Genomic DNA, 67,381 nt, shown 5'->3' on the forward strand with positions numbered 1-67,381 from the left:
ACAAGCTAAAGCTGAAATGCAGATCCTGTTTAGTGCTGTCTTGGAACAAGGTCATGCAGTGGCTGGTGTGCTGCATTTTACAGAGTTTGGAGAACTGAAGACCATGTCATAGATTCATATTCAAAATCCCAGTGGGCTTTTGCCTTAAATTCTGGAGAGCATGATCCTAAGGTTACACATTTGTTAGAGATGGTGAATGTTTTGGAGATGCCCTTGCAAATTGGGGCTGATGATGCTTCAGCATGTATATCCATTGGAACTCAGCAATATTTTAGACATGACGTGAAACCCATTACAGATATAACTTATAATCCTACAGGTCAAAAAATTATGAAAATACCTATCAGTAATTTAAAAAAAGATAGTCATAAAACAAAAGGGAAATATATCTTCTCAAAATAGATTAAATAATGATTTATCAATTTTGAAATGTTTAAAGGAAATAAGTAGCACACCTGCTAAGACACAGTGGAATTTAGAAAGGAATGCTGAATTAGAGCAGCAAATAAAGGTCCTAATTCCAAAAGAGAGAACCGGGAATGTGTTATGCTGGGGAAGAGTTTAACATATATTCACAGAGGAAGACCACCTGAAGATCGTGGCCACACACAAGAAGAGAAAAAATCAAGAAGACCAAACAAAACAGGTAACATTAAGTGCTGATCCCTTCACATGGGAACAAGTCTGAAACTGACTGGGACATAAAAAAAAAATGTCTCCAGTCAGAACTTCAACAATACATGGCCAATAAATCCTTGGCTACAATAACCTCAACATTTATTATGCAATTTTTTAAATTGGCATGGATAAAATTAGTTTACAGTTTAGTTTCATCCTGCACATGTCATACATTTGTAATTTAGAACTGTATAATGCTTGTGAGAAATATTATGTTTGCAGAACAAAGGGACCTGACACCAGAGACCATGGATCAAACCTGACAGGAATTCATCTTTCCAGCATGCTCAGACATTGACAAAGCAGCGTCTTGCATGTTTCAGCATTCTGTTTGTTCCTGCCTCAACTGCTTCAATTGCTGTTTCTCATCAAAGCCTGCTCCCAAGAGAGCTTTGAGGAAAGCTACTGATTTCAATTGGTCCAGCATTTTAAACTGTTCCAAAGAGGACTTTTATTAAGCCTGAAATTTCCCAACATTCAAAGACTGGACCCACAAATGTTAATGCTTGCTTAATTAACTATTTTCCCTAATTTCCTTTGGGCTCCCTAACAGGATTTCTGTGTGTCCAAAAAGTCAGCTAAGAAAAAATTTATGAGAACAACGTCCATTTTCCTTAAGGGAGGTTGGATAGGTTTTGGTTGTTTTCTATGGCTATGGATGTTTATTGTCATTGGGAGATGGTTATAAATTATTAATGGTCTTATTCAGAGAGAAAATAAGGTTAGACTCAGGAATTTCTCTCTTTTCCTTTTTCTTTTCTCCATCTTTCATTCTTAGATAAGGAGAAAAAGGGTTGAAAAGAAAGAAAGGGAAACACAGGGAATCTTATAATAAGACAAAAGGTAGGTTATTGAATCTACTCAATTTAAGGCTTTATTTGTTATTCTCAAATAAGGTTATTTTAAACTCTCGTATAGGATTTTGTATAAAAATGCAAAAAATAAGTCTATTTTTAATACATTGGTAAATTTTAGTATATTGATACAAATTCAAGGTTAATTCCAATATTTTTAAGCTGCTATTATACATTGTTTAGGGCATTAGGTAATGCAAGTTAATTGTTAATTAATCAACTCATAGTCATGTCAGACACTAGTCTAATTTATCACAGGCATATAATCCTAGGCTTAGCAGATAGATATGATTATATAAAGCTAAGTAAGTCTTCAGAAAACTCAGAGACCTACAGAATATGGCATTTTAAAATGTCTTTATTATTTTAAAGATTCTTTGACAATGAGACAGGTCATCTCCTGGCAGCACCCGCCTACCTCAAAGATGATGATGAGCATCGGAGAATCTCCAAATGGTTCTTTTGTTTACCTTCAAATGTGGTAAACGAGCCAACTTGGCCAAAAGAAAATGCCCTTGTTTCATGACAGACAGAATTCTGCCAAAAATGGGCAAGCTTAAATGCAGGACAAGTTGACTGCAGAACTCAGCCAAGACAGGGTAAGCAAGTCCTAAATAGTTCCTGCTTCACAGTTATGTCTGTCACATATACTGAGATACTGAGCCAGAGGCTGAGGATGATTCGCCAACGTTACAGAGAGTTTTGGGTGATTGTTCAGGCAGCAAACTGTCTCTGTCAGTCTTTTATTTTTCGGAAGCTGCCAACATGCTCTTTCTATTTACTTCAGTAACTAATTTTATTCCTTCTCAAGTCTCTGGTGGGGTTGAAGACCTAATAGTTATAGTTCCATAATTAAGCTTATGTTGTTTAGAATTTAAGAAAATGTTTTCATATAGGTAACACCAATAAGGATAAAAGTTAATTTAGGTATAGAACTCTAAACTTGACAAGATAGGATCGATAATCAACTACTTTCTCCTAAGTTGCCAAATACACATGGACTGGACATTGCACACGTAAATCTTACCTAATAGTTTTCATAACTTTTATAATTATTGTTGTGTTGAAAGAATAGGAGCCTTTTATTGGACTTAAAGGGGGAAATGTTGGTATAATGTTCTTGTGGAATGTATACAGTTAACCCTTGTTCATTCAAATGCTGATTTCTCTGCCCTACTCTCTGGTTTCAATCCAGACAGCTGCATTGTGATGTTTATTTTAAGCATCACCTGTCTCAAGTTTGTGTAAACATGCCACCATTTGTTCTCTGTATTGTCAATAAAACCACCAGCCAATGCTGTGTGATGGAGAGAATAGGGTGGGATATCCTGGTCGGGAGGGGAAAAGAAAGTGGAGTGGGAGGAGTCAGAGGGGAGAAATGGCAGGATAGGACTTGCAAGCAGGAGGAAGATGAACCAGACCTAAGACATGATTGAAAGCAAGTATAATGTGGGAAATCTGAATGGGAGGAAACTATGTGGGCTTGGAGGTTGAGGATGGAGTAACTATTGCCCAGCATTGTGCTCTGAGTTAATTAAATAAATCCTGTCTCTGTGTGGTGATTTGGGTATACAAATGGTTTAGGAATAACTGTTGTTTAACTAAAAGATAAATCAATAATAAATGTTAATAACCAATAACAGGAACCCATCCCGATGTCCTCTTTCCTGTTCTCTTCCTGTCTGTCTCCTGTGAGTCTCTGTCCACTCCAAGGCTGGGAACCTCAGCCACGCTCACCCCATTCTGCCCTGCGCCAGTATAGGCCGTTTAATCAACCAATCAGACGTGTCTTAGGCAGGTTTACAAAACAAGAATGGGTGTAACCAGATCTTGAGGGCCAGTAACTCATCAGACCAACCTTCAACAGGGAGGTTTAACTGAGAGGTAAGGCACCTGCACTGTCCCACGAGCTGGGTTCCAGACAGAAGGAAAAGTAGGAACATCAGCAGAGCAGCAGCAGCTGTCACTCTCTGCTTCCTGACTCGTGACCCCTCCCCTCCTGTTATTATACTTTCCCTACTGTAACGGACTGTATTTCTTCAAACTGTGAGCCAATATAAGACCCTCCTTTCCTAAACTGCTTCTGTCAGAGCAATGAAAAAAAAAGTAACCAAAACAAGGGGACACGTGGCCTCATTTTACAGCGAAGAACACCCTGGCCCAGGGAGAGAAGGGGCATGGAAAGGCTGGGACACGCAGCCCCGGACGCCAGACCAGGCCTGGCTACTCCAAATGTTCCTCCTGACTCCTGCCTGATAGGGACAGGTGGGCTTCCCACCCCCCCATTTCTGTGGCTAGTGGGGAGCTGAGGTCAAGAGGACACGGGTGATGTGTGAAAGTCCAGAGGGAGAGGGGAGCAGACAGGACCTTGGGCACAAGCCACTTCTCTGGTAAGAGTGAGCAGAGGTGAGGCAACATCAGAACTGAACAGACTGGGATGCTCTTCCTCAGCCCCTGGGAGCCGTTCCGAGAGAGGGAAGGTGAGCTCACTTCGGTAGCCCACTCCCCACCCACCACCGCCCGGAGGACCCACAGCCAGCCGAACCCCCAGCGGATTTGCAAGCCGGCCTTCTGCTGCAGCGGAGCTCTGAGGTTCCGCGGGCCACCTCTCCGGCTCGGCTGACAGCCCTCGGCTAGCGCCTGCTATGTTGATCTGGTGGAAGGACACCGAAACAAGGGCTCAGGCTGGGAAGCGGAGACACTTAGAACCTTCCGGGTCAGGGGCTCCCTCCTAGCCCGCTCCGCCACCCCCAGCTTCTTTCTGCTTGCTTGTGACAGACGTGGAGTCGGAAGCAGGCGACTCAGAGGAGTCAGTCACTTTTTCGCCCAAAGGATTCTGGTATTTGGAGCAGCAACCGCATCCCCAGACTTTCCCAAATCGTTAGACCTTCTGTGCGGAGCGCCCACTTAGGCCACAGGCCAGTGCGCCCAGGGGTGGGGCGAGGCTCGGATGGTAGGATGGATCCCTCAGGGCTCCTTCCACTTGCAGGGCAAGACCCAGCTAGAGGAGAGAAAGGGCAGGGTGTCTCTGCTTGCGGGAGGAGCCCCTCGTGCCCTGGCCCCGGGGACGCGCTGGACCCTGGCCGGGAAGGAAGGCGGGCGGGCCGGCCTGTGGCGCTGAGTCGCGGGTGGCAGGAGGAAGCTAGTTTGTCAAACCCAGTAGGACGTCAAATCCTGCCTCGAACCTATCCTGGGCACCCGGCCCGGCGCACACCTCGGCAGATCCACGAAGGCGGCTGAACGCGGGACCCGCCCACCGGAGGGTAGCTAGATCCAGATGTGGCTGGCACACGTGCGTGCCCGCGGGTGCCTGTGCGTGCAAGGCGCGAGAGCCTTGGCGTCCCCCGCACTCTCCCTTTCTCCCTGGGATTCTATAATTTTCCTTCCTTTGTTCTCAAAATAGTAGGTGAGCGCTGCCGGCGCTGCTCGCGGGAGGGGTGGGGGCCGCTGCGCGCTCGCTCGCTCGCGCGCGGAGTTAGCTGCAGGGTTACAAACGCTCTCTCCTGCTCCCCCGGCCTGAATTAATGTGTTACTATTTTGGGCGAGCCAGTGTTTCCAGGGGAAACCTAATGACGCAATGACGTCAATGCAGGTCAGCAGCAGACTCCCCGGGAGGGCGGGCGGGCTCCGGCTCTGGGCTCCGCGCAGTCTGCGGGCGGGAGGGTGCCGGCGAGGTGGTGAGGGCGGCGGGGGCGGGGGCGCAGCAGCCCCGGCCAGGCCCGGAGACCGCGGGGTACCCCCTCCCTGCGCTCCAACACCCGCAACTTCCTGCCGCCCGGGACGGAGTTTCTCTGTTACCCGCGGACACCCAGGAGGCGGTGTGGAGGGAAACAGGGTACCCCCCGCTCCTAGCCTACATCCATCCAAGGGGAGCCCGAGGAGGCAGCAGGTCCGGACTCGCTGAGGAGGCTCCGCGCGGGGCCTCCCACGCACAGGTACGCGCTGGTCCTCTGGGTGTCTTCAGCTTGGGAGGGAGACACACTTGCTTCCTCTCTCCTCTACCGTCCTGGCACCTTAAATGGGCGTTCGGGGAAAGAAGGAGGGGTGTCTTGGAAGCCGCCTCTCCGTGGGCCTGAGAGACGGTTGCTCCCCTTCAGCACCTTCCCTGGCCTGGGGCTAGGACTGGGGCTTCCTCACTGTTGTGACTGTCCGAGGTCACCGTCCGAGGCCCAGACACAAAGCAGGAGGGCGTCCAGGCCACACGGGCCAGGGCGATGTTAGTCTGGAGAGGTACCTTGGCAGCCTGGTGGAATCCAGGGCTGCTGTTTAGGGGATGTGAGCAGCGTTGCTTGGTGTTTGATATGTGCATGTAGTGTGTGGACCTACCCCCGGGGGCCCGTGCGCCACCCGTGTACGTGGGAACGCCTCGGGTGCCCTTCCTTGCTGTGCCTTCGTGGCGTCGCTCCTGAGTGCAGGAGCCCTTTCCCTGCTGGTCCCCGACTGTTGGCCCAGACTGCACCTTGCTCCCAGGGACACCCTGGCCCGCTTTCCCCAGGCTGACCACAGCTTCACATTGCTTCACACTTCTCCAAGCTCAGCCTGTTTTTCTTGCCCCAACTCGCTCGTGCGCTTTCTTTGAGGATAAGTAGAAGAGGGGGGTCCAGAGGGAATCCCTTTCTATCCCCACCCCCACCCCCTGACGCGTGGCGGAAGGAACCACGACATCCTCGGGGGTTCCCCCTTTTAGGCCGGGGCTCTCCGGTTTCAGCACCTCGGCGTGGACAGCTCCAGGCCCGCACCTGCGCAGCCTCTGCTAACTCCAGAGTCAGGCCTGGGAGTGAACAACCCCTGACCCCAGCCTACCCCTCCCGCCCTGAGACTTCTCAGCTTCTATCTAGCTCCAGAACCCAATTCTAGATCCTTCTCCCAACCTCTCAACATACAGGCCACACAAGCGTCCTCTGTGTCAGGCAGCTGGGAACTCCTTTCTAACTTAAATTTGTTACGCGAATAAAGCAAGATTTCCACTCCCTATAAGGCAAGCCAGCCTTCTGAAAGCAGAAGGGTGGGAATGGGGAGCCCGTAAAACACGCCCTCCCCACTCTCACACCCCTATCTTTTGACTCTTTTCCTGATCCAGGCCCCTTGGGTCTGAGGGCACCTTCCCAGTGGTCACAGGGTTCATGTGATGTCATGGTTCAGGAGCTCTGTATGGAATAACATTCGAGGAGGTTCTTGTAAAGAGTGTGCCCTGGGCTTCCCAGGAAGTCTCCAGAGAGAAATTTTGCGTGTGTGACAGTGTTCTATGCGACTCACACTTCCTAGGTTGCGACCACTCAGCAAACCACGGAGAGCAGCACACACATCCAGCACAAGTGGAGCAAGTGCCCAAGCTCACTCCATCCCTGGGTTCAGGACCAGTAAGTGCTGGATATTGTCCTCCCTGTTCAGGACTCTCCATGTCCTCCCAGCTCCTCCAGGAAGGGTGAAATGGGCCTGTGGGATACCCCAGCTGGCCCAGGGACTGGCAGGGAGAAGTTACCTCTTTCCATTCAGGCCCTGTTTCGGACGCCTGAGCTTCAGACAGCGCTTTTCATTAGGCATCCTCTCCGGGCAGCAAAGATCAGCCCGACGCTGTCAGATCTGACCCAGGGAAGGTCCAGGGGTTGCCTTTGTGCTGCCAAGGCCAGCAGTGCCAAATGAGGTCTGGGCTTGGGGAGGTGACCACCCCCCTGCAGGAGCTCCAGGGCCTGGAGGGGGGACGCACACTGCCGGCAGGAAACGGCCTTTCCTCTGAAGCCACCATTGTTCTGTTTGCTGCCGAGCTTCCAGGGAGAGGCAGGGAAGGTGTGGAAGCCACCCCAGTGTGGTGGCTCTTTCTTTTCACAGCTCAGCTCCTATGACCCCTTCATCATTTCATCAGGTTCTGGGGTACAAGGAAATGGCTATTCTCCAAGATGAGTTCCATTTCATGGCCGAGGAGCCATGTGTGACCAGGTTAAAGAGCGGCAGCATGGACGTGCATGCAAACAGTAAGGTCTTAAGGTCGCTAAAGGTTGGTGAACTCCCTGGTGCCTTTCAGCCAAAACTGACTCTTCTGGGAGTACTGAAGCAACGTCGTCTACCTAGCCCCATTTATGGCCATTTTTCAAGTTCCTTAGCTCCTTGGTTTCCCTCCGTGTCCAGCTGGGTAGCATCTGTCTGTGGCCATGGTCAAGCCTGACTTCTCTGGTTAGTCAGATCAGGGACCTCGGGGAGAAGCCAGGGAGGGTGGCTGGCCTCGCTGTGCTGGAAGCTAGCACATGGTGTGCTACTGGGTAACAGAGGGAATCCTGTGGCTCTTCTCGTCTGACTGCAGGCATCACGAACCAGGGCAGCGTCTGGTCGTCATGGCCAGCTGCTGGGTGGGAAGCAGAACTGATGGAACCCTAATCCCAGCAGGGGCCTCCAATGCTCCCCTCAGCCCCATGTTCCTCACGGTGAACCTTGGGTTCTCCATCTGTGTGGGGGGCATTAGAGATGACCCCACAGTTTGGGAGCTGGCTTGTTCTGAGGGTGCCTGACCAACACTGTATTAGCACTTGAGATCTAGCTGGAAGAGCTGGGTCTTTGTTTGCAAAAAATGCCCTGGATCTTGGGAGGCCAGAGCACCCTGGAGCTTCAGGAGGGCTGATCCAGGTCAGGCGGTAACTTTTCTGCTGACTGATGAGGGTCTGTTTGCCAGGGTCTCAGCCTCTCCTGGTAGAGAGAAGCCCGGGCTCCATTAGTCAGAAACCATGGTCTCACCTCTCCCTGTGTCAGAAAGAGCATCAGGGAGGCAAAGATAAGGAATAGCTAGCTCCAGGTTGGCCAAGGCCACCCAAACCCAACCACTGGCCTTATCTGGCCTTCCCCAGCTCCCTAAATAATGGACAGAGTGAAGGCCTCCACAGCAGGATGGCAATGATCTTAAACTTTGTTCTTGAAGCTTGGAGTCTTCTCACCGATGGATTGCATACAAGCCTGACCGCCACGCCACACTCTTTCAGCTAGAGTCCTGAGCCCAAAGACCCTGAGCCAAGGTCCGGGTGGCTAGGGGAAAGATCTCCCTTGTCACTTTCCTGTGTGGGGCCTCCCATGAGGCACAAGTCTCGTGTGTGGCCAGCCTTTGGATTCTGCAGCTTTGGGGGATCTGCAGTTCCTCGGCATCCCTGAGCACTCTGGGGGTGAAGTGGACTGGAGAGCTTCATTTCAGCCTAGAGAAGCAGTGCTCATACACAGTGCTTCTGCTTCCCCCAGAGCAGCGGTCCTTAACCTGTGGGTCACCTCCCCTTTGGGAGTAGAATGACCCCTTCACAGGGATAGCCCAAGGCCATCGTAAAACACAGAGATTTACATTAAGATTCACAACAATAGCAAAATCACAGTTATGAGGTAGCATCAAAAATAATCTTACAGTGGGGGGTCACCACAATATGAGGAACTGTATTAAAGGGCTGCAGCATTAGAAAGGTTGAGAACCACTGCCCCAGAGGCCACAAGTTCAGGGCTGACCCCAACACTGAAAGAATAGTTGTAAGACTCACTTGGTTCCATCTCTTTTGCCTACATAACCTTGTACTAGTCATTCCATTCCCAGCATGAAAGGGGATGAAGCATCCATGAGTGCCCTTCATGGGCCACCAAATGATGAGATATGATGAAGACAAGTCTGCCATGACGTCATGGGCATATATGTTAAGCCTCACAATCAGATCCATTTGGTGGCAGCGTGCAAGTCACACATCCACAGCCTGGCATTGGAAGATGGTACATTCCGTGCAGGGCCACACAGGGATGCACTCAGGCCTCCATCAGCACTGAGTAAAATGTGGGAGAGGCAGGCTGTACAGCAGCAATGAGCGTCCATAGGAGGATTCCGTGGCCATGTTCGGATCACCTCATGCGTTGATGGGGAAGGAAGCCTTTTGAGCTGGGAATCAGGTGTCAAGCCACTGGTCTGGCTGTGAGCAGAGCTGGCCAGGTGAGGAATGATTCCCACAGGGCAAGGAATATCTGGAGGAAGCAAGGAAACTCATGGCTGTTAGTATTCCCTGGCGTTTAGATGTCAAGGCGGCACCTGGAACTTTCAGCCTTTGAATACAATGTAGGCTGTGTTCATTCTCACCCATCCTTATGGTATTCCTGTAAGAGGGTTGGTTACATTTCTGAGGAGGAAACTGAGGCATAAGACCTGATCATCCAGATGGAACTGTGACCTAGGTCTCCTGACTCTGTAACGTCTGCATCGGCTTCTCAAAGCGAGCACGGGGAGAAACGCAATCTCCAGATGTCCCAGAATCCTCTGCAGCTTTTCTTTGGTTGTAGTTGGGATGCCATGGTAGAGAATTTAAAGCGCTTTTGCACCTCCGATTCTAGATCGTGGTGCTGGTGAATTGATTTCAATTTTAAGGCACCGAAATTTTGTGAAGGTGAGGTTGGGTCCAGGAGCATGGTGTGGAGTCAAGTTAGTGAGAGAACTGGGTCCCGGCCAACCCCAGTCTCGCCCCTGCTCTGTGGCTTTGGGCAGACATATTCTCCGGGCTCAGACTTCTCAGCAGTACCAGACGGTGGACAAAGGAGCATGGAGGCTCTTCTAGTTTGACAGTGTTAGGAATCTTTGATGACTCAGTTCTATGGGATAAAAATTTCCATGTATGGAGAAAGAGGATTCCAGTACAAGTGTGGTCCTGTTGGCTCCAAAAGGTCACACTGATCCGGCCTTTTGTGGTGAAGAAATGGTGACAAAGCAGGTGTGTGGGTGAAGACCTACCCAGCTCTTCTGCCTCGGGGAAGTGACTGGACATGGCTGGCCAAGGTTAATTTCCAGACATTCCTCTGGGGATGGAAAAGTATGTGTTATTTTTCCACCTTGCTTCAGAATCCTGAAGATCTGACCTCTAAGTCAGCCAGTCAGCAGGCTCCCTCGAGGCCCTTCTCTATGAGCCTGAGCACTTGCTGTGCCTTTTAGCTTGGTCCTTTTTTTCCCTATAGGATTTAGCAAATAAATACCACTAAAGCTTTAATTTCGGGTAAATACAACTTAAAAGAAAGAAAGGAAAGCCTCAAAAGTCCGTGTGAACGGGCCCTACACTCTGTCCATCCTAGAATCGTCCTCCTCTGTCTTTGGTCCCTCTACCTTGAGGTTTAGGGTTTCTAGTGCCTACAGTGTGCTGGTTAAACAAACATAATGACGACAGCTGCAGAGGAAGCCAGGCTGAAGCTCACGTATCCGGGAGCACTAAGCCAGGTTTAAATCCAAGGCCTCCGCGTTTGCTTTATGATCTCCCTTCTCATCAGCGGGGCTGTCTGGAGACAAGGCACAGGGCTGCGGAAGATCCATCCGCAGGCTCACTGCCAGGGTCAGGTGGCTGCTCTGCGCCATGTGTTCCCAGCAGTGGACAAGCCCTGGCTCTGCGGGGGGCCGAGCAGCCCACTGTGCGCCCTCCAGGCTTCAGGCCAGCCTGCCTTAAAGAGCTTGCATTTGATTCCACCTCTCAGTCTGAAGCAAATCTACGTCCTCCTGGCTCCCCCCTTGGTGACCTAGCTGTGAATAAACCATCTGCTTCCTGGCTGGCCTTCTGGCTGTGAGCTGATGAGTTCTCCTGTAGGCAGCCAGCCTGCTGGTTGAACTCAAGGGGTCAGAGCTTGTCAGTGAGGTGAAGGCGGGTCCTGTGTGGACTCTTCTGCAAGCCAGTGGGGTCTTGGTGGCTTCCAGGAAACGCAGCTCAAATTAAGGTAGAGTGGGAAGGGTGTGTAGTTTGACTTTCACGTAGAAGCGGGTTGAAATGAGCTCTTCTGCGGTTCTACAGCACTCAACAGGAAAGTGGGGGCTCGAGTCTGACTTCACACCCATGCTTGTGACCCCATCTCTGTGGTCCTTCCGAGGAAGCACAGCCCAAAGAAAGTGGCTTCCACCCTAAAGGGGGATATTGGAATACTCGCCGGGGGAACTTAAAAGATGCTGGGGCCCCCCCAGAGACCCCGATTTAATTAATGTGGGCATGGTCCAGGTATCAGCAGTTCTTCAGAGGTCCCCAGGCAATCCTGATGGGCACCCACCACTTAGGAGTCTCCATGACTGAGAGCTAGCCCAGGCCAGAGTCTTCCAGACCACACTGAACATTTGCTTTTGACCTCCTCCCCCAGATGCTTTAGTTAATTAATTAATTACTTTTCGTTTATTGAGGCAGGTCTCTCAGTACCTCAGGCTGGCTTCAGATTTGCTACGTAGCTGAAAATGACCTTGAACTCCTGATCACCTTGCCTGTGAGAGCTGAGGTTAACTCAGTACCGCCATGTGCTACTATAAGCAACTGGATTCTGTGCTCCTGGGGACTGAACACGGGGCTTCATGCAAGCGCCTTACCGAGTGAGCTCCCTTCCCCAGTTTGACACAGTCAGTAAAAAGATTAGGACGTTAGAAAGCTCGTCAGCTGACCCTACTCAGCAAAGTCTGAAAGCGTTGGCCTGGGATGGTACCGTGCTCCCTCTAAGGGAGCCGGCAGCACCAAACAGCCCCAGCGGCCTGTTGGAAAGGCAGACTCTCAGGCCCCACCCTGGTCTGCTGAGTTCGCAGGGACAGTTTAGCAAGACTTCCAGGTCATTTGCTTACACCTTAAAAACTGGCTTAATGAGCTCTTTGCTTGGTGACGCAGGCCTTTAATTCCAGATCTCCAGAGGCAGAAGCAGGAGGACCACTGTGAGTCTGAGGCTAGTGTGGCCTACAATAGTGAGATTCAGGCTAGCCAGAGCCACACAGTGAGACCGGGCCTCAAAACAGACAGATAGATAGGTAGATACATAGATACATAGATGAATGAAAAAGACCTATGATAGAATAGAAACCATGGAGGGCTTTTTTCTTTTTCTCTTATTTTATTTTTTTACCAGTCAACCTTTCTCTGACTCATCAGTTTGGCCAGTCTGCTGATAACCTTTGAGCACTTGCTCCCTGCTGGCGCCGTGCTGGGCATCCCCTTGTTGAGAGAGGAGAGGGTGAAGTGGACACAGGCTGTGAATGCTGACACAAAGGTGAAGACAGGACTTGCAGACGCTCCCGGGGTCTCCTGTGTGAGCGTACAAGGAATGTGCCCTTCTCTGTCCTGGGAGCAAAGGGATCCCGCAGGGTCTGATGCTGTTGGGTGACAGGGGTTGACGCCAGGTGGGAGAGACGGGCTGTCCAGGGTGTGCTGGAGCCTTCCTGGGAATCACGGCGTTAGCTGGGGACCTAGAACAGCCCGAGGAAGCTTCTGGTGAGAGAAAGGGGTAATGTTACGGGTCCTTTGTTCTCCAAGGTGGAAAAATCCAGAAGAGAACATGAAGGTCCATCTGGGAAGTGGACCGTGGGGGGATAGGGAAGACTGGGCAGCTTGGTGGGCAGTTCCATTGGAGCAGGCGGCGCTTCGGGTGTAAGTGGCAGGAGGTGAATGAGACCTGCAGTAGTTCAAACACAGGCGGCACCGTTGGGTGACTGAAGGCCACGTGGAGCCGACACGGGCTGGGCAGCCGGTTGTGTGGAACCATAACCCAGGAAGGAAGAGCATGGGGATCTGAGAGCCCACAGTGCTCCGGGGCTGTTGAAACCATGGGGGAGAAGAGCCAGAATTTAGAGAGGGAGAAAGGAGAACCCACAGCACACTGAACTTCACTGTGGAATCTCATGCTGTGGAGCGCTTACGTAGCAGACAAGACTGGAAACAGGAGTTAATGCCTAGACCATTGGTGACCCCGACGGACACAACAGTAGAGAAAACGTGCTAAGTGAGAGGATGGCAGTGTGGGTGTGGCTTCAGGAGGGATGGGAAGAGGACGCAATGAAACAGTTGTTGCAACAAGAGGTAAGACGCAGAGGGCTTTTCTGTTTGGGCTAGAGGAAATGAGCCAGTTTCTGAGCAGAGAGGATGAGCCCAAAAAATGGCGAGAGGATGAGACGGGAGAGAGGGGCACTGTTAGTGGTTCTGAGAACCTAGAGAGTCCATCTTGGAGAGGAGGAGTGTTACGGTGGGACTCATCCTTGTCCTCTGTGCCTCTGGGAGAGGCTTTGCTCACCTGTCAGGAGAAGAGTGGGATAAGGCTGCTGGGAGCGGGATGGAGCTGGGATTTGGGCTGCTTCTGCTGTGGCCTTACAGGCCTGCAGGATGTTACACTGTTTCCAGCCACAGAGGTTCCAGAAGGTCATTTTCCTTCAGGTGTGGGGAATTGCCACCTAGAGAGCAAGGAGAAGGGGCATTAAGGGGCTGGAGAGATCCATGGATGCCATTGTCTTTGTGTGATGAAGGTCAGTCTTGGGGCCAGGCGCAGCCTATCCGTGAGCCTTTCTCATAAAGGTGAATGATGGGGCTGCTGGTGGTTCCTTGGCTGTGTGTATGGACTTGTCTTAAGAAGCCCTCAGGTTCCCCCAGCTGCAGCTGCTGCTCCATTTCAGACTTGCAGCTGGCCTTAGGGCTGGAGATCTGTGCTCTTACTCCGTCAGCCCTGGAAGAATCTCAGGATCTCAGGATCCTTAGTTTTCACTTAGTCCAGTGTGACCCCTGGAGGCATTCTGAAATAAGTGGTGATTATCATAACGATTAGAGGCATGCAATTGACATTTAGGAGGAGAAGGCCAGGCATGCCTGCCTGTGTGCAGTGCACAGACAGCCTTGATGGGTCCCTTGTCTGCCAGAGCTTTCACACATTTTCCCAAGCAGTAAAACACTATTCACAAAAACCTGTGAGTGGAGTTTACACATTTACAGCCTTGAGTCCTTTAGGACCCTCTATGTAAGTTGAGAAGAGATTATCCTTTTTACAGAACTGTATGTTCTGTCATTATAAGTTATAAACTAAGTCATTTTAATTCTGTGTATCAATTAGGGAGTTAAATTGACTTTTTTTTTTCAAATTCTTGTTTCTTGAAGGTAGGTTTTTTTCTGTTATTTAATTTCAGGATAGCAAAAATCTCTTACCAGGTTTGCTATAAAAGAGGATGTTTAATTTTGGTAGAGTTGCCAGAGGGAGGACCTAGCCCAGTCTTCCAACCAGTGAGTTGAATTCCCTCTATAGCAACTCTCCTCGATCCCTGCTTAAGCAGCTCCAGGGTGGGGCTCATTGCCTTCCCAGGTACTGTGCGCCATCACCAGGGAGGAGGACCCACAGGAAGAACAGACCGGCCTCTCAGACCCTCCCACCCTCAGTCCTGGGTGTCGAGGCTACCCAGGAAGTGACAACTCTCTTACAGGAGATTTTCCTGGTAGCGCCACACTGTCCCACCTGCCCACCCAACATTTCTGTCCAGACAGAGCATTTCTCTCTGCGACGTGATTTGGGTGCCCCTTGCTGTGCAGACCAGTGCAGATACTGAGCTAAGCAGGAAGAACTCAGAGACACTGGGTGATTTCATTCACAACGGGCAGTGTATAGGCTCTTGGCCAACTTTTGCCACCCACTGCACCAAGCTCAGGCAGTACAGACGCATACTTCACTCCCAGGAGCTTAGCTGGAAATGGAGTCTCATAATGACAGGTTTTCACACACCCCTGCCCCCCGGCCCTCCTCAGGCGGCTCTGGAATTATAGGCAGGGGCTTTATGGAAAGGAGAAACTCCTTACCATGAAATGGTGGAGAACGGCCGGGCACAGAGGGACGCTTCCATTAAATTCTACAAGCCCAGAAGCAGGGGTGGTGAAACACGACGTGTAGACAAGTGGGCTAGTGTTAGCTCTAGTACGCAGGGGAGTGGGGGAGGGACGAGGAGGGGTTCTCTTCTTTTCAGAGAAACCCCTGAGAGGAGGTCTGCAAAGGGTCTGGGGTGCTGGAAGCAAGAGGGGGAGCTGCAGCCCTGCGGGGGTACCTGACCGTCCACCGTGTTACAGCCCACAGGCTTATTTAAGCAAACTGTTGCTGTCCACACTTCTGTCCCCCAGCTGGGGAGCTTGAGCTTTCTTCTTGGGTCAACTGCCAGTCCCTAAATATGACACACGGCTCTCAACCAAATATAGCTATTGAGAAAAACCTCATACACATGTGTCCAGCTCCCAAATAACCAATGTCTAATTTTTAAATATTTAAGTCCCCCCCGTGTGTGTGTGTGTGTGTGTGTGTGTGTGTGCGCGCGCGCACACACACACACACACACACACACGCATGTGCACGCAGATGTCGTCAGTGATCAGAAGAGGGCATTGAGTCCCTGGAACTGGAATCACAGGGATCCGAAAGCTGCCATGGGGACGCTGGGAACCTAACCCCGGTCTTCGGCAAGAGCACCAGGTCCCCTTAACCACTGAGCCATCGCTCCCTTCCAATGTCTTTTTTTTAAGTCTATGAATAGATGCTGCCCCATACGTTCTACCCCCGAGGGTAGCCTTCAACAAGGCTGAAGCCGAGAGAGAGAGAGAGAGAGAGAGAGAGAGAGAGAGAGAGAGAAAAGGAAGACCCCGAGGTAACAGAAATACTGCGAAGAATAGAAGCGAGCAAAGCTCACGTTCATACCCACAGGGGCAGCTGTGAAAGGGAGAACTCCAAGGAGGAAAATGCTGTTGGAAATGAAAACATTCTTAAGTGGCTGCCAAAAGAAAATATGCAGTAAAATTGAAGAAGTGGGACGTAGCTCTCTCAGAAAGCAGAGTTGTAAAAATCCAATAGAACTGTGGGCTACAGCTAAGGAGAACCCCAGAAAGCAGGCTAACAGACATATGGAAAAGATAACAGAGATGAAGAGAGAATCAATTGGGAAGGTTCAGGCTGGACTAATGGGCATCCCAGAAAGAGACAACAGGGGAAACTGAGAGGAAATGATGAAATAAATAATTGAGGAAAATTCTCAACCCTGAAGCTTGAAGAGCCTGCTGAGTCAATCCAGCAGAGAGCGAGCATCTGTCTGCAGCAGTCAGGCCAACCTCAAATTCCAGTCACAAGAAAACAAGCAAAAATGCTCGGAGAAAATACACAAAATTCCAATATGCATTAAAACACTATGAGAAGTTTTCATGGCTCCAGAACACAGACAGAACAGGCCTTTACAATTTACAGAAAACCTCATCTGAGTTCAATAGCCAGAAGAATGACCATCAGGCCTCGTGGCAGAACAAAGGCATTTTTCACCTGACCTATTTAAGAAAGTTACTAATACCCTTCACGGCAGGCCTGCAGCCCAGTCCATCCTTCAGCCACTCTGGATGCTGATGCCGGGGGGGGGGGGGGGGGGTGGGGGACGGGGGCGGGGGAGGGCGGGAGCAAGTTAAAGACCTGTCAGGGATACAGGGTGAGTTCTAGGCCAGCCCAGAAAATTTAGCAAGAGCCTTTCTCAGAGACAAAAAGTAAAAAAAGGACCAAGGCTTTAGCTCAGTTGTAGAGGCCTTGCCTGCCATGCGGAGGAAAAGATTAAGCCAAGAATGGCAGACGGAAGTCCAGGACCAGTGGCTGCACGCCGGAGAGCATCTGTCTCAGCCCGAGAGCGATGGCACCCAATCCATTAAGACAGAGGGGTCACGACAGGAACTGTTGTGAAGGGATATGCTGTGAAATACAGGAGGGACCAGAGCAGATTCTTAAAGGAGATCATGGAAAAAGCATCAGAAAGTCAACGAGAAAGGCCTAGATTCTGCGAACACCAACATTAGTCCTTGAGAGAAACATGGGCCATTAGAGGGCCCTTCGGGTCCCGGATGAGGCAAGCTTTAGGCCAGCAACGGCTGTTGCTGTTAGCGGAGCTGTCGTATTCTGAGTCTGAAGGACGCCTGGATCTTTAACCCAGCAGACAGTCTTAGGCTAGACATTAGAGGCTGGCGAGATGGCTCAATGGTTAAGAGCACCGATGGCTTTCCCAGGAGGCCAGGTTCGCCTCCCAGCACCTACACGGCAGCTTACAGCCGCCTGAAGCGTCAGCCTGTAGCTTACAGGCTGCATGACTACAGCCCAAGCAAAACGCTGCGGGCCCAGGCGGTGTGGTGACAGAAGGGCGGTGGGCCAGAGTCTCTAAATGGTCTCTGAGAGGTTAAAAAAGTATGTATTTTTAATGTCATAAATGTATCTGTTCGTGTGTGTGTCCGTCTAGCCGTGTCTCGGGGAAATTATGACTACTTAGATCAGGACCATAGCAATTGTCAACTCTCTGAGGACCTCAACTTAGAACTCCACCATGGCAGTAATGGGGTACCACCAATGAGTGGTTTTGATTTTTTTTTTTAGACAGGGGCTCACTATTAGACCAGGATGGCCTTGAACTCACAGAGTCCTCTTGCTTCACTTCCTAAGTGCTAAGATTAGAGCTGTGCACCACGGTGTCCAGCTCAACAACGAGTTTTGAGAAGAAAGGTGGGTAGGGTTGAATTTCCGTGTTTGGAAAAATACCTTGGCTGCAGTAGGTCAGGAAGCTGTGGCTAACAGGCCCTGGCGGGCAAAAGGAAACGGCTTCCGGTGTCCGCATCCGTCACGCCTGGAGCACGGCCTTGGTGGGAGGTGGGAAGAGGCAAATGGAAACAGACTTGACAGTCCACGCCTGACCGACACTGGTGGCTCGGTGGCTGAGTGGATCGGCTTGCAGGAAACCAGCCGGCAGCAGGGAGCGCTGTGCAGGCTGCCTGCTCTGGGGAGGTGCCGGGCTGCAGACCGGAGCCAGAGGACCTTCCAGTGGGCAAAGACTCTGGACCAGGGGCGCTAAGCAAGTCTGGATTTTAGCACTGAAAAGGCGAGCCAGGCCACGCACAGCGGCGCACCTCTAAACCCCACGTGGCGAGGCCAGCCTGTGCAGCGCTGGGTGACCTTTCTCAAGATGAAATGAGATGATGAAGCAGGGCAGCCCGAGACCGCTGCGTGTGGACGTGAGCGTCCTCTCACGACTCACCAGTAACTCTTCTACTGGGAAACATGCGTTCTGCGCTTCGATTATTTTTCCATTTCTATTATTTATTTCAAGCCAAACTCATCAGCCAGCTTAATGATAAAAACCATGGAAGGATTCCCACTAGAGTAAGGAGCAGTTAGATGAAGTAGTAATTAAAGCAGTTAAATAAGAAGAAGAAGAAGTGAAGCGCCAAATCACAGAACAGGAAGCAAAATTGTATCTTTAGTGTTAAATGACCTGATTGCATAAGTTGAAAATCCAAGAAAATGACAGGGAAAAAAAACAAAAAAAACAAAAAAAAACTGCAGCTAGTAAGAATTCTATGAGATTGGTGATTTAAAGTTCATATAGAAATTAATAGCATTCCTCAAACAACAAGAAGTTTATAACACTACAATGAAGGGAAATAATCGATTGCAATAACAATAAGGGCATAAGTATCATATGAAAAATTTACAGCGTTACTGAGGGTCACAGAGAAGGACCACAAAATAGAAATGAAAAGTGTCATTCTTTACTTGAAGTTACTTATCCAAAGTATTGCAATGATGTTCATTCTTCTTAAATTATGCCTGATATTTAGTTAACAGGGTATTAGAATAAAGAAATACTGCAAAGAAGTACATTCGGTTGGAGCAGCAGAGCGAAAACGGCGCTCAGAGGACAGCCAGCTTAATGCAGGAAGTTAGCCTCTCCTGAAACAGCCCCTCGCCAGAGAGGTGAGGCGGGCTGGCCAGCATCGAATGCCTGGGGCCATATTTTGGAGAAAAATTGACTCCTCCTTCAATCTTTACATTAAAAGGAGGAAATATGTAAAAGTGAAAAGTGAAATCACAAAAGTATGAGAAGAATCATGGAACACTTTATATATAGTTAATATGTGTGTGTATAAGTGTGTAAAAATATATAGTAGGCTTCCACTATAATATATACTATCAAAAGAGTATATATAATATATATATTATATATATACTCTACTATCAAAACTATATATAAACATCCCTGCATACATATAGTTTTGAAGCAGGGTCTTACTCTACAGAGCAATCCAGGGCTGGATTTGAACTGGTAGAAATCCTGCCTCAGCATCCCAAGTGCTGGCATCCGCGTGTGCCACCTGGTGCCCTCTGTCTGTCCTTCAGCCATGAGGCGGTCTTACGTATAGGAATAGGTATGGAACAGCTTTGCTCTGTGGGGTATTTAGGCTCCAGAACTTAGCTGTTGTGAACAGGCTGCAATGACCTTTGGGGAGCACCTCTGTCATACACTGCCCCGGAGTCCCCTGGGTGAGAACCCAGGGGGGCTGGGTCATGAGGAAGGTGCAGGCTGACTTCCCAGGGGCTGGTCTAGCTTACGCTCCCAAATCGTCACCAGTATGTGTGGTTATTTATTTTCTAGGTGACTGCCTTTCTTACTAGGGTGAGATGGAGTTTCACTATGGTTTTGTTTTTGCACTTCTCTGATGGCTGACCACTTTCTCCTGTGCCGATTGGCCATTTGTGCTTCATCATTTGAGAGCTGCCTGTTCATTTCACCGGCTGGTTTGTTGACTGGGTTGTTTGATTTCTTCTTTAGAAACATGTTAAGCATACATTGTCATTAAGTACACTCATAATGTTTTATAATTATCAGAACACCTTTTATCCTGTCAAGTTAAAACTCTATGCTCATTAAACATAATTATCTGGATAAAGATATTTTGTCAAATAAATGGTTTCCTTATATTTTTCTGTTATTTTTTTATGGGTTGTCCTTTAACTATTGACAGCTGGTTTTGGTACACATTTTTTGAGACAAGGTTTCATGTAGCCTAGAAAGGCCTTGAGCACGGTGCACACCTGAGTTTGGCCTTGAACTGCTGGTCCTCTTCTGTTTCTACCTCTTGAGTGCTGGGATTACAGGTATGCGGCACCATTCCTGGGCTGTTTGGATTCTTGTTGTTTAGGGTGCTTTTTCTTCCTCTTAATATAGTCTAGATATTGAACAGAATAGAAAATCTACATATAAACCCATACAGCTACAGCACCTGTTTTTTGGTTAAGATGCCAAAATACACATTGTATTTTTTTTAAAGACAGCCTCTTCAACAAATATGCTGGGGAAAATGGATACCCCCATACAGAAGAATGAAGCTAGAACCCCGTCTTTCTTCCTGTGAAAAAATTCATTCCAAATGGAGCACAGCCTCAGTAGAAGACCCGGGAACCTGGGTCTGGAGAGGCAGCTCAGCAGTGAAGAGCACCTGTTGCTCTTGTAGAAGACCCGAGTTCAGTTTCTACCATCTGCACAACAGTTCTCACCTGTCTGCAACTCCAGTTCCGGAGACCCTGACGCCCTTTCCTGGCACTGTGCGCATCCATGCAGGCAAAACACCCGTTCACACAAAGCAAAAATAAGTAAGTCTCTTTTCAAAAGTCCTGAAATTCCTACAGGAAAAACCAAGGAAAATGTTTCAAGACAGAGGCTCAGGGGCTGGAGAGACGGCTCAGGAGCTATGAGCACCAGTTCCTCTTCCATAGGCCCTGAGTTCAATTCCCAGCAACCACATGGGGCTCACAACCATCTATAGTGAGATCTGGTGCCCTCTTCTGGCATGCAGGCACACATGCAGGCAGAACTCTGCATACAAAGTGAATAAATAAATCTTCAAAAAGAAATGATACAGGTACAGGCAAGGGTGTCCTCAGCTGCCACTGTTGTCACTCAGGAAACAAGGCCACGTGAATCCTTTCTAATGTGTAGATGTAACAGCATTCTTCTAAGCCCTCACTGGACTAATTGTGGGCCCTCTCTCGGTGTTTCAGCATTATAAATAATATTGTGTTAAACTCGTAGACATTTAAGGGAAGTGATTTATCCATGAGATAAATTCAGCAGAAACGAACTGAGTCCAATTGTCAGCCTATCTCAAAGGCTCCCGGTGTCAGTCTGGCTAGAGAATTTGGAATAGTTTTCTCATGCAAGACAGGCTCAGTTTCCCACCTTCACTATTATTTATTTATGTTCATGTATGTGCTCATGTGCCCCTAAGCATGCAGGTAGAAGTCAGAAGACGGCTTCTACTGTGTGGCCCACGGATGGAGCGCAGGTTACCGGGGGTGACAGCAAGAACCTCTCCCTGATGAGCCGTCTCACTGGCCCTCATTTGACATTTTAGTCAGCAGACAAAGTAGTGAGTTCCAATGTGGCAATTCCACGCCTGCAGCTCTTTAGGCTTTTTAATTTGCCCCACCCCCACTGGCCACCCTCATCCCTTCTCCTCCCTTACTCATCCTCTTTCTTCTCCCTAGTAGTCCCTCTTTCTGCTTTCATGTCACAAGTATTTGCTGGCATGGCTCCCTCTTCCTCTCCCCGTTAAACATCTTCCTCCTCTGATAGTCCTCTTCCTATTTCCATGGTGTTTGTGTGTGTGTGTGTGTGCGCGCACACGCGTGAGATGGAGAGACAGAGAGAGAGAAAGAGAAAGAGAGAACAGGCAATATTTGTCTGTCTGAACCTGGCTCATTTCAGTCTTTGCCATTCTCACGACTGAAAATTAATTCTCATTTTAGAAATAGCATTTATTTTATTGCCACTACGGCTGAAGATCTGTGGGGAATTGTTGGGCTCGAGAGGCAGCTCAGTGTGGGTCACAGTGGGCCTAGAGTGTGCCCTGATCCCTGGCCCCAGCCCCGCGCCATGTCTTGAGGATATTTGTCTTGGTGTGTCGTGCTGGGAATATTTTCCTAGTTGGGATTTGTAGTCTGTGTAATATTTAAAGTTTCAGGCAGAATAGTGTAATGAAGTCCCGCATTTCCATCACTCAGGGGCAACCGTGATTGGAGGTCAGTTTTGTTTAACCTCTGCCCCCAGCCTCCCTCTAAGATCTTGAAGCAACTCCCAGACGTCATAGCACCTTTTCTTGCAAACATCTTTTCCCCTGAAAACATTTCTGCGGCGTGGTGTCGTTGACACAGGGAAAGAATCTGTTCTGCAGTGAATCAAATCAGAGGCGCGCCGTCTTCCTGTTCCCCAGCAGCACTTCCTCAACAGCGCCTTCTGTCCCCCGCCGTCTTCAAATGCCAAGTGGATTTTCCAGCCTGCGCCTTTGATCCGGTTTCTTTGACACTGAGACCTTACTGCGGCAATTACTACGGGCTTGAGATATATACGTTTTCCTATTTGATGTGACAAGCGTGCCAGGCTCCCGGTCAGCCTTTTCTCCTCAGAGTTTTCTGCATTCCCTGTCTGATCCTTGTCCAGATAATGACAGCGTCCTATTAAATGAGACTCTGCTGCACCCTCACTGGAGAGGCTGCCTGCCCTGGAGTGTGTGGGGAACACCAACACTCTTACAATATGGACTCCTCCGGACTTTGAGCAAGGCCTGGCTCCGGACTGACCCCGTTATTGCGAGCAACGTGAGCGTTTCCTGTTGAGAAGCAGCGCGCTCGTTGCCATTCTTCCCTGGCGATGTGGTCGTTTATCCACTGTGGCGTGCGTGGTCCGACCATCCGGCGCTCAGCCACCGAGCTCGTCCGGAGTCTGTCCCCTCCTGAAAATTTATATTTTGCTTACTACCCAGAGTGAAATTTTGTGTTTTCCCATTATGATTTCTAGCTGGTTGTTGCTAATAAATTTTTTTTCAATATCTCCTTTGAAGCTACGTACTTTTTCCAACTCAACAATTGGCATAATTTTCATTTGATCTTCAAGTTTCAATGGAGACAATCGGATTTTTAACTCTCCCTGTTGAATAAGGCTATTGCCTTTTCTTTCTGTTTACTGATCACATTGACCGCAGCTTCCAAATAAAGCTGTGATTGCTTCAATCAAGGACACTCTGAGCGTCACAGGGCAGTGTTTTCCATCGATTCGACTTTTAAGCAGTTTCGAGTATTCTGAGAACATTTTCCATGTACACCAGGAATCTTCAAAATATGTTGATGCTTCAGCTCAGTTCGATCTTTAAGAACTTGTTTTTATGTGTGTCTGGGCACACGTAGGCACTGTGTGCCACAGCGTAGATGATATCGGCGACAAAGCGCTTGGCCCCTGACTAGATTTGCTCTTGATCTGGCGTTCCTTATGCTTGTTTCTAGAGATGGGCTTTCTCGAGTGTCTTGGGGTTCTCTCAGATGTCCATACCGTTTTGATCTGTCCCTGAGGTGGACGGTTTCAGCCTATTTCCTGAGAGCCATGGCCTCCACAGCTGGGCACAAGCTTCCTGTGGTCACGCACGGCGCCATTCTCCCTACCCTCTGCCGCCTCCAGTCGGTGATGTTTTACTGCACATGAAACAACAGATCACTGTTGCCTAAAGCTCGGCGGAGAAGCAGAGGAAGAGCAGAGGGGGATCTCGGGAGGCTCAAGGAGAGGTCAAGAACTTGGGAAAGTGAAAGAAAGGGGCTTCAGAGGGTCAGGAAGACCAGCATATGACGGCAGGGGGGAGGGAAGGGATAGCCCATGAGTCTTGGTGTAAGGGAGAAAGCTAGTGTGGACCAGCGCCATGGGGACAGGAAGAAGCCGGGGGAGGTTACGGTTGGAGACCTCAGTGGCCACCAGTGGCAAAGCTATCTTCCAGTCTGGAGCAAACCAGCTGGATCTGGTTGAGAGAAGGGGGCCACTTGAGCTAAGTGAGGTAGTGAGACCCTTATAAGGTTAAAGAGCACAATTATATTATTATTATTATTATTATTATTATTATTATTATTATCATATCAGGCTGGCCTTGAACCTGTTACATGGCTGGGGATGTCTGTGAACTTCTGCTCTTCCTGCCTCCATTTCCTGAGTAGTGGATTTAAAGGCATGCACCAGCGTGCATGTCTATGCAATGCTGGGGCCCGTGTGTGCCAGACAAGCCCTCTAACAACTGAGCTACATCTCCAGTCCAGATGCCTTGCTCTTTCTTTGGCTGTCTGATTGACTGGTGTCCTGTTGGTTGTTGTTTCTGTATGCTCAGTGTGCTGACGGAAGCGCAACCACCGAGCCACGCCCTCTGCCCTTGATTGGTTGTTGGTTGTGTTTGGTTTTGGATTTGAGGTTTGGGGAACATGGTCTCTCATGGGCAGCCCTGGAGCTTACTATGCAGACAAGGTTGTCCTAGGACATGGGCTGATCCTCCTGCTTTGGTCTCAGGGATGCTGGAATTTCACCCTCCACTTGGAGCCCAAGACCCTGCTTTTGGTTTGCATCATTTTGCAAACTTGTGTTATATATTTTTTCCAATTGAGCTCTGAGAGTAGAAAAGGACGGATGGGCTGAGGTGGGCCAGGGCTTTGATGGGTGAGTGTGAGTGACAGACATTGAGGTTTTAGCAGCTGGCAAGGAGTAGCAGGCACATAATGACAAGCAGGACTCTCCCGAAGAGGCTATCATATTCTTTGTTTTATATTTCTGCCTTGAGGCGGAAGTTTCCATTTTTGCCTTGTCACAAAATAAATAGAGTGCACCCTGGCTTCAGCTAGACCACTTATGTAACGGGTTTCACGCTCTGACACTTCTTGACAGTTACAAAAAGTTGATGGAGTTGGGAGGGTCCCCTGGAATGCCAGGCAGCATGCCAGAGGAGGGACAGAGCTGCACCCGCGTGCCTGAGGCCCTGCTTGCTCCTGGGAAGCTTGGGGACACTGAGGGGACCGCAAGAGAGCAGCTCAGCGCCTTCGTTTTAATCACTGCCCCCACCCCCACCCCGTGTGTTACCTCTGTTTGGCTCCCTGTAAGCCTCGTTCTCTGCCTTCTTTCCCTTGATTAGAAACTTCTAGATAAAACGTTCTCAAGCTCTGCTGTGGCCTGACCTCCTTGGGCAGCTTTCATGGGGTCCAGTGTAAGGGTCTTCTCCCAGAACTCCTCGGGGAAGCATCCCTCTGCCTTCTTGCTCGGCTTCTCTCCCCAACCCAAGACCTCAGTTTCATAGTCTCCTTCGGTCCTTCCCTCTTCCTTCTCCCTCTCCCTCTCTTCCCATTCCCCTGCCCTTCCTTCTGCCCCCCCTTTCCCTTCCCATCTGCTGTCCTCTCCTTCCTTCCCGCTCTACCTGTTTGCTTACCAGGCAGCCTTCCTCTCTGGCCCCTCCCACTCCAGGGCTGCCTTGAACTCAATCCCTCAGACCTGCAACCTTCACTCAAGTGCCCTGAGAGGCGACCACCCTCTCAGCACCGCAGCCAGACTCACCCCAGCCCTCCAGTCATCGCCAATGCCAACTTAGCAAGTCCTCGGGTCCCCGAGCTAGCGTTCTCTGGTGCTTTCTCTTGAGCGATGGCTCTGTTCTCCCTGTCCATTGCACACCCCGCCCCAGCTGCCGAGCCTCTCACCCACTCCGCCGTGCTTTTCATTTCTTGGGGCAGGGGCAGCAAGTCCCACTGAGCTTCCTGTCTCTGCCCTACAGCTCTGAGGGCACAGGCAGCACTGCATTTTACACGAGTCCTGGAGATTTGAACTCAGCTCCTCATGTCTGTTTAGCACTCTCTTTTATCAGGTGAGCTATCCCTGCTGGCACGATTTTATGTCATGTTTGATTGACACATACTTGAACATGTTTGTGGCTGCAGTATGATTTCTTTGATGTATGCGCACATGGTGTGATGATCAGACCAGGGCGGTTAGCATATCCATCACTTCCAAACATTTGTCATTTCTTCCTTGTTACACTTCAGAACAGCTGGGACGGAGGGTTTGAAGGATCACAGTGCTTTCCTGGTCCCTTTTTAATAGTTACACATCATTACCTAAAAATAATCACAAGGCTGTTTTTTTCCCTCATGACAAACAATCTACAGTCAGGAAAGAAAATTTGGAAAACAAAGTTAAATACAAAGACAATGATAGGAGGCACCAGAGTTCACAGCCGGGGATGGAAGCTGTTAAAGGGGCGTAGACAGACTGCCTTTCACAAACGTAGATCTGTAGGCTCAGCTCACAGCAGCCACTTACCCTGCCCGACAACCTGGTCTTCAAGCTTTCCATAATAAACATATCTCTCTAGTGCAGCAGGTACCTATGTGGCTTATTACAAAGGTACAACGTGATTTATGTTTTCAATTAAAAAAAAAAAAAAAAACAACTTTTAAGCCAATCATAGGAAATAAGCTCGGGAGATTTGGCCTTCCAGAAATCAGCCGGTGTTTTGGTACTGCCCTGACTACGCCGGCGTGGCACAGCGTGAGAACAGGGAGCTGGCTTTGTGGGAGATGGACCCTCAGCAAGGAGGGCACTGCTGATATCCTGGCTCGGATGGAGCTGCGCGATAAATGGAGTGGACTGTGGGCCGGCTATCTGTGAGGGAAAAGTGAAATTCCTGTCAGACCTTCCACCGTCCACAGAACTCAGTTCCAGACACACCCAACAATTTATTGAAAAGACAAAACCAGACAAGTTTTAGAAGATAACAGATTATAAGAACTTGGACAGGAAAGCTTCTCTAAGCCAGACACACACAGGACAACCGTGTGAAAGGGCTGTGCTGGGCGTGGTGGCGCATGCCTTTAATCCCAGCACCCAGGAGGTAGAGGCTAGGGGCGAGCGGAGCTCTGTGAATTCGAAGCCAGACTCGTCTATCTAGCAAGTTCCAGGACAGCTGGGGCTATGCCGTGAGTCCTTGTCCAAAAAAAAAAAAAAAAAAGGCTCTGTTCATAGAATGAATCACAAGAAAGAAGGGAAAAGTAAGCCACAAACTGGAAGAGAATGTCAACAACCCATTAAGCCAACAAAGGCCAAGTGCAGCTCGTAGTCAAAGGCCACATGCAGTTCGTCGCTAAAGGCCTTCTACCAATGAAATTCAAAAAGAACACTGGGCAGAAGACATGGGAAGATTCTATTCATCTCTCTTCTCATGAGCTTACTTTCAGCAACAGCTAGAGCTCAGATGTGAGCAAATAGTAGGCTGGCCGCGCTGGCACGCACCTGTGCTTCTGGCACTTGGAAGGCAAAGGCAGGATTGCCAAGTTTTGTATCAGCCTATCTCAAAAATGGGGGAAATAAAACCCAGCATGAAGTAATTTAGCAAAACCGAAATGAGAAATACAGACATAGAGCCAGGGAAAGGGCATTGACTCCTGAGAGGGAGCTAAATACCGAGAGGAGATGTCTGTGGAACCCTTGTTGAGAAGCTGAGAATGGAGCGGAAGCCCGGGTGAGGTAAGGTGGTGACCCAGGGCAGAGAGAAGAGCGTGAGCTGCCGTGGGAACAGCAGCAGAGGGCCCAGCATGTCCGATAAGCTGCCATGTGGGCAGAGCAGACCTGCCCCAGGGGCTGGCAGGAGCAGAGGGCTTCGGGCTAATTAGAAAGATGGTAGTAGCCCACCAGGAGGGCACAGCACAGGCGGGCCTGGGAGGAAAGGCTCATTCGGCCTCCTCAGCCAGGCACCACGCCGTCCCCACTAGGGGCTGAGTCCTGGAGTGCTGCAATCCTCCAGTACCCCAGCCCGACGTTATCAGTATTGTGGGGCTAGTCCGTGTCCTTAACATTTTTATCCAGCGTTTCTGGTTCTGCTCTGCTGAGGTATACTCTGCACACAGTAAACTTCACGTGTCCAGTCTGATACACTTGGTATCTGTGCCCTCACACACAAACCCCAGCACACCCGTGGTGGTTTTATCATCCTAGTTTGCTTCTCTGTTGCTGTGGTAAAACACAGACCAACCCACGGGAGAAAACAGTTTCTTTGGTTTACAGGTTATATACTCCTTCAAGGGAAGCCAGGACCAGAGTTCAAGGCAGGCGCTGAGCCAGCACTGTGGAGGAAGTTGCTTACTGGCTGGTTCCAGGCTCCCATTCAGCTACCTTCTATCCTTGTATTTTTTTTTAATGTTTATTTGTTTATTTTATGTATATGAGTGTTCTGTCTGCAAGTACACCTGCACACCAGAAGAGGGCACCAGATCTCATTATAGATGGTTGTGAGCCACCTCAACCGTGAGGTTGCCGGGAATTGAACTCAGGTCCTCTGGAAGAGCAGACAGTGCTCTTAACCACTGAGCCACCTCTCCAGCCCCAGCTACCCCTCTTATACCTCCCAGGACTGGAGGTATTTGCCCAAGCCTGGCATCACTCACATCAACCAGCAATCAAGGCAATGGACATGGCCACAGACCAGTGCTTCCCCACCTGAGGCTGCCTCCTCTCACGTGACTCTAGCTGTGTCAAGTAAACAAAAACCAGTCCTCACAAATCTCCCCAAACTTCTTCCTGTCTTGTTACAAGCCAGGCCTTCTCTCAGCCCTGGGCTCTAGGCCAGGTAGCCTCGCGTAGACGGAATCATGCAGCCGCGTAGCGTTGTGTCCCCACGATTCCTCCTGCTGGTAGAGCTGTCGGTGCATGGTAGCCACTGGGATGGCTCCCTTAGCAGCGAGGGAGCCCACAGTGGGCGCAACGACTGTGGGAGCATTGCCGATCCTGTCCGCTTCCTGATTGTTGCCATCCATCTGTCTTCCTTTAAGACTGATGTAGTGATTCATTTGCTTCTATTCATGTGTGTTTGTGCGTGTGCCTTCATGAGAACATGTGCACCACACGTGTTACCGCAGGCCATGGTGGGCACTGGATCCCTGGCACTGGGGCTGTTTTGGAAACCGAACCCAGGTTTCAGGAGAGCAGCGTAGGCGCTGCCAGCCACTGGCTGTCTCTTCAGCCCTGGGGATTTGACTTGTCTAGATTCTCTGCATCCAACAATGCTATTTTAATAGTTGTCTTTAAAACAATTAACAAAGGAAAAGTAACAGCCTTTTACCTTTGCCCATGTATGTAGCTCCAAGTGTTCCTTCTCCTTCCTGTAGGGCCCCAGTGCCTACCTGGTATTAATTCTATTCAGCTTGAAGAACTTTGTCAGCGTTCACAGGGATGTCAGCTAACAATGAACTCTCTCAGTTCTTACATTTCTGAGAGTTTAATCTTTCGTTCTTGGAAACATTTTCAGTAAATATATAAGTCAGCGTTGGCAGGTTATTTAAGGGAGGTGTCTGTTTTCTTTCAACAATGAGATCGTGTTCTGTTGTCTTCTCATTGTCTCCTTTGAGGAGTCAGCTGTAATCTGTAGTGCTGAGGTGTCCCTGTGCCCTCTGGCATTTAATTTTTAAGATACTGATAAGGTTTTGTGTCTGTCTGTCTGTCTGTCTGTCTCTCTCTCTCTCTCTCTCTCTCTCTCTCTCTGTGTGTGTGTATTTACCCTGCTTACAGTTTCTTGAGCATCTTGGATCTGTAGATTGGTGCTTTTCGCCAAATTCTGAGAATGTTCAGTCACTATTCTTTTCTGTTCAATTTTCTTTTTCTCTCCTTCTGATTCTCCAATTACATGTGTTAAATTACACAGTGTTCTCTTGTGTGTCAGTGAATCTCTGCTCACTTAAAAAAAATGTCTTTGTACGTGGTTGGAGCTACAGGCTCAAGCAGGATACTAAGTTAATAGGTTTTAAATTTTAGATAGGGTAGTATACAGTTCTAGGATGTCTGTTAGGTCTTTTCCAGACTTATTTATTTTTATTTGATGTGCATGTTTTGCCTACATGTATGTCTGTGTACCGTGTGTGTGCCCCTTGCCTGTGGAGATCAAAAGGATGTCAGGTCCCCTGGGGCTAGAGCCACAGATGGTTGTGAACCACCATGTGGGTGCTGGGAACTGAGCCAGGTCCTCCGCAAGAGCAGCAGGTGTGCGTGACCGCTGAGCCATCTCTCCAGCCCCTATGCCTACTTCCTTTCTTTCTCTTCGAGACAGGGTTTCTCTATATAGTCCTGGCTGTCCTGGAACTCAGACTGGCCTCAAACTCAGCTCTGCCTGCCTCTGCCTTCTGAGTGCTGACATTGAAAAGGCATGTGCCACCATGCCCGGGCCACCTCCTTTTTCCAGTTTGTGGGAGTAGGTTCTCTCCTTCCATCTGGTGGGGATTGAACCCCGGTTGTCACCTTGGTGGGAGGCATCTTAACCCATGAACCATCTACCTGGCCCACGGCATCTTCTTTAGAGTTTCTAGTTTTCCGTAGACCAGGCTGGCCTTGAACTCACAGAGATCCTCCTGCCTCTGCCTCCCAGAGTGCCGGGATTACAGGCGTGCGCCACAGCCTTTTTAAACGGCCACGTTTAGTAGTTCTAACATCTGTCTTACTTTGTGGGCTTGTGTCTATGGTGTTACAATCATGAGCTGATTATTCTTAATCATTAAGTCACGTTTTCTCATTTCTTCTCATGCCTAAAATAATGTCATGATCTTCTGGACAATGCGAATGATGTTCCATACCATATTATAAAATATATTGACTTTTTTTTAAAAAAAGAAGTGCAAACAGAAATATATACTTTATATATATTACATATATATATTATCTTTTGCTATTATAGACAGGAGTCCTGACAGGCTGAATATCTTTCCTTTCCTATGATCCTACAGTATGGCGTTTATCCTAGGCCTAGAGTTGTCGTTCTAAAGGTGAAACCTTTTGAGGATCACTCCTGAATGCTTGCTCTAAGCACTTCCTGAATGGATTCAGTAACCCTGTTCTGTTCTCCTATCACAGCAGCAGGGCTTAGCCAGGTGTGATGGTGCACACCTTATACCCAGAATTTGGGAGGCAGAGGCAGGGAGATTTCCATGAGTTGAAGGCCAGTGTGATCTACAGAGTTCCAAGACAGCCAGAGCCCCATAGTGAGACCCTGTGTCCAATAAATACATAAATAACAACCCAAAAAACAGCAAGCAGCAGAGCTTCATGAGTCTTGCTCTACCAGGAGCCATCCAGCCCTCAGCCACTTACCCACCAGGGCCGCTGAAGAGCTCTCACAGCTCTGGAGGCTACAAGGAGGAAAGCAGGTGTTTCTCTGTAGCTCTCCTAGAAGAACACAGGTTGTCTCTGGGTGTGGCAAGCACGCAGGAGGCAGAGGCAGGGGGCCTCTCCGAGTTCCAGCCCATCAAGGGTTACACAGTCAGACTCTATCAGTATCGTCAAAACAGCAACAACCCACAGATGGGGGGCGAGGGCAGTGGCTGCTAGGTAAAGTGCTTGCTGCAGAAGTGTGATGATCACCTGGGTTTGATCCCCAGACCCCACAAAAAGGAGCTGGCTGGGGCAGTGCACACTTGCAATCCAGCCCAGGGAAGGCAGAGACAGGGGTCCCCAAGGATGCTGACTGGCCTGTCTGGATGCATTGGCAAGTTCTAGACACAGTGAGAGATTCTGCCTCAAAAACCAAGGTGGAAGCCACGCAGCAGTGGAACACGCCTTTAATCCCAGCACTTGGTGTTAGGGTGTATTTTAAAATGCCACAAACTATACAGGTCTGATATGATGATATGAAGGGGTTTATTTCTGGGAAGGAAAAGAGAGGACTTAGGGCCTGAGTGGGCCATGAGGGTCGAGAGGAGACAGTGGGAGAGCACAGGAGAAGAGACAGAGGAGCATGGAGGGGGGGAGGTCAGAGGAGGGAAGGGAGAAAAACCAAAGCAGAAGGAGAGGGTGGGAATGGCAGTCTTCTATCCGGAGTACCTGGACCAAGGGTGACATAGGACACCTTCAGGACCCCAAAGGCCCCTGAGGGCAGGCCAGATGAATTGCCTGCATAACAACCTAACACTCAGAGGCAGAGTCCAGCCTGGTCTACAGAGTGAGCTCCAGGACAGCCAGGGCTACACAGAGAAATCCTGTCTCAATGATAATAATAAGGTGGACAATGAGAGAGGAAGACACTTACTATGAGCCTCTGGCATGTACGCGCACACACACAGAGAACACAGACTGTATGAGACAGGGAAGGGAAGGGGGATGAGGGGTTTCCTCAGTGTACAACACAGTCGTGTCAAAGAATCCTGTGCAACACAGAACCAGTGCAGCGAGCATATATGATGATATTTTTATTTTAAAGAACACATACTGGAAGAGTGCCCCCACCGAGAGCCTCATTTTAACCTAATCCTCTGTCTCAAAGGCCTTATCTCTAAAGGAGGTCACATCCAGAGGTATTGGGAGTTAGGATTTATGTGAGAATGGGGCGTGGGGAGAATTTATTCCTACAAACTCTCAGGTCCGTCCAGCTCTTGTCAGAGCCCTTCGTTCTGATCTCAGGCACCTGAAAAGCACCTTGGTAGAAGTCTAAGGCAAACCCGCCTGCCTCACCTGTGTGGTTTCCCAGACTCAAGAGTCCTGTGCGGCCTGTCACCCACGGCAGGAGAGAGCCCTTTCCCAAATCTTGTTACTCAAGTCAGGAAGGCAAGTCCTGTGCTGGTGGCTGGTGGCTGGTAGCTGGCAGTGGGAGCCCAACTCCAGTTCTTGCCAGCTCCACTCTGGCTCAGTCCTCATGGACATTCCTGATGCCAAACAGACTCTTCACAGCACATCTGTGAATCTGTTTGTTTGTTTATTTGTGCCGTGACATTCAGCAAATGGCTGGTACTCACTGCCCTTGCTTGCATCCAGTCCTTGGATGGGACAAGGACTGTTCGCTTGCTTGCATCCAGTCCTTGGATGGGAACTGGGTGGGAAAACGCTTTTCCCGTCACTTTTCTTGCTGCCTTTCCACCCTCGGCTTCATTTATTGTCCTCAAAAGAAAATCGAGTTTCTAGGGAGGTTAGTTTGAGGGAAGTAAAAATAGAGACATGGATGGGGGCAGAAGAGAAAAGGCAGAGCTAGAGAAGAGACGGTGATCAGGACAGGAAGGGTCGGGGCAAGGATGTGACCGGTCATCTTCAGAGCTTTGAATGAGCCTGTGCATTGGTCCTCAAATCCAAGGGAAACCTTTGTAGATTCAGGATCATGGCTTCCCATCAGGGCACGCAGGCTCACTCACAGAGACAAAACCCAAAGCGGTGCTTCCAGGCTGAGGGCGGGAGGGTGTCCAGACAGACTTTCTGGTCTTGACACTGCTGTCCGGCACCTGCCTGCCACCAGGTTGGGAGTCAGCTCAGGACACTGCGGAAGTCATCAGAGGACTCTTCACCAGCTTGGGGTGAGGCCACCGTCCGGAGGGTGTTGTGGTTAATCCAGAGTGAAGACTTGTCAGGATCTAAAATCACCTAGGAGAAAAGCACCTGGTGATCCAGGGAAGGTACTTTCTAGATTGGGTTAAGTGATGGGAAGATCAGCCCTAATTATGGGTGGCATTACGGCATGGACCGGGCGCTAGGCTGGATCAAAAGGATAAAGCGAACTAAACAGCGGCTGGCTTCTCGCTCTGCTTCTTGACTGTACTCAGTGTGTCCACGCACCTCAGGCTCCTGTGCTGTCCCTTCCCCTCTGTGGTGGGCAGCACCCTTAAACAGCGAGCCAGGGAGCTAACCCCTTCCTTCCTGAGGCTGCATTACATTTTTTTTACCTTTATCTGTTGCATGTGCGTACACTTGTGCATGGTATGCGCGTAAAGGTCAGGGGACAACTTTCGGGAGCCAGTTCTCTCCTCCACCATGCAGGTTTTTGGACTGGGCTCAGGTTCTCAGGTTTGCAGGCCTTTGTCGAATGAGCCACATGGAGGGCCCTTGAGATGCATTTGCTGTGCGTTTTGTCACAGCCTTAAGAAGGGAGACTGATGGGAAGAGCAGACTGGAGAGTGAGCCCCTGTGGAGAGCATTCCTTCCCAGCAGAGCTGGAAAGCCTGCTCAGGACTCTGCTCCCACTTCCGCTCTCCAGCTCCCCAGCCCTGTTAGAACCAGCTGTGGGCTGCTTGTCTGCACTGCCTAGCCCTGGGACCATCTCTGAGGACCCCCAGGACCACTAATGGGGTGCAATATGGTCCCCGGCTGTCAGTCCTGTGCTTCCTCTCACCTCCAGGCTCACAGGGTGCTGCGATAGGCCTCCTCTGTGCTTGAAGTGAGGGAGCGCTTGATCTTCTGGAAAGGACTTTTTCTTGACGTTAGATTTGTGGGGCTCAGGACATCCAGGAGAAAATGTCTGCACTCCCCTTTTGATGGTCACAGCCCCAGTGAGGGCTGACAGCCCACAAGATTTAAGGCCCCTCCCCACCTCACAGTCCAATTCCCTGATGTGGGTTCATGTAGGTGGAATGGGAAGGGGGGGTTGGGTTTTCATTATCATCAGAAAGAAAGCAACTCTAAAGATCACAATAGAATGGAGTTCTATAAATGGCACTGTCTCAATTCATCACCATTCAGTGTACACAGTCGTTATTTTTATCTAAATTATTTTCAGAACAAGGATAAGATTCATATGTTAAATTAAACAACTGTTACTCTATTTAGTTTCATTTTATGGCTAATGAAACCATGAAGACAATGAGAGCTTGTAATAGGCCTGGAAAATATTATTACTGAGCTGATAAAAAGAATATAAATGCTGGCCTATAAATTAGAGAGGAACACTCAAGTAAGAAATATTTCTATTTTAACGTGAACTAAGGAAAACAAATACTCAACAGAGAAAATTACAAGGAACAACTTGTTGCCAGGCAGGCGACAAATCGAGAAAAATGAAGCTAAACCGAAGAAGGATGAGTCACTCACCAGGTGACGAAATCTCAATATGAAATTACACAGTGTCTTGTCCGATTTTTGTTGCTGTAACAGAATGTCTGAAAATAGATCATTTATAAAGAAGATCCATTTGCTTTGCCTCATAGCTCTGCAAGGTCAAGAGCAGATGCTACCATCTTTTCAGTTCCTGGGGAGAGAGCTACGTGCTTCCAAGGTAGAGTAGAAAATGCAAGTGGAAGAATGTAGAAAGCAAGGAGGGGACACAGAGGCAGCCCTGCTTTATAATCCGACTCTCAGGAGAAAGACATGAACCCCTGTTAAAGATCCCTCTTCCCAGCACAGCTACCTGGCTTCAATAGAACCTTTGGTGGTGACAAACTGCACCCCCAGGAATGAATATTGTATGCCCATTGGTCTCCCCAGCTCTCCGGGGTCAGTTGCATTCAGTTGCAATCACAGCAGGAAGGCAGTGCCCTTAAAGAGAGGGCTTTGGGCATTGCTGCCTGTTAAGCTCACACCTCTTGCAAGCTCTCCCGCCTGGCAGCAACATGGCTCACAAAACAAGACACGGGTCCAAACCAGCAGCTGAGCAAGGGGCTACCTTGCCTGCTGCTGGTGAAAAGACACTGAGGCCTGCCTCACAGTGCCTTGCTGCCACTGTTCGTGGTCCTGCCTGGCATTTGTGGCTTGTCTTCCTCTGTCTTCTCTCTTGGTCCCGTTCTGCCTGATCCCCTTCCTTCTGCCTCCTACTTATCAGGAAATCCCACCCGTGAGTCTGTATCCTGGCTTTGCTCTCCAGGTTCCCCCACAGACTGGGCAAATGCCTTTCTGTCCACCCGAATCTTGCACTAGTCACAGACCCTCAACCAGAGAGCCTGTCACCTGACTAGAAGGGAGGGCTCAGGGAAAACACTCCATGATAGAAAAAAAGGTTTATTGGGGATCACATGCCAAGACTATTTCTCGTGGTGGAGTTGGGGGCAGGGATAAACAAAATGGCAGAAAAGTAAGCAGCGTTTATACCAGTCAGCAGGGTGACAGTCTGTGGGCTGTCACCGGCTTCTCAGACTGACCAGGAACTGAATCCTTTGGGGGTAGGATTAAGGGAGGTCCCTGGTAAACAGAAACTGTCTTAGAGATCTGCTTTTCTGGTAAACAGGAAGCCACCTTTAGGCTTCTGTTAACCCAGCCAGAGTCCTGCCTAGGACATTGTCACCAGCGCTGCCATTTTGAGGATCTGCTCTGGACCTGGTACAGACTTGCCTCCTCCTTCTCTGCTTCTTGCCTCCCTTGCCATCCATCCTTGTTCAGTCCACGTTTCCTTTCATCCCATCAACACTAATTTTGAGTGTTGTGTATATAGCTGCTAATAAGACAGACAAGGCTGCTATCCTCAGGGATCTAGTCCAGGGGGACAGACAGACATTAAGTCCACCAACAAAGGAACCGCAGCCATGCACATATGTTTGCAAGTGTGGGGACGGAGTTCTCTGTGGACTAGCAGGGTCAGTTTAATTTGGGTGCTCTGGGAAGGTCTCTTAGAGGGGGTGATAATTAAGCTCCCTGCTGCAGGCTGTGCTAGAGTTATCCAGGGAAGTGGGAGGGACACTGTTCCCGGCAGAGGGGACAGCAAGGGCAAAGACCCCGAGGCGAGCTTGGAGTGTTCAAGAAGCTGGAGGCATGCCAATAAGGCTGGAGCATCCGGAGAGACAGGAAGATTGACACAGGAGGAGCGTGGGCAGGAGGCAGGTGATCAGACTGATTTACTTTTAAGAGTGGCAAGGAACCACTTAAGGATTTCTCAGGTAGTGGAGGAAGAAAGGCAGATTTGCATTTAAATTTGGGGGCACTGGAGGAGCAAGGGCTCCTGTGGAGTGGACTGGCAGGAAGCCACTAGTCCAGGAGCTCACAGGGGCCCGGGTCCTCAGGGCAGGGCTGGTAAGGAGGGGGGCAGAGACAAATGGGCAGCTTCAAACGACATTTAGAAGTTTGACCTTGGCACTTCAGAAATGAAGGCTAAGGAAGCGGCGGTGTGAGGGTGGCAGGGCCAGGGTGGCAGGGCCAGCCACCATTGGACGGGCATGCTTTCCCTTCGGAAGGTAGAAGTAGCCCTGTTTTATAATTAAGTGTGGTCAGGGCTCTGCCCGAGGAGCGGAGTCACCCAAGGTCACACAGTGCTTAGAGCCTGGGCTCAGCGTCTGCTCTGTATCTAGCCTTCCCTCATGTAGGCCAAAGCCTGACTGCGAGGACGTCGCTAGGGTGGGGCTGCAGCCTCCCTCATGTCCTGGCCCACCTTGTGATGTGAGGTGTGGGGACAGTGCTGGGACAATCATCCTGGAGGAGGGGCGCTGTCCATAGCACAGTGGCCCTCGCTCCTCAGACTGCATGCCTCCCGCCCTCCGCAGCTTCTCTGTCTGCCTCCTGCTCGTCACGTTCACCTTCACATACGTGCTCATCATTAGCTCCTCCACCGCGAGAACTGACAGTGACATTATCCCTGTGCATTCTGGGTCCTTAACACCTCCGTACTGACGCTCAGGTGGCTGGAGGATGCTGTTGAAGGTGAGGTCTGGGAGGGCACACGGCACTGTCCTCTCCTCCTGGGCAGCCTCCTTACCGTCTTTACTGGGACCCCTCTTCCCACCAACAGATAATCTGTACAGTGTCCTTTCTTGTCTATTATATCTTATGTTTGCTGCAGCCTAGTCTTTCCCCTATCCAGCTAAGCCAAAATGCACCCCATTGCTGTTCACCAGAGATCTATAAAGCTATTTCACACTTGCCAGCCTGTCCCACTTCAGTTTCCCACTCAGAACCCTTCAGAGAGAGTCCATTGCCCACAGCAAGGGCTGCAAACCTGTCCGCTGGCCAGAGCACCAAGCTTTGGTAGAATTCTCTCCTCTCCCTCTCTGTGTCTTGAGCCCTTGTGTCTGCCATTTGCTCTCCACCTCCCTGTCTCCAACCACCTCAGACTCCCCCACACTGCCCAAACATGAGCTCTTTGGAGGAGTGCCCCAGGCTCCCCTCCCTCCACCCATCCATCTTGGGGAGTCTCAGCTTCCTGGGCTCCTCTAGCCCTGGGTTTGTCCTCCGCCATTTACCTACGGACCCAGCCTTGTCCCAGCATGGGGGAGAGGGTGGCTCAGCTCCAGTGGATGCTGTGTTGGAGGTGATCCCAGCACCCGGGGAGGCATGTCCACACCGGCCTTCTCGTCTGGAAGGGCCTGGAAGGCAAGGCCTGTGAGGGCTCATTTCTCCACCCACTGTATTTGGTAAAGGGCACGGCAAGTGCAGGTGCTCAGGTGAGACCTACGCGGTGGCTGGGTGGTGAATGAATTTCACTGCTGCTGGGATTCTGGCGAAGGACTGGAGGTAGCCAAGGAGAGGGAGTAGGTGGGGTTGGTGGAGCAAGAAGGGAGGAAGCAGAAAAAGGAGGGGGTAGGCGGTGGTAGGGGTTTCTGTGGGACAAATGGAGACTAACAGAGGGGGTGGGAGTGGGGGTGGGGCTGGTTTAAAGGGAGGACAGGGCTCTGGTGTGATTGCTTCTGTCTGAGCAGAAGGTGCCAGGAAGATGGGGGAGCCACAGGGAGAGCCGCCCTCACACACCCTGCCTCACTGGGTCATAAGGTCTTGGTTTTCCTTACCCTTTCTTATCTTCAGGGGAGAGGCCTAAGGGAAGCACTCTACAACGTAGACCAACGGCCTGGCCAGGCAGGGGAAGCTGGAGCAGACACTGAGGGACACTGAGGACCTCCCTCCACACACCAGCTCATGTTTTTATGTCTGTCAGGGATCAGGAGGAAGGTGAGAACTGGGAAGGTGAGAATCTTCTCAGGGGGCACAGCTTTTTGCTGTTGGGGTAGGTGGGCAGAGGGTGGGGGTTGATGGTAGGACACGGAATCAGAACAGCCTTTGGAGGCAGGACTTGGAGACTTCTCTGATGATGTGGTGGGGGGGGGGGGGAGCAGGGGGAGGAAGTGACAGTTGTCACTGAGTAGCAGGCTGTGGGGTCCTGCTCCCGTAATCCTGCCAGAGTAGAGCTGTGTGTCCAGGGCAGGGGTGCTGGCCATGGGAACACGTTTCTGTCATTTGCATAAGGACTCTGTTTGGGCCTAGGTGTCCTGGCCTCATCCCATGAGCCCTTGTTCTCCCACATCATTTCTGTTTCATCACAGCTCCATGACTAACTCCCTGAAGCCCAAATGTGTAGAGCAATGATCAAGGCCATGCTCTTCTCCATTTCTTCTGTCTGTCTGACTCTCTCCCTGTTTCTCTCTCTGTCTCTCTCTCTCTCTGCCTCTCTCTCCTTCTCTCTCCCTCTCTCTTCATCTCTTCCCCTCTCCCTCTCTCTTTCTCTCTCTGTCTCTCTCCCTCTCCCTTTCATTCTCCCTCTCCTCCCTCCACTCCTCTTCCTTTCTCTCTCTGCCTCTCTCTCTCTGCCTCTCTCTCCCTCTCTCTTCATCTCTTCCCCCTCTCCCTTTCTCTCTCTGCCTCTCTCTCTCCCTCTCCCTTTCATTCTCCCTCTCCTCCCTCCACTTCTCTTCCTTTCTCTCTCTGCCTCTCTCTCTCTCCTTCTCTGTCCCCCTCCTTCTCCTTCTCCTCCCTCCCCCCTTTCTCTCTCTCTCTTTCTGCCTATGGGGGACATTTTACCCTCAAACCACGCTACCGCCCTCTGAGAACTGGCTGAAGCCCACTCACATTAGGCAACGGTTTTACTTGGCCTACTAATACAAATGTTGACCTCATCTTTAAAAATACCCTTGGAGAGGCATTCAATATAGTGGATAGGTGGTCACTCGGGGCCTCAGTCAAGTTGACACATAAAATTAGCCATCACAGCTTCTTTAAGAAAGCCTCAGTTTGACAGGAGGACTAGGGAGGAGTGGGGCCCAGACCTGGGATACGCAGAAGATCATCCTTGTAAAGCGAAAGCATATGCAAAGATCCTGAGGCCAACTCACAGAATCAACACACAGTTGACACTGTCACAGCAAGCAAGGCAGCCAGAGTGTCTGGAGAAGAATGGACCAGGTGATCGGAGAGGAGGTGCGTGCCCGCGTGTGCGTGCGTGCATGCGTGTGTGTGTGTGTGCGTGCGTGCGTGTGTGTGTGTGTGTGTGTGTGTGCAAGGGACAGGACTCATTGGCATTTTCTCTGGTGGGGACTGTGAACTTTAGTCTGAGTGAGATGGAAGATGCTGAAGAAGAAGGATTTATGCCGAGATGTGACGAGTCAGTCGTTCATTGGTTGGTTGGCTGGGTTTTCTCTTGTTTTCGTTTGTTTTTGAGGAAGGGTCTTGAAACCAGCCTTGACCTCGCTATGCATCTGAAGGTCACCTTGAGGTCTGATTCTCCCGAGTCCATCCCTTACTAGGATTCCTGGTGGGCCCCACCACTCCCAGCTTCAACAGTGCGGAGGCCCAAAGCCCTGAGCCACACTATACCAGCTGAGCTCTCCCTAGGTTTGACCCTTGTCTTTACAGGGTCAATCAGGCCACTTTGTGAAGATGAGGCAGCGAATAGCAAGTGTGGAGACAGGGCTCTTGTGAGGAGGTTACAGGTTACGTTTTGAAGAGATGGTGAGAAGCAGCTAGAGCTTCAACCTTCCTAATGCTGCGACCCTTTAGCACAGCTCCTCATGCTGTGCTGCCCAACCATAAAATTATTCCATTGCTGCTTCATGACTGTAACCTTGCTACTGTTAGGAATCGTTATATAAGTATCTGCACTGGGCTAGAGGCTCCTGAAGCCCCCACCGTGTGCCGACATGAGGCGGGCGATCTGGGCGGACCCTGAGGGGTGCAACCCCACGGGGAAGCCCGAGGCACCGCACAGGCAGCCGCACCGCGTGAACGACCACAAAGAATTTGGAGAAGCCGAGGGAGGGTGTAGGTAAGACACGGTCAACGCCAGAGACACAGCATCCTCGGGGGCATGTGAGAGGCAGGGGCGCCACACCCATTGCCCGTGATAGCTGTCAGCGGCCAGCCTGGCGGCCTGAATTCCAGGCCCGCGTGGCTCAGGGCAGACAGACCCATCAGGACCCCGTCCTTCTCCTCCTGGGAGTGAATGCACCCCCCCCTAACAGGAAGGTAGCGTAGGCATCTCTCCTACAGAGGTGCCCTCGGAGCCCTGCAGCCTTGTGTGTCCCGGGCCCTTCTCTGCAGGTTGCCCTAGAGCAGAGCTGTCTCATCCCACATTCTGTTCTCATCCCCAGGCAGGAGCCGAGCTGGGCCAGCGGCTATCTCCAGGCGGCCTCTGCTCATGAGCGGGCAGACAGCTCTTCCTTGCAAGAGGCCAGCCGACCTGAGCTGGGACGGGGCTGAGAAGCCGAAACCATCCAACGCAGCACCTTCCTGTTCACCCAGCTCGGGACCTCTCCGCTCTCTGTGGCTGGGGACTCAGGGACCTCCAGGTAGAGTGGGGAAGACTCCAAGAAGCTTTGTACCTTCGTTCTGGGAGCAAAGGAAAACTTAGGAACGGTCACTGTAGTTGTTTAAGACCATAGAGATTGGGGCAGGTGGGACGGTCCAAATGGAGCTGCCCGGGCCTCTACCTTCCTTCATCAGCAGCTGAAGTGACCAATATCCGTGCCTTATGCCCAAGGATGTCCGGTAACAGCATCTTCCTGGGGTCTTGGTGAGTTCACAGGGGAATTGAGTGTTCGGATGCTGTGGAATTCCTGGGGTGGCTGAATCCTAGGCATAGCAGGAGAGCATAACATCCTCCCAGAGCTCCCAGCTGCGTCACACACCCGGGCACACAGCCGCTCTGCTCCCTGCCAGCCTGCCAGATAAGGGTGAGACTGGCATGCCTGCCACCTGGCTCCTGCAGGCTCCCGAGGCCCTGCCTCTCCCCACTCCCTGCCTCCTCACTCCCCCTTTCCAGGTCCTGTCGGCAGATGAGGCCCCTCCGAAACCTCTCCACAGCTGTCTCCTTTGGGTCTTTTTGCGGTCTGGGCTTGCTGTTCTCTCGACAGTAGTCAGGAAGCCCTTACCCCAAAAAGTATCTGCGGGAGGCTTGGTCTGCAGGAGAGACCCTCAAGGGCTCCTTGAGTCAGGTGAGTCACACAGAACCCCAGGATTACAGCGTGGATCCAGAGCACTGTTGCCATGCCTTAGTGTTGCTGGGTGAGCACAGGTGAAGCCCTCGCCCCAGGGTCTCCACCTTCCTAATGCTGTGGCCCTTTACCACAGCTCCTCAGGTTGCGGTGACACCCTCTACCATCAAATTATTTGTAACTGTAACTGTCTACTGTGAATCATAACTATCTGACATGCGACCCCAAGGGATCGTGAGGACTTTCTGTGCCCTGGTGACCTGATACCTTTCATCCTTGCCTGGTAGGCAGTTTAGTAGGAGTGGCCCCAGTCAAGGCCAGAGAAGGCCACGTGGGTGGATGCTGCTGGCTACCACGGGCACTCCTGGCAGGGCTGTCACTCGGCATGTCCAGCCCTCCCGTGGGTCGCGCAGACGTGAGATCCCGGACAGGCCTGGCTGCTGGAATCCTGTGCAGAGGGGCCTGTGACCGGGAACACCATGGTTGACGGGGGTTGATTCCAGTAGCTGAGCGACAAGAAGCTGGTGAGCTTCTGTGGCAGAAAGAGGTGCCGGGCGTCTGCCCTCCCTCAGCCCGAGTCAGTCCACAACCTCCTTGACTGCTCACATTACTAATCTCTAATCCAGGGCCATCTAGAGGGGGGAGGGAAGATTGCACACACTGGAGAAAAGAGGCCGACTTGGAAATCTAAGTCATCCTCCTTAGAGGAGGCCACGGGGGTACGTGGAGCAGGGCTGTAAAATCCAAGCGAAGTTTCTAAAGGTGAGCGCCATGTTGGGAAAAAGAGCAGTGGACCGACACAGCATAGAAAGATTTAAAATCACCACGTCCAGGCTGCAAAGATGGCTCAGAGGTTAAGAGCACTGGCTGCTCTTCCAGAGGTCCTGAGTCCAGTTCCCAGTGCCCACATGGTGGCTCACAGCCATCTATAGTGAGATCTGCTGCCCTCTTGTGGCGTGTATACATAAGAAATATCTCCTCGGTTTCCAAAGGTAGTAAGGACAGGTGATATCAACTGCAGGTGGCCCCTGCCAGTTTGAGGGAGCTAGGTAGAACTCTGCAGTTGTGGTGAGGCCACAGCCCAGCAGGGATGGCCAAATGGGTACCATCTCACTCCTCTTCTCCCCCCTCCCACCTCTGTGCTGCCTGGCCTGGAGGAGGCCAGGCTCCGTGCCCTTCCTTACCTGGATCTCTCTGCTCCCTACACCCAGGGTCTGGGTCCTGGGGCAGCCCTGGGCGAGGAATATGGTGTCAATCTCACTGTTAACAAAGCCACAGATCTTGAGAAACAAAGGCCCCCGAAGGTTCTGTCCCTGTTCAGAAGCACGGGGGGCAATTCTAAGGTGACGAGTGAGCTGATAGAGAACCTCGCTGAGTTCAAGGGTGCCAAGGGCTCCTGGATGGGGCCGGGAGTGCGCTGCGGCGCTTTAGTGGGGCAGACGCCCCCACCTGGACACAGGAAGACATCACGTTACAGGGCTGACTCACCTTGTGAGCGCAGGATGCTCACAAGGGCCCTCGTGGGCCCTGATGCTCCCTGACCACCCAGTTCTGGCCCCAACAAAGCAGGCTTGCTGGGCGCCGTCCCCAGCGCGCGGGAGGGCATGGCGTACATGGCCCAAGGGCGGCATCGTGCGGTCATGGTGGGTACTTCACCCTACATCCACATCCTCCATTGAGGGAGGGTGTTACCTGGCGCCGGAGGACCACAGTCTTTCCCAGCAGATTAGGAATTTCTGTACCACGCAGTCCCACCCCAACGGCACAGAGCCTGGGGCAGTGGGAGTGGGCGGGAAAGGGTGCTAGTGTGAGGTTCCCTTTAAGTGAGTCTGTTTACAGCTTGCTCATCACCTGGGAGAACTCACCTCTCAAAATGGGTGTCTAGGTTCACAGCCTGGACGTTTGGCTGCCCCTTGCTTCTCAGCCCACAGTTCTGCCCCCTCGGGAAAACTGTTCCCATTACAGAGCATCTTTCAGGAAAGATCTCATCCCCCAACGTCCATAGGAAGAACCTGGACTTCTGAGTTGGTCAGAGCTGTCTTCCAGTACTAGTTGTGTGCTCCCAGGAAAGCCCTTGACCCTCCCCTCTGTGCTTCAGTTTCCCCATCCACAAAACTGGGGTAATAACACCTTCATGTCAGCTCTAGGGTGGGCTCTGCTGACCACCTGTGTATCTGTGTATAGCTGTCTTTCTGTGTGTGTGTGTGTGTGTGTGTGTGTGTGTGTGTGTGTGTGTGTGCTGGAACCAGCCATGGGTGCTCACCTCTGCCTCAGCATCCAGACAGAACAGAGGTTTGCTGTTTAGGACACAGCACGGAAGGCGGCCCTGCCCTCGGGGAGCTGCCGAAGGCAGAGGGCGCTGTTCTACTGTAGTTCCTGGAGTAGCCGTGTCCTACGGAGCCGGGAGGGCTAGCTGTCCAGCTGGAGAAGCAGAGCCTGAAGGGGCCTGTCCCCGCCGTGGGTCATCGGGGCTGGGGAGAGGACAGAGGGGCACAGAAGAGGCTGAGAGAATCAAGAAGGAAAGGGAAGGACAAGCAACATGGGAAGTCTCTCCGCATGGCTAATGTGCCCCTGTCAGGGGTTCAGGGTGCTTCTGGGGCACCTAGGCAGGGTGCCCCTCTCCAGGAACTTGAAGGCTAGAATCTGCTCTGGAGGACTGCGTAGGGTGTCTCTGCAACCCACGTGCCCCTTCTAACAGGCAAGCAGGACCAGGGCCCCACACTAACAGGAGAATGGGGGCTGCTGCAGTGTGAGACGGGTTTGCAGGTAGTGAAGGAAGGCACCTGAGACCATCTGGGATGGTAGAGAGGTCAGCAGCCATGAAGAAGCCTAAGGGTGTCTGGGAAGTCGTCTGGAGCGGAAAGACATCAAAGCAGCTGGGGTTCTCACTGCCCGTAGCCTGACAACATTCACCCTGCAAAGCAACCTGCTCCCAGAAGCTCTGTTCAGCACCCCCTCCCCACCTTCCCATGAGCCTGTCTTCACCTCTTCAGTCTGCAAACTCTCTCTGTTGCTCCCCAAGATAGCCTGGTCCAGCGGGACCTGGAGGAGGGGGTCCAGCGGGACCTGGAGGAGGGGGTCTGTGACAGAGTGAACACAGAAGACTCTGGCGGTCACATGTAGGGGACTCCACAGGTGTCACTGTGCTTTCGCTTTTACATTTTCACCCTAAGTCTTGAGGCAGTTGCTGACCGAGGTCAGACAAATCTTTCTCCTGAACCCTTGCTTCCCTCTCTGTCCTTTCCTCTCTTCCTTCTCCCTCCTCCTCTCCTTTTTCTTTCCTCTTTCTTTCCCAGAGTCTGTGCCTTGACCAGCCGGAAATCATCTCAGATCTGTTACTGCCCTTCAAGGCTTCCTGGGGTCCAGTGCTCACCCATCCTGGAGGCTGCGCCTTCAGGGGTGTGGTCAGGGCATCCCTGATGGGAGCAGAGCCTGTAAACAGTGGTCCAGGACGCGGCTCCTTTGCTGAAATATCAAGAAGCCCCCTTTGAGCTGCTTCAGCATTCAGGCTGCAGGGTCGCTCACACACCAGGGCTCAGTCTTCCGGAGAAGAGGCTCTCAAGGGCCTCTCGGAGGTTGAGCGTCCCCGGGGCTGCTGGCAGGGGCTGCAGTTGGGTGATTGGGGGCATTTTGTTGGTTTTGTTTGTTTGTTTTGTTATGTCTTCAGAGACCTTTTGTTCAACAGTTTTCAGCACTTGATGCCTCCATCTGGAATCAAAGGTAGAACCCAGAACCATCACAAGAAGCTTCCCCCAACCCCATACTTGAGTGTAGAAGCCATTGTTCTGGGGTTCAGCTTTGGTGGAATCGTGGAAGAGGAGCCCTGGGTCTGACACTTGGCTGAATGGCTAAGGAAACACTAGGGAAGACAGAGGAAGAAGAGCGAAAAAGCCAGGACTTCCCTCCGGGTGGAGAAGCGGCTGGCGGGCTTAGAACGCAGACGCTGGTGCCGCCCGCCCGTGACTGTTGGGGTGGTTGGTGCAGCCCGTGTTCTCATTTCCACCTCACATCTAAAGGAAAGAGCTAGGATCAGTTTCCGTGAGCCTCAGGAGCAGGATAGCAGGAGCCTCAGCATAGTTGTCTGGTGTGTGTGGGGGGTGCTTTGGGTGTCCATTTCTGCAGCAGAGAGGAACCCATGGTCCTCCGTTACCATGAGCCTGTCCTGTAAGCATGTGGGAAGTGCTGGGGGTCATTGCGCCATGTTCGTCCTTTCTTCCCTCTCAGTTCTGATGTACTTCAACCCTAAAGGAAAATACAAGGAGAGAAAGAGCAGGGGCCCACCTGCCTCCAAGAAATGGCAGGTGCTAACATTCTGCTGCATTTACATCAGATTCTTAAAAAGACAAAAAACAAAACAGAAAGACCTGAAATGCCGCCGAAGTCCCTCTGTGCCTGCTTCTCTCTCCAAATGCCCAGCCACTATCCTGCAATCAGTGGACATTTTCTCATACGCGCTCACCCGATATCACTCATAAATCACAGCTGGCGGCACTCTGAGCGCTTTTTAGCTTACGTAAGTGGTGTCAGAGTGACCCTATCGTTTGAGAACTTGCTGTTTTTTTAAATTTAGTATTGTGTTTTCAAGTGCACTCATTTTAACTTCTGGACAACTGGACAGAACAGGAAAATCACAGTTTGTGCTCTCACTCCTCCCCACCCCCTGCCCCATGGACGTTGCAGCCTGCTGCCGTCTGGATACAGTTTGTTCCTTTTGAAACCTGTGTTGACATTTGATTGCCGTCACGTCAGTGTTCACAGGGCCCTCTATCCTCCTGAATGGACTGATCCACTCATGGATTAATAGAGTAACTTAAGAATGACTTCCTTGGGCTGGAGAGACGGCTCAGAGGTTAAGAGCACTGGCTGTTCTTCCAGAGGTCCTGAGTTCAATTCCCAGCAACCACACGGTGGCTCCCAACCATCGGTAATGAGATCTGGTGCCCCCTTCTGGCCTACAGGCACATATGCAGGTAGAATATTGTATATATAATAAATAAATAAATCTAAAATAAAAAAAAAGAATGCCTTCCTTATAAACGTGCCTTCTCGCTGGGAGGGGTGATGTGTGTTTGGTACTCCAGCTTAGGCTCAGAAGGAGAACCCTAAGTTCGAAGCTGCCGTAGCAACTGTCTTAGTCACCGGTCCCTTGCTGTGAAGAGACCCCATCATCAGGCAGCTCCTCTTAAAGGAAACACTTCACTGGGGGCTTGCTCGCAGTTTCGGAGGTTCAGTTTATTACCATCATGGCCAGGGGCATTGTGGGTATATGCAGACAGGCACTGGAGCAGTAGCTGAGAGCCGCACCCTGATCCATGGGCAGAAAAATACGGTCTGGGATGACCTTTGAAACTCCAAAGCCCAACCCAACACCCTGCCTCCCACCCCCAAAGAGACCTACTTTCTTCAAGGCCACACCTCCTAGTTCTTCTAATCCTATCAACGAGTTTCACTGCCCGGTGACTCAGGATTCAAATGTCGGAGCCTAGAGGGGCCATTCTTCCATTCTTATCCAACGCACCACAGTAACCTGGCAAGAGCTGTCTCAAAATGAACAAGAACAATGACTGGAGACCAAGTTCAGTGGTCCTGGGTTAATACCTAGTGCCATTAAACCAAACAAAGACAAAACCAAATATGTAGGTGAGCATGAAACGGGGGGGGGGGGGGGAGGGTGGATAAGATATCCGAGCAGGTAAAAGCACTTGGCCTCAAGGCCGACAGCCCTGGAGCCCCGGAACTTACCAGTTTCCTCAGTCGTCCCCTGACAGTAAAATACATGCAGGGGCCTGTGTGACCGCTGCAAGACATCGTCACTCATTGCTGCATGTTCGCATGTGCACACACACACATTAAACAAACACTAAACGAAAAACAAGAAAACCCAATAACAACAAAGAGAGCAGCGATAGCTCATTCCTCCATACTGAGATGTGTGTACTCTGGCTTGATTTGAGGCAGCCAGAAGATCCCGTTCTGTACAGGCCAGAGAAAGGCATTCTTTAGCTATATAGAAAGCAAAAGGGAAAGAAAAAGACAGCAGGCACATAGAGACAGGAACTGCAGTTAAGCATCATCAAATCAGGCCTTTTCATCATCCGGTGTGGGCGATTGGTGTAGCCAAATTGGATGAGCAAGCAAAGGTAGCATCACCAAATTGGGGCTTACAACACTCGGGGGAAATTGACTGGGGAAGTTGAGACAGTCAGCTGGCGTTCCTGAGTGAGCTTTCTTTCCATGGGTGAGTTTTTTGCCACTTGGAAATCCTTTGCCTCCCAGCTGTTGTTCTCGAGGACATGATGCTTTTAATATTGCTGGCTGCTGGCTGCTTCTCCCTCTCTCCACGACAGAACCAGAGGGCCGGGCTGACCCAAGGTAAGGCATTCTGGAGACAAGGGAAGGCTTTTTTGCTTCAGAGTCTGTTTTCAAGAAGCTTAACAGAACGTGGCAATTTACCAATATAATGTGTATTTCAAACCCTTACCAGGCGACAAGCAGATATCAGAATCATGCTTATGTACGCCCCAGCCTCCAGAATTATAAGCTAGGTAAACCTGTGTTCTTCATGAATTAATCAGTCCTACTTTTTTTTTTTTAAGTAACAGAAAATGGACTAAATTTTTTTCCCCAGTTTGTCACAATCATGAATAATTCTTCAATTAACATCCTTGGTCCTATGTCTCTGCTGCTGCTGGGTAGGAGGAAAACCGCAGTCACAGACACGCGCTAATGGAGTGTGGCACTGTGATGGCGAGTGATTACTGGCTTGACTGGCATTTAGAATCATCAACAAGGCACAGCTCTGGCTGAGTCTGCAAGAGTTGCAGGGTCACTGAGGCTCCTTACCAAGGTCCCGGAATGCTGCTGAGGCCAGCCAGTGTGTATCTGAGCTGGATCCCTGGCAAGGAGGCTCTGAAAGACCAAAGGTGCGTGTGGGTCGCACCACTCCAGGGTTGGTTTCTGGGCTGGATAAACAGGGAAGACATGGGAGCCAGGTGAGCACCAGGATGTAGCTTCCTGTGTCCTGGCTGTGCGCACATGATCTGTTCCCATTGCCATGATTTCCCATTGCCATGACTGCCTGACCGTGTGGTTTTCAGTCCTTTGAAATGGGTTTGCAGGAAGAATTTGGGAGAATTTTGACCGGTGGGCTAATGAAGTCCTTAAATGCTACAGAAGAGTTTAAAGGGCCATTCTGAGGAGAGTGTGGAAGGCCATGACATTGCCAGAAACGTGCTGTTAGGGTTTCCATTGCTGCCACAAAGCACCATGACCAAAGCAACTGGGGCAGGAATTCAAAAGGGGCAGGAACCTGGAGGCAGGAGCTGGTGCAGAGGCCACGGAGGGGTGCTGCTTACTGGCTTGCTTCCCCTGGCTTGCTCAGCCTGCTTTCTTATAGAGCCCAGGACCACCAGCCCAGGGATGGCACCACCCACAATGGGCGGGGCCTCCCCCATCACTAATTAAGAAAATGCCCACAGGCTTGCCGATAGCCAGCCTTACAAGAGGTATTTTCTTAATTGAGGGCCCCTCCTGTCACATGATTTTAGCTTGTGTCAAGCTGACGTAAAACTACCCACTGCTCACAGGTCCTGAAGTTCTGGCTGATGAGGGCTCGGAGGATGATAAAGACTATCAGGAATGGAACCAGAGGCCATCCAGTGTTACATTCTGGCAAAAATACCATGGCCGTGTTCTTCTTGCCCGGAGAACTTGACTGAGGCTGAATTCAAAGGCAATGGACTAATTTGTTTGGCAGAGGAAATTTCAAGTCAACATAATTTCAAGTCAGACTATACAATGGCTCCTGCCCACTTCTTTTCAGCAGGTTTAAAGAGAGAGAGTAAAAAAGCGGATAAGAGCCATATGCAAGTGTGCAGTGAGAGAGGAAGGAAAAGACAGTTAAAGCTGTAGATAAGAAGGGTGGAGAGAAAGCTCATATAATTGCTGAAGAAATTAGTGCAAACAAGAAGAAGCTTTTCCCTTCGCACTGGAGTGATGGTGCACTTGCTTCTCCCCAGGTCGCAGCACAAGGAGAGTGACGATTACAGACACATCCTAAGTGTCCTCTGTTTGCTGTGTTCCTGAACCAAAGCCGCTGCGAGGATAAGACAATCCCTGGCTTCTGTTCTCCTGACTCTACCTCCCTTAAAGTCCTAAGTTCTTGAACAGTGAATTCTTTTACTTTTAATATTCTTGAGAGTCTGAACCTAGTGCCCCCAAAGGAACAACTGATACTGTGTGTTGTGAGGAGAAAGAGAGAGAGAGTTGCTTGTAATAAAAACAGAAAGACAAAAGGCCTCTTAAGGGCCAAGCTTCCACAACATGTTTTTAACAGTTTATCAACTCCAGGAAAGAGAGTGGAGACTCCCACACTGTGGGCCTTCACTCTCACGCTGTGGGCATTCACTCTCACACTATGGGCCTTCACTCTCACTGTAGGCCTTCACTCTCACACTGTGGGCCTTCACTCTCACTGTGGGCCTTCACTCTCACGCTGTGGGCATTCACTCTCACACTATGGGCCTTCACTCTCACTGTAGGCCTTCACTCTCACACTGTGGGCCTTCACTCTCACTGTGGGCCTTCACTCCCACACTGTGGGCCTTCACTTTCACGCTGTGGGCCTTCACTCTCACTATGGGCCTTCACTCTCACTGTGGGCCTTCACTCACACTGTGGGCCTTCACTCCCACACTGTGGGCCTTCACTCTCACTGTGGGCCTTCACTCTCACACTGTGGGTCCTTTTCTCCCTTCTATTTGTTGTGGCTAGGAGGAAAGTGGTCCTAACATGCAACCTCTAAGTCCATATTCCGGATTCCCTACCCGTTACGAGCCCCCACATCTCTCTGAAAAGAAGAACAGAGGTGCGATCTCTGAGGGTAGGGCCGTCCATGTGCTCATCTAGGGCAAAGGGCTGGCTTCTGGCCCCAAGCCCAGCAGCCCTCTGTGCATGCCAAAGACTGCTCCTGTGCTGGGCCTGTGAGGATGGACAAGGGCCAGGCTTGAGCTGGCCTGGGACAGTGTTGAGCCCAACTCTTGGCTACTGAGCCTGTGCCTTCACCTCAGGGCCAGACAGAACTGGTCTGGAGCTCTTTTTCCCCGTGCCCCCGTACGCACTGAGAAAACGGTGCTTCCTAACAGGACTTGAGAAGCTGGGAGGGGGTAGTGAAAAGGACCACAACCAAATCACCTGTCACAGGAGGGAAGGTGTTTCAAGAGGCAGAGGGCTGGAGTGAATGAAAAAGTGAGATTCACAGTTAGTGTGGGGAAGATACTCATCCAAAAGGATCCCGTGAATATTGTCAATAACGCTTCACTCTTTAACACCTGAAGGGTTTGTTTGGAGGGGCCATTTGGTCTTCATAAAGAAGATCAACTCTGAGAAGCTTGGTTTCCTGGAGCCTCAGGCCCTGGTCACTCCTGACCAGTCTACACCCTCCGTGCCAGAGGACTGGCTCGAGCCTGGAGGGCAGGGGGCCTACCTGCGTGCCCCAGTGTCCCTTCAGGGGCTTCCATTCAGAACCCTGCCCACCAGCCAGTGAGGACCCTTGGAGGTCACTGTGGGCAGAGGAGGGGGCAGTGAGTGCCAGCTGCCACCACCAATGTTGGTAAAGAAGTCGCGAAGGGCGAGTGAGTCAGCAGCAAGTTTAAGCAATGAGCAATTGCACCACGGGGTGTTTCTCAAATTCTTGTCCGCTTTTAGAAAGTGCGCAATGCCATTCAGCGGGCATCTTGATTCTGAAATAGCCACGAAAATGTCAGAAATGCCGTGGGGGTGATGCGCCCTCGCTGACCTCTTTCCTGAAACAATGGTCCGCAATTGTGTCTCGGGTCCTTCAGCCGAGCCTGCAACCTGGCTGCTCCTTCGGATCCTTGTTGGGGACATGAGGGGAAAGTATGCGGGCTATCTCTGGAGGCTCCTTCCAGCCTCGAGTTCCGATGCCTGACGCGAGGCTCGCATTCCTGATTGTTCAGGCTGCCTCTGTACAGGGCCCAGACCCCCAGCCGGTCCCGTGCACGGGACAAAACGTCCTCCCCAACTGCTTCTTCGGCGCAGGGTGGATGAGACAATGGGTTAATTGGCACTGGTTCCCATTTCCCAACGGTGGCTCTGGCACCACGGCCAGCGGCGCTCCCACAGCGGAGTCCTGACACGCCGCGTGCCTTGAGCGGTTCTGAGGTGTGTCATAGGCGAGCACTACCTAACAACAAGCTGTCCAGCCTCTCAGGTGATGGATGATCTTCCCTGTTTCGGTCAGTCAGAACAGATTCCGTGCCATCCTGTAATAACGCCCCAGCCAGTTGCTTGCATCCTGACGTGCCTCTTTGTGGGGAAGAAGTTTTGTAGCTGCTCGGAGCTCCGGCTCCTCGCTGGATGCCGTGTGAGGGGTGTCACGGGCCGTACACACGGATATCCCCCTCCTGCAGCAGTTGTGGGATGGCTTTGGAAGTCCCTGACGCACGCTCAGACACTAAACCACAAACGGTCCAGGCTCTGGAATAACCTGGTCTAAGGAACCTGCTAGCAGCACCGTCCGAGGCTTGGCCGAGAGCTAGTGAAGAAAGGCAGTTCAGAGAAAGGCGGAGGGAAAGGCCCGTTCGTCATGCCTGATCCTCAGCCTAAAAAGGAAGAGTCCATCATAAGCTCATTGACGGGGCGTGATACCGTGTGCATTGAGCACTGGGTACCCGTCCCTGTTCCCATTGATCATGGCCGGTTTCTTACTGTTCTTCCGAGACTTCCGGTGCTGAGTCTCTGAACTTGTGCCTCCTTCTTCCTGTGAGGCGGAGGAGCGCTGTGATATACAGGCCACTGAGTCATGGCAGAAAGGATGCTTCAGTCCAGTGCCAGAGCGCTGCACTGTCAGCGTTGGCCTCCTCAGAGCAACCTCTCCCTCCAGCACAGGGACTGCCGGGCCGGTGGCAGCCTGGTACACCGCAAGCCGAGCCCTGCTGCCTGTCACACAGCACCTGGGAGATGAAGTCATGCTCTGCCGTTATTGTCCATTAGGATTTGGGGGTCACTTGCAACTGCAGGACGAGCTGATTTTGTGCTGACTGATACAATGTTTTATATAACATGGTGACAGAGTAGAAAAAAAATGAGGTTTCGAATTTAGAAAGACTGAGGTAGGATCTTAACACTTGCTGACCTTGAGCAAATTTATTAGCACCTCAGACTGTGGGCAAACCCAGCTTCTTTGCCCTCGAGATGGCAGTTCTGGCTTCTTGCTCACACTATTCGTATACTGCAAAGCGCCTGGCACAGGATTGGCATGTGGATGTTCAGTTATGATGGTTTCAAGTTCACGTACTCTTCAAAATAGCCCTTGGACTGGAAGGGGAGGGGAGGAGGAGCAGGAGGAGGGGAGGGAGAAAGAAGTGTAATAAACGGGGCAGTTCATTCTTGACATTTAAAATGGATCAGATACTATGGAAGACCCTGACCAGGGACCCCAGGGGTAAGTGAGCATGTGGGCACCTCTGTCCCCTGACCCAAGCTCACAGAGACTCTAAGGGGCAGAGCAGGTTCCAAGAATAACATTTGCAGTTTAGCTTTCTACAGCCCGAGGAAAGGCTGGGCCTGCCTAAGGGAACAGGCATCGACACCTCCCGCATATAAAACACAGCAGTGGTGGGTGAGGCTCATCGCAGCTTGTTACTAGCCAAGTGAGGCGTCAACCCAGGCCTCTCCCCGAGGTCTGGTGGGCAAGCTCTTCTTCTAAATCAGCTCATCGGTCTATCAGGACTGCTTTTGGCAGGCTCAGAGAGTGGCCTATAAAGGAAGAGAGAACCACACTATGTCCACGAGACAGGAAGGGATTGAGAGTCCCTTCCCTCCTCCTTCCTGCCAGCCAAGCCTGGCCTTGGGCAAGCAGGGGTAGACTCTTCCCTCACTATGCGTGCTGCTCTGAAAACATCAAGTTCCAGGTGTCGCTTCCTCGTAGGTTTGAGTTACTGAACTTGGTTAGTCTTAAATCCGGTATTCTTTATCATTTATTTATTTAGGTATTTGTTAATTAATGAATTCGTTTATTTTGTATTTATTTGTTTGCCTGTTGATTGATTGATTGATTAGACTTAAAGACTACTATTAAACCCAGTGTTCTATAAGGTTGCTTCCTGATCACCATCTTCCTCTGAAGTGTTATGTCCTGGCTATGAACTTGGAGTTATAAACATTTTGTGCTCTGCCCCTTTGGACTCTTCAATTCTGCCTCTGGGAGGGAAGCTTCCTGGACATTCCACACAGGTCAGACAGAAAGCACCAGTTGAGGCCTGTAACTTTTGTAGAATAAAGATAGACAGACAGACAGACAGACAGAAACACGACTGGTCTAGACAGCAGCACAGCTTGGGCAGCATTTGTAGCTGCCATCATTCTGACTCTAATTTACTATGGATTAACATTTCTCATGTAGACCTAGCTCCTGAGAGAATCCCTGTTCCCATCAGATAACTCTGACCTCCAGAAAATAGGTGATTCTTCTAAGTTTAGATTACTAAAATGTTCATTGGATGTGCCTGAATTTGTGGCCGGTGCCCAAGGGTTTATATGTAAAAATGGAAATACAATCATAAGACCGAGGCAGGGAGATGGAGATGGGATGGGTGCAGTCAACCTCGCTTCCATCCAGATCCACAGTACCCCAGCCCTGCTTACAATCTTAAAATCTGTGACTGTGAGAGGGCCAAGCCAAGGCAGTGCTGTGCTAGGGGCCTCATAAGACAGGGGTTGTTATTATCGGTCATTTACTGTTGTTCTCGCTCTCGTTCTTCTTTTTGGAGGGTGAAACTATCCAGACACATGTGGCTTCTGCTTCCTGGTAGAGCCTGGGCTCAGAGAATCGCTTTGAGTGAGAAGAGCGCCTTCCAGAAGCAGAGCTTTGAGGCCCCTTGTTTCCCATGTTTGTTTTTCCAAGATGGAGTTTCTCTGTGTGGCCCTGGCTCTTCTGGAACTTGATTTGTAAACCAGGCTGCCCTTGAGCACAGAGATTCACCTGCCTCTGCCTCCTGAGGGCTAGGAATAAAGGGGTGTACTACCACACCCATCATGAACTCTTTTTTTAAAAAATCACCTTTATCGTGAAAGGAAGCTGTGATCTGACAGGAGAGTGTGACTTACTGAGACTTTCACATTTAAAGCTTTGTGGCTGAAGTGAAAATCGCCTGTAAATGTTGGGCTGTGTGCTGCTGCAGACTGCTGCAGCGATGGTGGGGAAAGGGCCTTCATTTGATTCTCACTGGAGCTGTCTCCTGCTGCTGTGAGTTCCAGGGAGGGAGCCAATAGCCGAGAGCCTTGCCGAAGGGGACTGATGCTTGGATTGTAGCCGACTAGGCCAGTTGCTGGGTGTCTGCTGCCACAGCTGGGACAAAGGTTGGAAGGTTTGAAGATTCTACGAATTGTGTCTCTCCAAAGTTTGTACGTGGATGCCTTAGCCCCTGCAGTGTCTTTTTTTAGGACCTTTGAGGGGTAAGTAAAGGTATGTAAAGTCATAAGGACAGGACCTTAACCCATGAGTACCCGTGGGCATGGGGACCAGAGAATTTGGCTCTCCTGATGAGGAAGCAGGGGGAAGGTTTTGTCTGTGGGACCAGAGGACAAACCTCAACAGAAATCCAGCCTGTGGACCCCTGCATACCAGACCTCAGCCTCCCTGTGGGCGAGCAGTGCTTGAATTCCTACTGTGGAGCCGCCAGCCCCTCCAGTTATGGCAGCAAGCTCACAGTACAGGCTGCAACTCAAGACTGCCTACTTTCTGTTCCTTTCTGCTTATTGGTTGGCTTTACAGATAATTGACACCTCCCCCAATTCTGCGAACCCTCCTAAGGCTGCCTGAGATTTTCCACATGCTGGGTCATCTGGTTAGGAAGCCAGAAATTTGGGCCAGAATGAGTCAGAATTTGGCACATTCCTTTAGGGGGACATGAGTGGAACTCAGCTCTGCCAGCTACTACCTGCCTCCAGCAAACATGGAGGAAAATCCTTAGCCATTCTGGGCCTCACTGTCCTCATCTGTAAAACAGAGCAAAAACATTAGCTTTCCTCATAAGATTACATAAAAACAGGCAATGAAATGATCAGCAATGAGGCCGGGTGCTGAGGGAGCACGGGCTCAGGGACCACGCTAGCCTGCTAGCTCAGAGACAAGCTGCTTGCTTTGGCAAGACGTGATAGGGACAGGGGTGGCTAGGATCTTTCCTCTCTAGGTGACCTGTGAAGCAGGAAATGGCGCCAGGCTTGTCCCCTTGTTAAATCCCTGTCACACCCCCATCTCCTAAACATGAGGGTCTTTTCAAAGAGGACACTGTGTCTTAACAAGATACTGAAGTCAGGTTTCCCAGAGGGCCCGGCTTGCAACAAGCACTCAGTAAATGGTAACAAGCTCTATATGTGAAGCTCTTTCTATGTCACCCCTCAGTGCCGCTGTGGCCGCAGAGCTGAGGCACAATTTGGACACCATTAATAAGAACAGCGTTAAGCAGCTTCATGAGCAAATTTGGTCTGACGCCATTATACATCAGAGCTGCTCCATTCATGCCGAGGGCTTCTCTGGGCACTCCCCATCTATCCAGGAATAAACGTGTTGACCTCACCCAAGAATGACCCTCCCCCAGAACCTGGCACACCCCAAAGAGTGGACCTTCCTGACCGGACCTTCTGGCCACACGGACTGGGGGAGGACTCCCATCTTTCAACTCTGTTCCTGGTAATGACCAAGAACATTGGTGCGCTGGGAAGGAATGGGAGCCGGACCTGGATGCCGACGGGAGAGTGATAAACAGGGCTCTCCTCACAGGTGGTCTGAGCCCCGAGCAATGAGCGCACAGTGTTGGCAGTCTGCAGCCTCCAATCAGCTCTGGGGCGTTTGCTCCGTGCAGTATCCCCGCACTCTCTACCTTCTTTGATTAATGTAGCTTCGGGGTCTCTGTTTTCACACACCTCAGGAGCTGGCTAAGCACTCGGGGAGCCTGGGTAGAGTAACTTTGTGTTTCTGTCACCTTCTGCTTGCAAGTACTGTATAGGCCACACTCTCAAATAAAGTGCTTTGTACCTACCAAATAGTAGGCTTTTCAAAGTCAGGTCAGTTCACAACTTAACCTTATCGGGGCTCTGGTTGCTAAGGAACCTTTCTGCAGAGATTAGTGATGATAAATCCCACTGTCTCACTCACTGTTCTATTGCTGAGAAAAGACACCGTGACCAAGACAACTCTCATAAAAGAAAGCATTTAACTGGAGGCTTGCCTACTCTCCTGAGGGTGGTTCATTATCAAGGCAGGGAGTGAGGGAGTGTGGCTGTGCACAGGTAGACGTGGGTTGGAGAGGTAGCCAGGGAGAGAGGCAGAAAGAGAGAGACAGAGACAGAGACAGAGACAGAGACCTGGCTTGCTCAGGTCTTTTGAAACCTCAAAGCCTGCCACCTAGCGACATACCTCCTTCAACAAGGCCGAGCCACTCTCTGATGACTAAGCATTCAAATACATGAGCCTGTGGGGGCCATTCTTAGTCAAACCACCACACCCACAAAGATTGAAAATAAGAAAGGAATTCAAGAAAGAAAATTCTCCCACTGGCCTAGGAAAACCAGTCTTGAGTTACAAACCTTCTGGAAACCCGTATCCAACTGTAATTCGTTTTCCGTTTCTCCCTACAGGCTACAAGAAGCGAGGCCAAGAACGGAGAAGACTACAAAGCCGCCTTCCGAGACGTTGGGAGGGATTGAGGGAGGGTCCTGAGACATCAGAGGTCAGGGCTGGAGAGAAGCCGTAGACAGAGAATCTGGAAAATAACTCTACGTCTCGGAAGAAGCGTGATGGCGCTGGGAGAAACGGCCGTGCACTGGATGCTTGTGTTTCATTGAGTCTGCATGTCCTGCTCTGAATTGATATTGGGGTTTGATATTCTTTATTCTTAGTTGCTTTTGTTAAAAGCTCTGTTTTCATTTCCTGAAACAAAACCAGTGCTTTTAATTATTACTGCCTTTGGGGAGACAAGCAACTCAACCAGGTTGATGCCCGGCTGTTCCAGTGAGAGGCCAGGGGCTGCCCAGGAAGCAGTTGGTAGGGCACTGGAGATGGGAATCTAAAGTTCTCTGTCCTGTCACAGCATTTGATTAACACCGGAAGACAGCACACATTCTAGGGGGAAAAGCTTTACAAGCCAGCAAACGCAGACCACGGGTTTCCGGAAGGTGATGAGTGTCAGTGAGACGGCCTCAGACAACATTCCATAGAGATACTGCTAGCGTTAGGAGGAACCCTGACAGGAGCTTCAGCCTCTAGTTGCTGAGATGGAAGGGTGAGAGCGATGTCTGAACCCTGACAGGAGCTTCAGCCTCTAGTTGCTGAGATGGAAGGGTGAGAGCAATGTCTCCCCAAGCACACAGCCCCCTCCCAAACAAGGAAGGGTGAGACTTTCTCCTCAGGGTAGACTCAGATCCTCCCAAGTTTCCAAGGGCCCAAGGGAGATCCTGGCAGTTCTGAGCTGTCCTGAGACAACTCATTTGGTTCAGATAGAGAAACAGCAATGCTGGAATCCCAGCGAAGATAACAAAGTACCGTTACCAGAAAATTCCTGTTTTTGTCCCTCATTTCCAGCCACCTCCCATTAGTTGGGGGTTATGTGACCTGAAGGAAATGTGACAGTTACTTCTCATCTGAAACACAGTAAGAGCTAGCACCCAATATTTCTCTCTCTCTCTTTCTCTCCCTCCCTCCCTCCCTCCCTTTCCTGCCTCTGGAGCCAGACATGCTGGGCAGAATCTAAAGGCAGAGCTCGTCCGAGCTCAGTGTGAGCCCAGAGCACAGGTGGACACCCGTGGTTGCAGCTCAGCCTCACCTGCCGGAGCCACAAACAGCTTTGACTGCTGTGCTGGTGCCAACAATCAAAGCAGGGGAACCTCTGTCAGGACAGGCCGTGAGGAAGCTGCTTTTCTCTGGGCCGTTTTCCTCAGATGAAAATGTCGGAGAAGTTGTCTTTTCTGATCTGTCATTCTACAGTTCTGTCTTTAGGAAAGTAATATTCCTTCCAATAAATACTAAATGGAAAGTTACTAGTCACCAGTAAGGATCTGGTTTTGTTTTGATTGCTAATGTGGTCTCACTGGCTTGGAGGACCCTGTGTAGACCACGCTGACCTCCAACTTCTGGCGATCCCCACCTCAGCCTTCCGTGTGCTGGGAGTCCAGGCAATTAGTTGCTGATGCTAGTAACTCCCTGTCAGTGAACGCACCAGCACACAAACCCACACGCCATCCTTGTTGCCTTGTTCTGTTGTGCAGGACAGCTGACGGAGTATTCGGAGTCCCTGGGTCCTGGAAAGAATCCAGGGACCCTTTCTGCAGTGGCTAACTTCAGTTGGCCGTGGTGTCCAGACAGTTGGTCAAACATTGTTCTGAGTGTTTTCGCAGTGAGATTAACGTTTTAGTCATCCGGCTTCAAGCAAGCAGATTGACCTTTACCATGTGGGTGGGCCGCATCCCGTCTGAATGGAACAGATGAACAAGCAGAAGCAAAACAAAGCAACCGTGACCCTCGGAAGAGAAGCCCTACGGGAGCGTCCCTTCAGACTCAGACAGGAACAGCTGCCCTGTGTCTCTGGCGTACCCTGCCGAGGTTGAACTTGTGGTCTCTCCAACGGCAAAGCCAAGTTTACCCATGAGCGTCTTTACATATGTGTTAAGGTATATCCCCTATGACTTCTGCATTTACCCGGAATTGTGGACCTAAGTATAAAGAGGAGATAGTGGAGCCAAGACTTCACAGAGCAACCAGCCCACGTCCTGCTACCCTCTATCCATTTCTGCAAACTTACCACTCCCTAATACACACGCACGCACGCACGCACGCACGCACGCAAGTGCACACATGGTGTGTATGTGACAGCTCTCTCCTACGAGCTGAGTTCTAGATTTGAACTCAGGTCATCAGGCTTAGCAGCAATCGTCTGAGCCATCTTGTCAGGCCCCCTTCTAGCACCATCTAGCACCCAGAGATTGGGATGTTAGTGTTAGCTAAGGCAAAGTTCACCTGAGCCATACCGTAGCCGCTTGGCTCAAACCATAGCCATGGTTTCTACCCACCTGTAAGCCCCTGACACCTGCCTCTCTGGCTGAGCCAAGGTGCTGTGAAGGCAATACAAGCAAAAGTGTGCTTAGTGAATAGAGAAAGGCCTGAGCGTGTGGGGTGCTTTCTCCACCCCTCCCCCGACATCCACTTTCTGCCGAGAGCTGCACAAGGGGGTAGAAACCCAGGAAGAAACATTGTGGCTGCTCCTCCAGATTTGTCAGTCTATTGAATGGGACCCTGGAGGGGTTAGAACAGGCCGTGGCTAGTTCTGTCATAGAGCTATACCCAGGGTACTCGGAGCCCTGAGGAGCTGGGAAGGCTTCCTCCAGGAGGTGACACCAAGAAGGATGCACAGTTTTAGCTAGATAAGAAAAAACAAAGGGACTCTGGGCAAAGAGGCCTTCTGTATAAAGAGTGTGTGCAAGGGAAGCTGCTTCCGGATCCCACTTGCTAGGCTCTGGGCCGGGAGAGAAAGTAATAGATAAGGCCCACTCCTCTGGCCTTAGAGTGTGGAAAGGGAGTGTGTGGCTCGTGGCCTGTCACCTATCACCCCAGCTGCAGTGTCCCTCCCCTTCTGACACTGCCTAGAACACAGAACCACTTGCTTGGCCTTGGCCCCGGCATTCCAGGCACAGGGTGATGGGCATGTCCCCTCTGCCTGTGTAGAGAAGAGGTATGTGTGGGACTCTCAGACACGGGGAGGCTCCTGGAGAGCCATGAGGTCTGGGTTACTCTTCTAGCGTTGTGAAGCGACACCACGACCAAAGCAACTTACAAGATAAGTTATTTAGTTTGGGGCTTGCTTACAACTTCAAAGGGTGCGTCCGTGACCATCATGGTGGGGGCAGCAGGCAGGGACAGAGCTGGAGCAGCTGCTGGGAGCTCACATCTGTCCACGAAGAAGCAGAGGGAGAGAGGGGGAGGGAGGAGAGAAAGGGAGGGAGAAAGAGAGGGAGAGGGGAAGAGGAAGGAAGAGAGGAGAGAGAGAGAGCCCTGGCTCTCCTGGAACTCACTCTGTAGACCAGGTTGACCTCGAACTCACAAAGATTCACCTGCCTTTGCCTCCTAAGTGCTGGGATTGAAGGCATGAGCCACCACTCCCAGCCCAAGTATTCAAAATTTTTGAGCCTATGATGGCCATCATCATTCAAACCACCACAGTGAACATGCAGAGACATAGGCTCAACAGCAAACCTAACCGCAAGAGTTCAGTCCCTAAGCCCTACAAGGTAGAGAACCGACTCCTCCAAGCTCTTGTCTGACCTCCCGAAGGCGTGTCAGTTCACATGTGAGCCTGTGATACACACGTTCAGACAAAGAGCAGGTAAGTGGCAGGCACATGCCACACGCTCACAAGCATACACCAAACCTTCAAAGCACTCGGAATTTGCTAGCACGGAGCTGCCGTAGCCTCGTGTCTCAGTACAGATTCTCACCACCTCTAGCCCCAGCCCACCCAGAACCGCCGGGGCCAGCAAGCTCACCCTGCACAGATCTCAGCACCCCTCTTGTGCCTTGCCGGTTAGCTGTGCCGTGATTGTTTGAGATATGAATGCTCAGAACATGTGGAGATCAAACAGCCCCTGACCCGAGCTTTGCTACCCTCACCCACCCCCACTCCAATGCCTTTTCTCGTTTTGCTTTTTTTTTTCTTTTGAGAGCACTTAACAGCAAAGGTTAATCTTTGAAGTCCCTAAAGATTTGGACTTTTCACAGAATTGGCTGCAGCTTCTAGTGGGTTAGAGTCTAATTGGAGTGGAGCAGAAGCCATGAGCTGTGCCGGGGAGACACAGGAAGCAGAGGCCACAGCAGAAAGCCACCAGCCAGCCCAGCATCCTCTAGCAGACAGGGGGCAGAGAGGTGACACCAGAGCATGCACTGAGGGCAGAAAGCAGGGCTGTGAGGGCAGATGCAGGAGAACAGGAGAACTCATCACTGTGCTCTGAGGGCTGGGTGGTCCCCCCACGGATTCTAATATCCCAGCCCAATCCCGAAACTATCCGCATTCCTCAAGGCACCTCCACGTTTCCCTTGCCACCTCCACGTTTCCCTTGCCACCTCCCAAAGTCTCAAGATCAGATTCCACCTAACTCTGCTCCTTGGATCTTATTTACAATCAGACCAGCCAAGCACTGCCCCCGGCCAGACATTCCTGTCCTTCTCTGGCAGGACGTGCATGAAGGCCAAAGCTGAATTCTGTAAGAACAAACGCACAGGAGAAATACGTGTCTTAAATAATGGAAGAAGCAAACGGGGTGGTGCACACCGGAACCCCAGCATAGAGGGGGCCCAGGCAGGAGGACAGAGACCTGGAGAGCTAACCTGGGCCACAAAGGGAGCAAATGACCAAACAAAAAGCCCTCTCTTTTTGCTCTTGTTAACTCGCTGCAATGTGTACACGTTTGTTTAGAGATGCAGGAAGGATCTGAGGACGTGGCTCCAGGGGTAAAATGCTTGCTGCACAAATGTGAGTACCTGAGTTCAGACCCCCCATTAAAGAGTAGCATCATGGTACACACTGTCAAGCCCAGTGCTGGGTGGAAGTGCAGACAGGCAGTCCTCAAAGCTCACCGAAACCAGAAACTGCAGGTTCAGGGAGCGCTCCTGTCGAAGAAAGGAAGGAAGGGGATGACGACGGGAGACGCCTAAAGTCAGCCTCTGCCCCTTCCACACATGTGTACAAGAGCGCATCACACACACACACACACACACGAAAGAAAGAAAGAAAGAAAGAAAGAAAGAAAGAAAGAAAGAAAGAAAGAAAGAAAGAAAGAAAGAGAGGGAGGGAGCTCAGTAAGCCCCTTCCTACCTGCCACAAAGGGCTCTTTCTCAGAGACCTGGAAATTATTCCCTCTAAGTGTAATCACCAAGCAAGATGGTGCTGCAACTCCCAGTTTTAGGGTGAAAGAAACTCAGTTATGGATGGAAGAGGTATGAAGCTTACTAGCCTGGTCAGAGGTGTGGATCGGTGATGGAAAACTTGATGTCACGGCAAGGAGAAGAAATCAGTTAGGAAGCACAGCTAGCACCCCACCCCCAGGGCCAGAGCGCTCTGGGTACCTGTGTGGCCAATGCTGACAGGTGCGGCCTGAGGATTCCTTGCTGAAGGTGCTAGGGTTGTGTTCAGAGTGGGCTGAAGGCGGGGCTCCCTGTGGTCTGTGTCTCAGCGGACTTGAAACACTGTGGTTCCCACTGCTGCATTTTCTTAGCCAATAAATTATTTTCTTTCTCCCCTTCCTGTGTGGGACATCTCCTGAGCTGGAAAGATGCTTGTTTTTAATTCCAGTCCCCCAGTGAGTCCCCTGGTACCCTATCCAAAGGATGAGCAGGGTCCTCCCAGGCCCTTCAGAAAGAGAGGCAGGGGAGGATGGGAGAGAGGCGAGGGGAGGGCCACGCAAGCCAGGCCAAGGTCAGTTGGGTGAGCAGTTGGACTGGGAAGAACCAGCCTAAGCCATCTCTGCCCCAGCCCCCAACCCTGCGGTCGGCTTCCTCACAGCTCTTGCCCTGCTCTCCTCCAGGTCTCCATTACACCGTGGCTGTTAAAATCCACTTGTTTTCCCCTTCACCATTTCCCTCTGCATTCAGAGCCTGAGTGTCATCAGCCCACAGCAGAGGTTCACAGACTCAATTTTCTATATCCTAACTGTCTTTGTGCCCATGGGGAAACTCATTCATGTGGGACCATTTGTGACAGTTTTTTAAAAGTCATTTTTTATGGGCAAAGATTAAAGTGTACTTTGGTTTTGTTTTCCCTTTCTACAAAGAAATATTATGTCAGGCAAATGTTCCGGTGGATTTGCTGGAAACGCTTAATTCTCTTAACAGCAGGATGGCGTTCTTTTGGGCATTCGGCACCTGGGCAAACTGGGCTACAAAATGTTGATGGCTCCTTCATCCTCACTCTCTACAGCCCAGTGGGGTCCCACAGAGGGTGGACCATATCACCCTGAACTCTGTCCTGATCAGTTGGGGCAGGATGGCGATTTGGTTTGGGCCTTAGACTTTAATTCTTAACACTGCCTGCGGTTTTTAAAAGAGATACAGGCTAATGAACAAGCCGTCTCCCAGAGTCTCTGCCTTAAATGATGCCCAGGGTAAGGGCATCTCCTGGGACAGGAGAAAAGCCCTGACTGCCCAGACTGCCTGAGGCTCAAACTGGGGACAACTTTGAGTGAATCAATTGGCAGCTGTGAGCCCCCACCTTTATCACTTTGACTATGAGAATCGTCCACCGTGAAGCCAGCCTGCAGCTGGCTTCCTCCTCTGGTACAGTGTGGGTTAACATCTTCATCATTCTTTCTCTGGGAAAAGGGCAAATTTACCATCAGTAATTAACTCTACTATCAATAAAAACCCATTTCTTATTAATGCAGAAGTGCTGCTTCTGGAAGCGTGGAAGAGATTCCGCCCTGCTTCTTTGGCAGGTGTCACTCCGCTGGAGTCTCTCCTTATCTCATAAACTCCTGTCTCCGGAGGCCAGCTCCTTTGAATCAAATTAGAGTTAATTAAATCCTCTCTAAAACTCACTAGGGGAACTCATAGCATATATTGAAAGTCCTGTCAGGCGTGATGGCACACACCTATAATCCCAGCACTTGGGAGGTAGAGGAGGGAGACTCAGGGGTTCAAGGTCATCATCAACTCCATAGTGAGTCTGAGGTCAATCTGAGACAGGAGTCCCTGCCACGAAGAAAAAGGTCCTGTGCTGGAGCCTAGCACAGACAAATCACATTTTACCATAGTGCAGGCAGGAAGCCATTTAACTGAAGAACCGACACTAGGACTTGATCTCACAAACCAAGGATGCCAGACATACCCAGTGCCTTTCGCCCCGCCCCTTTCCTTTTTCAGCCTCCAGCCTCAGTGCTGCTTTAGATTGCTGTTTTTGAAAAGTGGGGTGGAGAGTGCTGCTATTGCCTGTCTGAGGAGAGCGCCGTTCCGCAGCTCACGCCTGCAGAGGGGTGCAGGCTCATGACAGCACGGGGTCTGCCTGAATCAGCAACCCCTCCCTTCCTTCCGCATCTGCACCTGACGAGGTGCCGTCTTCTGACAGGTGTGGAGCAAGGTAACAAAATAGCTGTGGCTCCTGCCTGCATGCCCTCAGAAGCGCTGGTTAGGTGTTCAGGTGACGCCAACAGCAAAAGATGCTCCGCTGGGGCTCAGGGAGGGCTGGCTAGGGGAGCTAGTACGGGAACTGTGCACTGAGGAGGGCAGACGGGAATGGGGCAGGAAGAAGCCCAGGATGTGAGGCAGGCAAGGGTTGCTTCCTGGAGACCTTGGGCAACTTTCAAGGATAATTCTAGAGGTGGCATCTTTGCTCTAGAGGTGTGACTCTTTTAAGCATTCCGTACACATTGTTCAAAGTGCTCCAGAAAGGATGCTCCGCGTACCACTGGCCGAGCAGTGCGACGCTGAAGTCTTGATCTGACGGCGGGAGCTGGGGTCAGAGTGCGGTTTGTCCCATCAGTCCAACAAACATTTACTCATCCGAGCTTCTGCCGTCGGGCTGGGGTCGGGTAGAGCACCCGCGGCACTGCCTTCCGCAGCTCAGCCGCCTGGAAGAGACAGCCCTCTAACAGAGAGGGCAACCCGGGCTCCCTGAGAGCTACGGCAGGTGCTGAGCAGCAGTCTGTCCTTTCTAGCTGCCCTCCCTGAGGCCACGCATCCACCTCCACCGAGGTATTCACACGGTTCAATTTGGTCCTTGGGGCAGGCCCCACCTGGCTCCTTCAAGGGGCAGCTAACTGTCCGGCTGCTCAAAGACTGACCGCATTCTGCCATTTTCTTTGTCCCGGCCACTCTGCCTAGCAATTGTCTTAGACAGAAACACTGTGGCCAAAAGCGACTTGAGGAGGAAAGGCTTTCTCTGGCTAACAGATCCTGAATCATAGTCCACTGAGGGAAGCCGAAGCAAGAACCCAAGCAGCACAGGAACCTGGAGGCAGGAGCAGATGTAGAGGCCATGGAGGGCTCTGCTTACTGGCTTGCTCAGCCTGCTTTCTTAGAGAACCCAGGACCACCAGCCCAGGGCAGCCCCACCCATCATGGCCGGGTCCTCCCACATCAATCACTGGTTAAAAAACTCCCTCCACTCTGCGCAAAGTGGAGCCTCAGCATCTGCTTCATTAGCCTGCTGGGTGGAGCCTTTCAGAGGCCCTCTGTGGTAGGCTCCTGTTCTGGTTCCTGTTTTCTCCTTCCAATGCCCATCCTATTTGTCTTTCTTAGTGAGGATTGATCGTCTTACCCGGGTCCTTCTTCTTAATTAGCTTCTTTAGGTGTACAGATTTCAGTATGTTTATCCTATATTATAGGTCTAGTATCCACTTATAAGTGAGTATATACCATGTATGTCTTTCTCCTTCTGGGATAGCTCACTCAGGATGATCTTTTCTAGTTCCCATCATTTGCCTACAAATTCATGATATCCTTGTTTTTAATGCTGACTAGTATTCTATTGTGTAAACATACCACAATTTTTGTATCCATTCTTCTGTTGAGGGACAAGGACTCTTATGAAAGAAGGGGGAGATAGAAATACCTGGAAGGGACTGAAGCTCCACAAGGAGAGCAACAGAACCAAAAAATCTAGGTATAGGGGTCTTTGCAAAGACCAATACTCTAACCAAGAACCATGCATGGAGATAACCTAGAACCCCTGCACAGATGTAGCCCATGGCAGCTCAGTCTCCAAATGGGTACCCTAGTAAAGGGGAGCAGGGACTGCTTCTGACATGAGCTCAATGGCTGGCTCTTTGACCACCTCCACCTGAGGAGGGAGCAGTCTTGCCAGGCCACAGAGGAAGACAATGAAAGACAGTCCTGATGAGACCTGATAGGCTAGGGTCAGAGGGAAGGGGAGGAGGTCCTCCCATATCAGTGGACTAGGGGAGTGGCATGAGAGGAGATGAGAGAGGGAGGGTGGGGTTGGGAGGGGGCTACAGCTGGGACACAAAGTGAATAAATCGTAATAAAAAAAGGAAGAAAGGAAGGAAGGAAGGAAGGAAGGAAGGAAGGAGGAAAGAAGAAAGAAAGAAAGAAAGAAAGAAAGAGAGAGAGAGAGAGAGAGAGAAAGAAAGAAAGAAAGAAAGAAAGAAAGAAAGAAAGAAAGAGAGAGGAAGAGAGAGAGAGAGAGAGAGAAACGCCCTCCAGGCCTGCCTACAGCTCAGTCTTCGGAAGGCATTTCCTCAGCTGAGGTTCCCGCCTCTCAGATGCCTTCAGCTGTGTTAAGTTGGCATAAAATTAGCCAGCGCAGCAATGCAGGGATTTCCAAGGTGCTTGGTGACCTGTGTGGCCCCCAGTTCCCCACATGTGGCTTATCTGGGCCTCTGCAGGACCTTGGGTAGAAAAGCCATTCCTGGAGAGCCCCATCCAGAGAGCTCTAGCAATAAGCATACAAAGCTCCAGAAACTGTGACGCCTGTTGGATGGCTTTTAGAAATGGCTGTAAAGAAATAAGCACAGATATCTGCGGAGATTTATCTGCAGGACTGTGCGGGAGAGACTTGTTTATGGGCGGAAAAGAAGATCATTGGAAATGTCCTCAAGTTTCA

General features: G+C 50.8%; 1 long non-coding RNA gene across 2 annotated transcripts; it reads left to right on the forward strand.

Moving 5' to 3' along the window:
* The first annotated feature begins 5,178 nt into the window (after positions 1-5,178).
* Positions 5,179-46,725, forward strand: LOC132649696 (uncharacterized). 2 transcript variants are annotated; one of them, XR_009588189.1, is made up of 4 exons: positions 5,179-5,467; positions 38,362-38,505; positions 40,917-41,338; positions 45,056-46,725. It is a non-coding gene; the product is annotated as an uncharacterized LOC132649696 (long non-coding RNA). The 2 variants fall into 2 exon arrangements; XR_009588188.1 differs by having other exon boundaries at positions 40,917-46,725.
* Positions 46,726-67,381: the final 20,656 nt, after the last annotated feature.

Source organism: Meriones unguiculatus, chromosome 21 (genome assembly GCF_030254825.1).
Source record: "Meriones unguiculatus strain TT.TT164.6M chromosome 21, Bangor_MerUng_6.1, whole genome shotgun sequence".
Classification (NCBI taxonomy): Eukaryota; Metazoa; Chordata; class Mammalia; order Rodentia; family Muridae; genus Meriones; species Meriones unguiculatus.